This window comes from Daphnia magna, unplaced genomic scaffold, assembly GCF_020631705.1.
Source record: "Daphnia magna isolate NIES unplaced genomic scaffold, ASM2063170v1.1 Dm_contigs083, whole genome shotgun sequence".
NCBI classification, from domain to species: domain Eukaryota; kingdom Metazoa; phylum Arthropoda; class Branchiopoda; order Diplostraca; family Daphniidae; genus Daphnia; species Daphnia magna.
The window spans coordinates 299,315-370,815 of NW_025533121.1; the positions used below are offsets into that span (position 1 = coordinate 299,315).

Sequence of the window (71,501 nt, forward strand, 5' to 3'; positions counted from 1 at the left end):
TTATTCATTTTTTGTAATAAATTTAAAAATAAACTATCCGGCAAATAGATAATTACTCCTTTATTTTTTCAATTTTTCGTATTAAATGCTGGACTTAAAATAAAAATATGTTCAAGGGTAAAATTTGAACACGGTTAAGTTTTCCCCTTTTGGAAACAAAGAAATTTTGACAATTAATAATGAAACTTAGTGATCGGCCCCAATTAGTTCTAATCGAGTTAACCGCCCCGCACCGATAAAGTGCATTCGGGGTTGAATTGAGGTGCCACTTTTTCAACCGGGACGGTGCGGGGAAAAATTTGAGGTTAACCCGTTGTCCCGAAGCAATAAAAAAAAACGCCGTTCTTTCGGTTTCAGAGTAAAAATGGGGGCAAGCGGGTAGAACGAGCTATTATCGGGGTTGTTATCGGATAGATCGGGTGAAACAGTCAATTGATAATGTTTTTTGCATTGATGAATCGATTGATTGCAATCCAATTAATTGCAAACCCCAATTGAATTCGGGGAGAAGAATTTTCCACCCTGAGCCACGCCTCGATGGCCCGAAATGAGAAACACGATTTGCAAAAAAGCACCCCGATTGGATCGAGGCTGATCCTTAAATGAAACAATTGAAAATCTTCTTGGCTGTTGGAGGGAGGTCCGTAGAATATAATTTTCGCACATCAATTGCACTTCCAAAGTGACTAGCCGACGGACATCCCTGGAACTACCCATTGAGATCATAGATATCTAACGGGTGTTCGGCCATGATTCGGACATCCGACGGCAGAAATGTGCTATATGGGCCCTTTCCGATCGAGTACGCCCCTATTTAAGGAAACGGAAGTCTAGGGGACGCGGGAAGTATGGTACCGAGATGGTCACGTAGATAACTTCTAGGTGACCTTCGGGGGTAAAGGGGTAAAAGGGAAAACTAGACACGCTTATGCGTGGGTTTACAGATGATCAACTAGATAGTTCTACTTGACCTTAACAGAGTGAAAAGCGGAAGAGTAAGGCTCGGTGGGGCCGTTCCACGAAGATGTCGTTAACACGTGAATGCCCTTTCCATCCTCGTGACAGATCCTCCCCGTTTGAAGGGAATCGTCCTCGATTGTTACGTTCTAGCTTTCGTATAAGCGCACAACAAGGGAGATAATTAAGTACTGCATTATTGTTGATTTTGTTATTTTATTTAATTTTTTTTTAAAGTTCCACATCTTGGGAATGGATGAAGTTTTCTCCACCCGGGTCAGGTTTTCGGCCTCGTGTGTGATAATCGGCTGTTTCGTATATTCCCATGTTGTTCTTTAGGTGATTATTCAACCGTTGAGCGAGGCGTAGCGTGAATCCCGCTAGGCCACATATAGCCAGGATCGTGAAAACGAACGCTACTATCCATTCAAACGGATAAGTAGTGTTGCTGCAATTCGTTGAAAGAGGAGAGTCTAGGAGTTTTAGTATTTAATTGTGTGTCATAGCGGCTGTTGATTGCAGTTTTTCCTGTTGGAGCAAGTATTTGCTCACCTGATTGAAATGATAAGTATTTAATGAAGAGAATTGGACGACTGTTGCCGTTTTTTGACTTGTAATGTTTTGCCGGAATTGGTACGGCGGCTGCCGTGGTGCTACCCTCCAGACTTGCAGGATATATCCAGTCCTCCGTGCGTGCTGTACAGCCCGGTGGTACCTCAAAGTAGCCTATGGCTGGTAGTTGGAGGCGTTGTGGTGGTAAGTGTTTACTATCAGGTGGGCACGAAAAAACGACGTCATGTGGACCTGACGTCGAAAATGCCCAACGATTTTGTCCTAGGTTCGCTATCTCCTGGCCATTCCATTGTGTGAATTGTGTTTGGCAGCAGACGTTCACTTGTTTTTCGTCGTTTGTAAATAAAGCAATGGCACATAACTTCTTTTTGCTTCTTTTGGAGAATCCACTGTTAAATTTGCAAAGTTGGTTATCTAATTGGCGACAGGTAAGCATTTCGAGGTCTGATAGTTCGATAAATGTATTGTTACACTTGGGGGTGATGTGTAACACGAGTGTATTAGGACGTCCACACTTTAGGACGTCAAGTAAGAACATTACATTCAAGAGACACTACATGGCCTATTTATGGTAGGCGAACAGCAAGGTTGAATCATCGAGTGCTTTCGCCCTTGCTGTTTCTACGAACAATCGAGATAACCCGTATGACTTATTACTGAGCAAGACCGGTTGTACAAATACATCCGACCTTGCTTGTTTCTACGAAAGAAGAAGATACCCTTAACCATTTACTACAAAGCAAGGCCGAACGTTTGAGTACATTCTCCCTTGCTTGTTTCCCCGAAACGTTAGAGAAGGTGTAAGCGTTGCAATAATTAATCAGCCACGTCTGACGTGACTGATTTGATTGCACGCAAACAGAGTGATAAATGCATAAAATAGTATTAGTACAATAAAAAATAGGATTTCGGATTATGTGGGTGGTTTACGGTCATGTTTGTTAAGATCCGTCAGCCAGTCACGTCGGCTGCCCGGATATGAAAAGAACAACAGGTAGGAAAGCTAGCAAGGTTAGATTGAAGGTTACTTACGCTGGAGTTGATGACATGTTGACGCCTTGTTGGTGACGGTGAGTGCCGCGACGTCGGGTCTGGAAGCACGGGTCGGACTGGCAGTGCGGAGCGGCGATGTATAAGAGGACACAGTGAGTACGGTGAGTCTTGGCACGAATCTTTTATTTCTCCAACACTTGTTATTAGGGTTCTACATGATAGTAGGGAACACAAAGTGCAACAACTACACACGACTGCTAAAAGGGGAACTAACTCGAACGTCTAAGGAACGGTGGGTTTTATACCACACCCAAGATGCGGACGCTATAAGGTTAGGGTGGGCAATAAAGATGAAGGAATGTGCCACCAGTTCGCAGGCCATGCGAACTGGTGTGAAAGAAAGAACAAGGTCAATGATAAGACTGGGTGTCATCGACACCTCGGTCAAGCGGAAGAGATAGCGAGAAAAAGGAGGTCAATGGTGGTGAAAAGGAGTATAAGATTGTCGGTCTTTTCCCCCAAAATTGCGAGAAAAGACCACCCATTTAGCTTCGTTACCGCGTGCATAACACCCTTGTAAAATAGTGATGGTTAAGGACGAGAGCAGCGCGGTAAAGAAGATTCCGCTTCTTAAGCGTTGGGGGAGGTCCTTCCGTCAATCCTTCCCATCATTCAGGACGGGCCCAGGACCAAACCAAGCCGCAACAAGCCAAAAATACATCGACGAACAATTAGAGAAGTTTGTAGACAGCTGTAAGGGGAGCCAAGGGGCAGGAGAAGGATATTTCACGCCACAGGAAGTACGGGAACACGCAAACGAAGACGAGTGGGCACACCTGGGCGCCCGACCAAAAAACCTATACCCCGAACCAACAGCCCCCCTAGTAAATTTCGATATCTCCAACAACACAGACCGAAGGGGAACACAATTGGCCCAGCAAACGAACATACTCCGGAACCACGCACAGTCCTTATTTAAAGACAGTGACACAGAGGAGGAGAGAAGAGAGCTGTTACGCCAGGCAAGCACTCTCCTACACGAAGCAGACCCGTCCCTCACACCTAGTAACCAAAAAAGGACCTCCTTCCACGGCCAATACTGGCACTCCCGCATCCACGATATTCCGGAAGACGAACTCATTTTCGAGCTCCAGCATAATCTGGAAGCTAACGGCCGATTCCGCCTAAGTGACAAGCACACCAGGGTCTCGTTACTTTCCCTTCTAGCGCTTTATCCCTCCCTCGATACTCCAGCCATACTTTTCGAATTTTTAAATCTACGGACGGGGTACACGCCAGTTCTACCTCGTTCGTACGACAGCAGTGATTCCGCCCCATCTATCGACGCCCCAACCCCACCGCTGAGAACCGACACAAGACAGAGCACCGAGGAGCGGCTTATCGACCTACCCACCCCAGACCTTGCCAGACCCGACCCGAACTTACCCGATCCAACCGAGTTCAGCCCCGTGACGACCTCGGATCCCGATACAATCGAGGAAACACCCGGAAGCCCACCAAGAGACAGATAAATTTACACCTCCGACTTCGACGAGTTCACCAATCACCTCGCCAACGATGTCCCACCAACAAACCCTACATCCAAAACTAGTGTCCGGGCCCCCGTGCCCTACGTCGATAAAGTCACCGTCAAACAGAAAGGTGTCATTTACGCCAGTGCTCACCGTGTATGGGGTGGGTTCGAGCAAACCGTCTCAAGTACAGACGAGCACGTTCTTTGAGACGTACGAAAAAGAGTTGACCCGCCTCCTAGAAGCTGGCGTCGACACGAAGACAGCGGTTAGTACCGCGAGAACCCTTGCCCAAGCAGAGCAGAACCAACCAACGGCAACCGCAGACACCCTACAAGGAACCACTAACCCATACCCGGCTTCAACACTACAGGGGGTCACCCCATTACCCGTACCACAGTGGGGCTATAACACGCCCCCCACCAACCCGTTTGCCCCATCTGGACAACCCTCTCAGAGCATTGCCCACCCAGGTTTCGTAGCTTCGACACCAGTCAACCCGCCATCCAGTGGGCAGCAAAACCCCCACTGGCTAAACACACAACCGCCCCCCACCCCACACCCAGGGACCACAGGTACCAGCTGTCCCTCCTCCGTGACAAGTGTAGCCATAGACGACAAAATTAGGAGGACACAACAGGAACAGGCAATGCAAGCCTTTGGTTCAGTGACAATATTTTGTGATCGTCAGAGGTCTGGTCGTTTCGACGATTAGGCGGCTCACCTGGAATCAGCCCTCGATCTAGGCAACTTCGAGGAAGCTAGAAAATTACGCTTAATGCGCTTTAAACTCTACGGAGAGGCTGCTGAAGAATTCGACACATTCAAGTTAGACAACCCCATCCGATCCAAAGAGTACGCAGCAGTGTAAGCACGACTCTTCAAACTATTCCACTCGACCGAAACGCGGTCACAAAGGAGTGTCGAGTTTCACAACATGAAGAGGGAGCCAGAGGAAAACATGCGCCGCTACGCAAATCGTATTCGTAAGGCGTTCCATAAAGCTTACCCTATGGATGGGATATTAGATTCAGCTACCACTGCATCCCGGGAGCAAATGATGATGGACAGGTTTTTGGAAGGTCTACCCAGCGATGTGCAAGTCCCCTTAAAGTATAAAAAGTTTGCATCGTTCGAGACACTTATCGATCGAGCCGAACTTACCGCATTAGCTATTGAAGAATCACAGACGAGAGTTAGAATCCATGCATCATACTCATCAACGAACGCCCAAACCCATCAAAATGAACTGACCAGCGTGCTGGAAGCCCTAAATCGCTTAAGCACCAAGGTTGACCAAAATGCCACGACTCACAATGCGGAACTACAACAGAGTCTAGCAGAAATGAAAAGGCAATTAGCACAGAGACCCCCTCAGGTTGGTGGAGGACAGAGAGACCCGATCGTGACGCAGTCCGAAGCTTTTAAAAGGGCAGCCCTTTCTTGCGAATTCCACAACACCTGGGGGTTCCACACCGAAACAGACTGTTTTACCAAGCTACAAAAGAACGAGCATTGCCGCCTGTGCCGAAACATAGGGCACCGACATAATTTCTGCCCTACCATCCGGAACCCAAGATCCCCTCCAACATCAGGGCATTATGCCAACACTCCAGCGACACCAACCGGCATCCTGCGGTCGCAGGCGGAAAACTAGAAACCACCGAATCAACTGTTGGGCCACTCGGTGGGTGCCCCAAGCCCCAACATTTTGTCAAATCAGTGTCCACCCAAGTTACCACCCCCAGAATTGGACAAAGAGTAGGGAATTGTTCATTCAAAGCGTTAGTAGACAGTGGAGCAGGCAAAAGCCTCATTAGTAGTCGACTCTTCGAAAGACTACAGCAACAAATGGAAGAATTCAGACACACAAGAGAAGTAGCGGTAAAGCTTTTCGATATAAGCAACAGGTGCCTGGCCTGCCAGGGCACCGTAACAGTAGATGTTCTCATCGAGGACGAGAGGCCCCGTGAACCCTTTCAACAAGAGTTCATCGTCGCTCCGGAAATTATGGAAGAATGCGTACTAGGTTTAGACGCTCTTTATGAACATAAGTTTATGATCGACGGTCGTGAGAGGCGAGTCTATCGAGTGAGGGAGTCTGATCAACTCCAAAACGATGACAAAACTACAATGATGGTGGCTGTTACAAAACGAAAATACCTCCATCATCCGCATACGTGGTGGAGAGCGAGAATAGTGACGTCAAGCTATCTCTCGACACTGCCTGTTTTCTAGTAAAAATCCCACGGTTTACCGCCGTTCTTCGACTGGACCCTTTCGTCTCTACAAAACGTTACAATGGGATGTTCAGAATTGTGATAGTCAACGAAACAAACCACACTATCTCACTTCCTCGCTACACCATCTTAGGTCATGTGGTTTTCGAGCCACCTACACTCATAGCATCTTGTTCCACCAAGCCTACCACCATCAACCCCGCCATCTTCGAAGCCTCCCTCCCAGATGTTACGGAAACCATAAAGGGGGAATTGCGCAAATTGCTCCTAGAAAAACAAAGTATCTTCGCATTTCAAACACGCGATCTGGGGAACACGGCTGGGTCAAACACGTTATCGAAACTCAGGGGCAAGGGCCCATCCGCCAAAGACCATACAGAGCATCCCAACGTCAACGGGAAGTTGCAAAGAAAATAATCGATGAACTACTAGCAAATAATATTATACGACCCTCCCTCTCCCCTTGGGCGGCCCCAATAGTTTTAGTAAAGAAGAAAACAGGAGACGACCGCCTGTGCATTGACTACAGAAAACTAAATGCGATCACGAAAAAAACTCCTTTCCCTTGCCCTGCATTGACGACGTGCTTGACCTGTTACAAGGCCAAAAATTCTTTTCCACTCTAGATCTGGCATCAGGGTACTGGCAAATAGAAACGGGTGAAAAGTCAAAAGAGAAGACGGCGTTCATTCATCGCTGGAACAATTTGTATGAATGGAATCGGCTTGCCTTCGGTCTGACTAACGCCCCAGGAACCTTCCAATGATTGATGAATTTTGTCCTTAAGGAAGAGATAGGAAAGACCTGCTTGGTTTACCTAGATGACATTATCATCTTCTCTAATACCCCCTTAGAACACATATCGAACCTGCGGAAAATCTTTGATTTACTTGAAGAGGAAAACCTCAAGGTGAAACTATCAAAATGTAGATTTTTAGAGACATCTGTCCAGTACCTCGGCCACGTCATCTCAGCAGATGGCGTAGCACCAGACCCCGCCAAAATCGAATCCCTAGTAAATTACAGAAAACCACTTACCGTTAAAGAGATGCAGTCCTTTTTGGGGTTAGCGTCATACTACCGACGGCTCATCAAGGGGTTCTTCACAGTCGCCCACCCCCTCATACATCAAGTGAAGGGTAAACCGCAGGACAGGATAAAATTGGGGCCTGTTGAAGAAAATTCCTTCGAATTCCTTAGGAAATGCCTGATAACCGACCCTGTTCTGGCCTACCCGGATTTCACTAAAGAATTCCTAATTTACACTGATACCAGCGATTACGGGCTAGGAGCCGTTTTGTCCCAAATACACGACGGAAAAGACCAACCAATCGCCTACGCCAGTAGACACCTGAATAAAGCAGAAACCAAGTACTCTACCATCGAGAAGGAAGCCGTGGCCGTGATTTTTGGTATAAAGCGTTTCCGCCATTACCTTCAGGACGAGCCATACGTTATCACCAGTGACCATCGCCCGCTGCAGTGGCTACAGACGTTCAAAGACGAGACGGGTAGATAAGGAAGATGGTCAATATTGTTGGCTAACCTCAAGTACTCAATAAAGTACCGGCCGTGTCGAGTCAATGAGAATGCTTCGGTCTGTGTTGTTGGGGATATCGAAATTTACTAGGGGGGCTGTTGGTTGGGGGTATAGGTTTTTTGGTCGGGCGCCCAGGTGTGCCCACTCGTCTTCGTTTGCGTGTTCCCGTACTTCCTGTGGCGTGAAATATCCTCCTCCTGACCCTTGGCTACCCTTGCAGCTGTGAACAAACTTCTCTAATTGTTCGTCGATGTATTTTTGGTTCGCTGTGGCTTGGTTTGGTCCTGCGCCCGTCCTGAATGATGGGAAGGATTGACGGAAGGACCTCCCCCAACGCTTAACAAGCGGAATCTTCTTTCCTGCGCTATTCTCGTCCTTAACCATTACTATTTTACAAGGATTTTATGCACGCGGTAACGAAGCTAAATGGGTGAGGCGGTCTTTTCTTCCAATTTTGGCTCTGCGAGAGTCGGCGTGAGTCGGCGTGATTTAGCGTGAATGCGTTGTGGAACAGTAGTAATGGGCTTAAGGGTCTCCTGGCTTGAGAGCACGCAAAAAATCCCTCTTCTTGAATTTCTACTTTCGCGTGAGCGATCACGGTAACCAACTCTCTTTGGGTAGTCTATGCACGAGTATGAGTGACATAACAATGATCAGAAAAACGGTTTATTTTTTTTACGATTTCCGGGTTTCGGGAGTCAGCGTGATTCAGCGTGATTTAGCGTGAGGACATTGTGGAACAGTATTACAGGCTCAAAATATCTTCTGGCTTGAAAATACGCAATAATTCATCTTCGTGAGTTCCTACTCACACGTGAGCAATTACGGTTCCCAACCTTCCCTGGGTAGTCTATGCACAAGCATGAGTGAGGTAACAAAGATTAGAAAGAACGGTTGTTTCTGGCAATTTGAGGGTTTGGGGAGTCGGCGTGAGTCTGCGTGAGTTAGCGTGACTTAGCGTGAGGGCATCGTGGAACAGTATTATCAGCTGAAATATCTCCTGGCTTGAAAATACACAAAAATCCCTATTCGTGAATTCCTACTCCCGCGTGAGCAATCACGGTTCCCAACCTTCCCTGGGTAGTCTATGGACAAGCATGAGTGACGTAACAAAGAACAACAAAGAAATTTGACGGTTTTGGGAGTTGGCGTGAGTTAGCGTGACTTAGCGTGAGGGCATTGTGGAACAGTATTATCGGTTCCAATATCTTCTGGCTTGAAAATACCAAAAAATCCCTCTTCGTGAATTCCTACTCCCGCGTGAGCAATCGCGGTTCACTGCACAACAGCATAAGGGAGTGGTGTTTAAACAAAAAAACGGGGGTCTCTGAATCCTAAATCCGTCGCTGGACGAACTCGACAAAAAAGAAAGATGGCGTTCGTCAACCAAGTGGGACATAAATAAGCTAGGACGACCCACACGTTCAATCCCGCTACGCAGAAAACTACCCGACGCATGTCCGTTCATTGAATGTGCATGCGACGCATAGTGTCCACACCACGGAGCCTGAACGAGTAAATCATCTGTTTGTAGCGGCGCCAGGCGGTAAAAAAAAAGGAACGAGGTCACGGTTCGACTTCGCTGCCACTAGATGCAATAATTAATCAGCCACGTCTTTGTTAAGATCCGTCAGCCAGTCACGTCGGCTGCCCGGATATGAAAAGAACAAAAGGTAGGACAGCTAGCAAGGTTAGATTGAAGGTTACTTACGCTGGAGTTGATGACATGTTGACGCCTTGTTGGTGACGGTGAGTGCCGCGACGTCGGGTCTGGAAGCACGGGTCGGACTGGCAGTGGGTAGCGGCGATGTATAAGAGGACACAGTGCGTACGGTGAGTCTTGGCACGAATCGTTTATTTCTCCAACACTTGTTATTAGGGTTCTACACGATAGTAGGGAACACAAAGTGCAACAACTACACATGACTGCTAAAAGGGGAACTAACTCGAACGTCTAAGGAACGGTGGGTTTTATACCAGACCCAAGAGGCGGACGCTATAAGGTTAGCGTAGGCAATAAAGAGGAAGGAATGTGCCACCAGTTCGCAGGCCATGCGAACTGGTGTGAAAGAAAGAACAAGGTCAATGATAAGACTGGGTGTCATCGACACCTCGGTCAAGCGGAAGACAGTCATAAAAGAGATAGCGAGGGAAAGGAGGTCAATGGTGGGGAAAAGGGGTATAAGATTGTACAAACACTTAACTAAATGCAGTTAACTTAATTTTACTTAAAGTCTTAACTCTAGTGGGAGTCCTTACAACGTCCTGTGTTGCTAACGCAACATTCAGACAAAGCAAGGCCGAATGTACTCGTACGTTCGCCCTTGCTTGTTTCCAAGAAGGAGATTAGTGCGGGGTATGTCTCCCGCGTATGTCGCGTGATCTCCACGTGACAGATCCCCCCTCGTGAAGGCGGTCGCCCCCGACTACTTGATAACTAAAATAAAACCCCCAGAACGGTAACCCCAAAAGCCCCAAAACCCTAAATCAGAAAACCCAACACACCAAATTAAAAGAACAAAAAAAAATCCATCAAACAAAAATTCCAAAAGAACACCATAAAGAAACATTCAAAAAGAAATGTCGTGTCAAACCTCCGTCATCTGTTCGAGGTGCGGTAGGAAGTGATTGTCTTGAATATCTAATTGTTCGTGGGCCCTCTAACGGCCTCTCAGCCAAACAGTTTGGTAACTGAGATAGGTTGTTGCGAGCACCAGTAATAGTAACATGATCAAAAGTTAAATCGGATATCTTGACTCCGACAGCTGCAATTCTTCGGTCGTCTTTTTCATTAATTCTTGAATATGGAATCCTGTTATTTCAGACGACGCATTAGCGCCGTCGTTTCGGCGCAGTAGGACGCTGATGAAGTTAATTGATGTGGCATTCGCCTTCGGGAACTCAATGATGGCGACCGATTAGAACATTGCTACATTAAATCCCACTGCGGCCAGAGTGGGTGCCACCAGAGGATCTAACGAGGCCTCCAATCGTCCGTCTAAACTGGCGGGGAAGACCCAGTCTTCCGTTCGAGCCGTACATCCAGAAGGGACATAAAAAATCCCAAACGGAGGCAGCAACAGTGATTGTGGGGGCTCTTGGCTGCTACCGATCGGACATGAGAACACCACCTCATGAGCTGTAATGGCTGAGAACATCCAGCAGTTCCCTCCAAGATAAGCTACTTCGGATCCTTTCCATTCTTTAAATGGTTGTCTGCGTTGCGTTAGCTTACGGTTGGTGTCATTGGTGAATAAGGAAATCGCACAGGATTTCCGTGCTCCCCGTTTTCCTAAACCTGTATGAAAATTACAAATTAATCGTTCCAATTGTTTGCAACCCCGAACGTCGGCAGTCGAAAGATCAATAAAAGTCTCCAAGTCTGTGGAAACGGCCAGAAAATTGGGTAGGTCCCCGATCGCCACTCCATGGGTGCCATTGTTTGTTGCTCGTGGTAAACTGAAAATTTCAAAAAGGGTATACTGCTGTGCGTGATCATAGATCGGAATTTTGATAAAAAGACGAAAACGTCCCTCCACCGCCGCCACCGTCACCATGGCTTCACGATAGGTCACCCATAATTCTTCACTGGATACTGCCCAACCCAAGGGTAGTTGTCGATTAACTGCTTTCAACACCGAAGCCATTTGAGCAGGTGGAAAGGCCAACAGGGCCAACCCTTCGTCAAGAGCGTCTGCCAAGTCTCGAAGCCACTGCAGGCTAGCTTCCACCGACTCGAATGCTGTGTCTAGATTGATGAAAAAATCGAAATACTCGATCATGTAAGCTTGACGCTCTGCCATTCGTCCAAGCAAATTTTTGTAATTGTTTGTTAGTTCCACCGTTTGTCCTTCCAACTCCTGGATCAACTTGGTATTTGTCCGGATCTCCCAAAGGGATTCGTTCACCACGGTTGCCTGCTGGTACATCAAATGGTCTATTTCATTTTCCCGGTGTGTAAGGCCGGTGATCTTTTTATTCAATCCAGCGAGATCAGCCTGAGCGACTACTCCGAACAGCCACTTTAACACTGATCCCCCGCCATCGATCAACGCTCGACGTTGTTTGGAAGGAGAACCAATGGCGTCCCGAAAAGTTGCTAGTCGATGTTTGGATTGATTTAATTAATGTTCAAACCAACGACACTTGACATCAAGTTTTTTGGCAGCCGATGCACCTTGTTGATTTCCTGTTTTACGGCATTTAACGGCCATGTCCGAGTACTCCTTCAACCTCACTTTCAATGTCTGAACCACTGCCTCTGCCGGTCGTATATCGAGGTCTGTTATGACTGTTCAGAACGGTTCTCCGAACGTGACACCCGGCTTTTCATTGAAAATCACGGTGTCTCGGACAAGCAACGCATCTACCTTGACTGACCCGAGGAAGACCAATACACAAATTGTGTACGGCAGTAACAAAGCGAGGTAACGATCCGGTCGACCAGCTCGACGAGCCGGCTGTATCCTTGTGGGGAGGCGGGCCGGCCTGCTTGTTGTCTTCGGCTGACGAACTCCCCCAGGGGAAGGTACTGGACGGACGCTGTTGTAGGGTAAAACTGCAGCCTTCTCACTGTGGTTTCCATTATCCGTACCCGTCTGCCGATGAATCTCCACACGTGGTTGAGGGGCATTGGGTAGAGGGTTATCACGTACCACCTCTGTGGATTCCGTGTTCAAATTTGGACCTCGTTCGACCAAGTCGTGGAAAAGTTTCATCTTTATGACGTGCACAATCTCCGATTTTCTTGATCCGGAACTCAACTTCACTTCGTAGTTCACAGGAGTTGTCTGTCGGATCACTTTGAACGGTCCTTGCCAGCGACGAAGCAATTTTTCTGCTCGTTTTACTTTTCGAAAGGGTTTGTACACCAGGACTTGGTCTCCTACTTTAAATTGAAGCTCTCTGTGGCGACTGTCGTACTCTCGTCGATGGTTGTCCTGGGCGACTCCCAATCGCATGTGCACCAATGCTCGAGCCTTCAACAATTCGGTCACAATCTGGGTGGCATAATCTGGAGCCGTTCCCGACGTAACCAGCCGAGGGTTGGCATGAGCACCTAATTCCAAATCAATAGGTAACATTGGTTCACGCCCGTAAAGCAAAAAAAATGGTGAATACCCTATAGATTCCTGCCGAACCGTGTTGTAAGCAAAACACACGTAAGGTAACGTCTCGTCCCAATCTTTATGGTCCGCGCTGGCATACATTGACAGCATAGCCGCCAAGGTATTATTCATCCGCTCAACCAATCCGTTTGCCTGCGGATGGTAACTTGACGTTGTCTTGTGGTTGGATCCAAGATTCTTCATGACTTCTTGGGTAAGCGCAGCTATAAAACATTTCCCTTGATCCGAAATGATGGACTCCGGCGCTCCGTGACGCAGCACAATTTGTTCGACAAAAAATGATGCCACCATATCCGCCTTTCCGTTGGGCATGGCCCGTAGTTCCACCCACTTCGTTAAGTAGTCAACAGCAACGATGATCATCTTATTTCTGGTGTTGAACATGGGAAACGGACCTAAGAGGTCGATTCCCACCTTTTGAAATGGGCGTGTTACCTGAATACACTGCAGGAAACCGGCTGGCCGTTTGTTCACTCCTTTTCGACCCTGCCAATTAGGACATGATTTCACATAATTCGTAACATCAATCGCCAAACGCTCCCAAAAGAATCGATTATAAATTTTCGTTAGGGTGCGTCGAACTCCCATATGCCCTAACATCAAGTCATCATGGTATGCATTTACGACGCGTTTCCGAAAGGAACGCGGGACGCACAGGCGACGATACTGTTTACAGTTTTTAATGGTCTGTAAGCATAGTCGCCCGTTGAATAGACAAAAGTTTTTTAACGTTGCACGACCTGCTTCCAACTGGTTTCATCAGACGACGCTACCGCGGGACCCGACGCTGCTCCGCAACGAATTCTTCCTCCGGTCCAAAATCCACCGATCTGCCACTCCCCACCAGTTCAATGGCCCCACAGCGATCTTCTTCTTGGTCTTCGGTCACGGGTAAAGGGCATCGCCAGAGGCAATCTGCGTTGTCATGGAGTTTTCCGCTTCTATACCGGATTTCAATGTCATACTCCTGAATCGACAAGCTCCAACGGGCTAGTCGTCCAGCGAAATCTCGTTTGGTTAACAACCAACACAGCGCCTGGTGGTCTGTAACTACCACGATCTTGCATCCCCATAAATAACCTTTAAATTTTTTAAAGGCCCAAACCAAGGCCAGGCATTCTTTCTCGGTGATGCTGTAATTTATTTCGGAGCTGCTTAACAGGCGGCTGGCATAGGCCAACGGATGTTCTTGCCCTTCCACTCGTTGTGCCAATACCGCACCAATACCGTAGCCTCAGGCATCGGGAATGATTTCCATCGATAGGTCATAATTCAGATGAGCCACGACTGGGGCTGCAAGCAGCGCTTGCTTCAGTGTGTTGAAGCTGGACTCCTGGTCAGGACCCCAATCAAACACTGCATTCTTTTTGGTTAACAAAATCAAAGGGCGTGCAATTATTGAAAAATCTTTTATGTGTGGACGAAAATAAGAGCCCAGGCCAAGATAAATCTGTACTTTCTTCACTTTAAGGGCCACCGTCTTTCCTTCGTTTCACGGTGGGAACTCCCTTACCGCTTCTAATTTGTCCGGGTCTGGACGAATACCATCTGCATCCACTATGTGACCTAACACTTTCAAACTGTTTTCCGCAAAATGACATTTGGACACCTTCAACTTAAGGCCCGCTTTCTTTAAACACTCCAATACCAACCTTGGTCGTTCAACATGGAGGTCGATTGTTGACGAGTACACTATGACATCATCGAAGTAGACGAGGCACGCTGTCCATCGAAGTCCGGCCAGTATAATATCCATGTGCCCCGTTCCGTTACAACAGTAACATTTGAGTACTCCGTTATTGTTTCTGTAGATTCTCTCCGACTCTCCCCACATAACTGTCTTCTCGTTTCTTGGTCTCTTCGGAGGTGGAGTTGCTTGAATCTTCAAACTTTCTACCGCACCTTGCGGTAGAAAGTGCACAATTACTTTCCATAATTCCATATCAGCCGCAATTGGAGCTGGTTTTGGAAGGGTCCGAATGAAATCAATTGGAACATCCGCCGCTCTGGTCACCGCCACCCCGAGCCCCGCGTCCGGCCAGTTTCGTCTATTGGCTAAGAGCTTGGCATCAGTAAACCGTTTCGCCGCCTCTAAAAATTCTTCGCCTGTTTTGGGTTGTAACGGGTAAAATTTTTCTACCTACGAGGACCGTAATCCCCCAAAAAGGTAGAAGACTTTGGTGGTCTCCGCTATTGTTGGATCCACCAACCTACAAAGATCAATAACATCGTAATAGTAGTTAGTTGTCGCTTCTTCGATACCTTGAATCCGGTTCCGCAAGCGTGTTTCCTGGAACAGCTTGTAGTTTTGTTGCTGAAATGCTTTCAAAAACAGAGTTCTGACTCTGGTTACTGCCGGAAGATCAGCTGCGTTGAGGCCAACTCCCGGTCGTATGGGTAAATCACGCCACTCCGTTGGAAGTGTGAAGCACAGGTACCACTTCCTTGCCGCTCCATCCAGATACATGCTGAAATTCACCCGTAGCTCCGTATAGCCCCATTGATTGTACGCTCTTGTTGACTCGTAACGCTCAAGCCAGTCGAAGGCGTCATGTTCCGGCATTGCCTTAAAGACCTTGGGACTCAAAAACTTTATCTGAGGAGGAATAATGCCAGTACCTGAATCACTATCAGTATCTGCAAATAACTGCTCCTCGTCAGTGCTGTCAACGTTTTCCTCTTCTTCACTTTCGTCGCTACTTTCGTGGGCGTCGTCAATACTCCCTTCTACGTCAGATTCTTCAAGATCGTTCGTAGTAATTTCCAACTCGGCTCCTTTGCTTTTTTCGCTACTGTCTTGTGCTGCCTCAATACTCTTGTCTACGTTAGATTCTTAAAGATCTTTCGCAATACTCTTCAACTCGTCGTCTTCGCTTTTTTCACTACCTTCTTTAGCTGCCTCAATAGTCTTGTCTACGTAAGATTCTTCAAGATCTTTCGCAGTGCTTTCCAACCTTTTCTCAGCCTGGATTACCCGCTGCCTACTTCCCACTACGTCCTCTCTGCTGTCCGACTCAACAATTTTTTTTCCAGCTGCTGTTCCGGTATCGGGCGCGTAGATGGAGGCAAAGGGTGTAAACGTCTGCTCGGATCCCTTGGACAACTAGGCCAACGTGGATTTGATGAATTTCTCATTTACCTCCGGCAAAATAAAAATCATTAATGTCTTGCTGCATTAGAATACCTCAAAATCTTGTCACAGTAATAAACGATTTCCTTGAGAGAAAGCCAATAGAAACCAAATATTCCTACCCCCTGTCAGCCGAAAACGTGGCTCCGTATCCAACAATATAAGATTTGGCACAACCCGTTGGTTAAACCACTTGTGGTAGAGCCCATAAACGATTTTCTTCTCTGACAATGAATAATACTATAAGATAAACTTCCTTGCCTTGTCTCGTTAGTAATGCTGCATCTCCACCATTTGTTACACTTGAAGGTGATGTGTAACACGAGTGTATTAGGACGTCCACACTTTAGGACGCCAAGTAAGAACATTACATTAAAGAGACACTACATCGCCAATTTATGGTAGGCGAACAACTAGGTTGAATCATCGAGTGCTTTCACTGTCGGAAATTCCGACGGACGAAGCTCACAGCCCTCGTCCGGGTGACAGCCCTTTGACCGAAGCAGGCTAGACTCAGACGAGTCATCCTCGGTGGAGTGCCGTGCCACCGAGGATAAAGAAGTCCATTAGCGGAAGCAAGTAACTTGAGACGGCCTACGGCTCGCAAGAGCCGTAGATAAGAGGCTGGAGCGCGAGACTGTGTTATTGGAACTGCCTGAGTGCTTTTCCATATATCTGGAGACACCTGTTGAGGGTGAAAGGAACGATGTGAGGGTTGAACTCATTGAGGCGGAGCCTGCAGAGTTCATCCCGCCAGAATGTAGGTTTAGTTCCCGCAGGGTTATCGGGAAGTTTACTGATCGATAACCGGCAATCATCAGCAGCGGTGCCCTCTATTCCAGGATCGGACACTCGGATAAATCAGACAACGGTGTAGTTTTCTGTGTATATAAGGGGCCGTCGAGCCATGCTAATACAGTCACTTTTCTTCACCGACTTGTCGTGTCAGCGTCCACTTACAGTAGGTGCCAAAAGTATCCGAACACTTCGCGTTTTCGGACCATTTTAGCATGGGTTAAAATGACGGAGCGCGCTTAGCGCGATTGAGAAAAAGAGGGTTAAAAAATCCCCCTAAGTCAATGAAAATAATTTTGTGACCTAATAATAGATAAAGGTATATAAATTTTTTTTTTTTATTTTTATGACTTGTAGCCGCTGGTCGGCATATCAGTGCACAAGTATCCGAACGCCAGGTTTTCCGCCATGCTTTCTTATGGCACTACGTGTCTTCTTTATTATTTTTTAAAATATACCAAATATAAGACTATCAAAGGCTAACTAGGCTTTTTATGTGTACAAATACGTAATCTACTCCTTCCGGCCACTTGTTATGCTTAAACTTAAATCCCTTTTTAGTAATTAATTTTTCCGTGACAGGCTATGTGTCATTTTCTGTTTGTGTGTTAGTATCGTTTTGCCATTTTTCGATCTCTTTAAAAGGTTTCATGCTAGCTACATGAACGATGTCGGACTTGGTTTTTTTGTTAATCAACTTTACTTCGTAGTTTACCGGAGTTTTCTGGCGTACCACAATAAATGGGTCAACCCATCTATGGAGGAGTTTGTCTGACTTCCCTTTTTTCCTTGTGGGATTGTAGACAAATACTTTGTTTTCTTTTTGGAATGTGACGTCTCGATGGTTTACGTCGTAATCTCGTTTTTGTTTCTCCTGAACTTGACTCAGCCGTGTTCTCACAATGCTTCTGGCTGCCGTTAGGTTTTCCATCATTTTGTTGGCGAATGACATCTCTGTATCCCCTTGAGAATCTGATAGTGAGCCCAGAATTAGATCTATCGGAAAGATTAAATCCCGACCATATAGCAGAAAAAAGGGTGAAAACTCAGTTGATTCCAGACGCGAAGTATTATATGCGAAGCATATAATAGTGCTTTAGCATTTCAACCCAGTTTTTCTGGTCGCTAGAAATGTACATTGACATCATCGTGGCCAATGTGTGATTCATCCTTTCTACTAGTCCGTTTGCTTGTGGGTGATAACTCGCTGCGGTTCTGTGTTTTGTTTCTAGCTTGTCGAACACACTTTGGGTGATGTCGGCTAAGAAGCACTTGCCACGATGTGATATTATTGATTCTGGCACGCCATGGCGAAGTGCGATTTGTTCCACGATTAATGATGCTACTACGTCTGTTTTACCCGACGGTAGGGCTTTTAGCTCTACCCATTTTGTTAGATAGTCCACCGCTACAATCAGCATCCTGTTGCCCGTATTAGACAAGGTGATTGGTTCCAGTAGGTCTATTCCTATTTTTTGAAACGGTCGTGTCACTTTGATGCATTGTAATGTTCCAGCTGGAGCCATTTTCGGAGTTTTTCCTGTTTGACATTGTCTGCATGCTCGTACGTAGTTCGTGACGTCCTGAGCCATATCGTGCCAGAAGAAGCGTTTCGCGATCTTTTGAAGTGTTCGTTGAAGTGTCCTGAAGTTACGTCGTCATGGCATGATCGCAGAATCAATGTTTTGTACTCATCTGGGATGCACAGGCGTACATCCGACTTTGTGCCTACTGTCTTTAATTTGAACAGTCTTCCTTCTTTTAAGCAAAAGTGCCGTCCAGCCGAATTACCCGACTCCAGTTTTTCAACGATCTCTCTCCACTTCGTGACTTTGCGTTGTTTACTGGCAATGTCCCGTACTGTATCTGGTGCTAAGAAATCTGATTGATGGTACTGCAGAGCTCCGATTGATATGCAGCGATCGTCTTCTTCCGTTTCGTTGATGGGGATTGGATAACGTGAAAGACAATTTGAGTTTGTGTGCAATTTCCCGTTCCTGTTCCGGATTTCGACATCGTATTCTAGTAGGCATAAACTCCAACGGGCCAGTCTACCCGCTAGCTCTTTTTTTGTACGAAGCCAAAAGAGAGCCTCGTGATCAGTTATAATGATTATCTTGCAACCCCACACGAATCCACGAAATTTCTGTAGACCCCAAATGAGGGCTAAACATTCTTTTCTGTGATGGAGTAATTCATCTCTGATTTCGATAGTAGTCGACTGGGATAGGCTAGTGGGAATTCTTTCCCTTCTTTTGATTGTGATAGCACTTCTCCGATGCCATAACCGCATGCGTCCATCATGATAATCATAGGTGCTTGATAATCTGGATGGGCCAATATTGGTGCCGTCGTTAAAGCTTCCTTTAGTGTATTAAAGCTTTCCTGCTGGGATTCTCCCCATATAAACTGAACTCCGTTTTTTGTTAACATCGTTAATGGTTGTGCTATTTTGGCGAAATTCTTTATGTGTCTCCTTTAATATGAGCACAGTCCTACAAAACTTTGAAGCCGCCTGATGTTTTCTGTTGTTCTCCGACCTTTGTTGCATTCCTCAAAGACTGTAATTGCCGCGATTTTTTCCGAATCTGGTGCTATCCCTTTTTTGGATACCACGTGCACTAGCACTTTTAATGTAGTCATTGCAAACTGAGATTTCGTTGCCTTCAGTTTGAGGCCTGCTTTTGCCAAATAGGATAATACGAGTTGAAGTCGGTGTAGGTGGGTTTTGAAGGTTGGCGCATAAACTACTACATCGTCTAAGAATACTAAGCACGAAGTCCAACGTAGTCCTCCCAAAATCACGTCGATTGCTCGTTGGAAGGAACTGGTTCCATTGGTTAAACCGAACGGCAGTACTGTAAAATGGTATAATCCATCCGCTATGATGAACGCTGTTTTTTCTCTATCTTCTTTTCGTAGGGGCAACTGATGATAGCCACATTGTAGATCCATGATGGAAAAATATTCCGCTCCTTCCAGTTTTCCCAAGATGTCATTAATTTGCGGTAGGGGTAGACATCTTTAATTGTAAGATCGTTGAGACCGCGGTAATCCACGCAGAATCGCCATGACCCGTCTTTCTTTTTAATTAGAACTACTGGGGCTCCCCAAGGGCTATCTGACACTTCAATAATACCTGATTCCAATATGTCATCGGCTAGATTTTGGATGATCTTTCGAGCTTTCCAGGTACTGGCATATGGTCGTTGGAATACTGGCGTTGCTCCTTCTTTTAGGTTGATTCTTTGTTCTGCCGTCGTTCAGTATCCGATGTCTTTTTCGTTTAACGCAAAGCATTGGCTGTGTTCTCCTAAGAGCGTCAGTAGAGTCTCTCTGTCCTCTTCCTTTAACTCGTAGTTGATTTGTTTGCCCAGCATGAGAAAAATTTCTTGGTTTTCAGGTGAACATTTGATTTTTTCCGTAGCCGTGTTTTTCAGTGGCGTTTTGTTCCAATCGAACTGTACTATTTCGTTCCTGTAAGGCTGTATTGTTCCCAATGTTTTCCTTTCCTCCAACCACACCGGTGCTAGGGACAAATTGGCAACCGGTATGGTTTGCTATTTTCCCGGGAGAATGGCGTGTCCTACTGACAATGTTTTCTTTGTTAATAACCCAGCAGACGGGGTGAACAGGACAGCCGCTGGAAATGATATGCATGGTTTGGTTGCACTGGGATGACTGATAAGGCCGGAATCATGTGACCGGTATCCGCGACTACGTTACACTTGTGAAGAAGGGGGTCATCTTGGGGGTGTATTCCCTTGAAGGGTAATTCACCCAGAGCTACTAAGGTGGCATCTCCGGTGTACTCGAGTTGTAGTTTCCAAAATTGTTTTTAAAAGTCATTTCCCAACAGTAAATCGATACCTTCCATTGCCATGATAACTGCTGTTCCTGATGCCCATCTCCCTTTATGAGTAATGGTTATGAGTGCTGCCCCCAACGGAGATGCCCTGGTTCCGTTAGCTAATATTATAGCTGGCCCTGACCATTGCTCTAAGCAGAATGGGGTTTGTTTTAATAAGTCTGGTGATAGGACACTTATTGCTGCCCCTTTGTCAACGACCGCCATTGTTGGGACATTCCCACAGAACACTGGTTCCCTTATCAGTCGAGACACCTCCGACAACAAGATAGGTGTAACCTTGTCAGTCCCGCTCTTGATCGACATGGTTTCCCAGTCATTGTTTCGCAGTCCCAATTTCGTTTCTTGCTTTCCGGTTTGATTCTCTGTGAGATCTGGTAGGTTTACATTATTTACTTGTACTGAATGCGAATCTGTCGTGGTTGTCTCGCCCATGGCTGCTTCCGTTGAAATATGATTGACAGGCCATTGTTGGTCTTGCGTTCCTTGCCTGCCAAACTCCGGACGCCCGCCTGGATATTGCTGTGGGGGGCTCCGTTGTTCTTTTTGGGGTTGCGTAGCACCCCTAAACAGTGAGGATGCCGGATTCTGGAAGCATCTGTAGTCCAAGTGCCCTACTTTGGAACAATATCCGAAAATGTATCTTCCTTCGGTTGTTCTTCCATTCCTTCCTGAGCCGTTCCAGTTGCCCTGGCGCTGTCCCAACGGCGCTGAGTGGTTAGTCGGCCCTGAAGATAACTGTAGCTGCTTGATGGTGTGATTCAGTTGTGGGAGTATGCTCACAATTTCAGGTGTCATCGCCGTTGGTTGTGGGTTATTACCCGCGTTAACGAATGTCGGCTCTTTGGAGACTGCTAGTAGGGACTGTAACCAGACTTTCTGGTTGGCCAACATAGTGGCTTCCATGTGTAATTTTGCAAGATCCAGAAAATCCGCTTTGGAAACTGGTTTTTGGGGGTATATTTTTTGTAGCAAGGAAGGTTTCAATCCCCGGTATAGGTATTCTAGCTAATGTTCTTGAGACATGTTTGGATTTACAAGTCGGCACATATTTACGATGTCGTAAAAGTATGACACCACGTCTTCTTCATTTTCTTGCATTCGCTGTCGTAGCTTAGTTTCTTGTAACAGGGAAAATTTCGCTTGTCGAAAAGCTGCCGAAAATTGTGTTTTGATCCCTGATTCTGCTGGTAAATTCGGTAATGTGGGGTCAGTTGGGTCGGGTCGAATTGGTAAGTCTTCCCAATGATTGGAATGTGTATGCACTAAGAACCACTTCCTAGTGCCCCTTCCAGATACATGGCGAAATTTGTCGCCTTATCGGCATTCGACCATCTATTGTAAGTGGCCGCCAATTCTAAACGTTCCAGCCAATCCATGGCATCTTCGTTCGGGGTGGCCGAAAACATTGGTGGCACAATAACTAATTTTAATTAATTAATAAATTTTTGCACACTTACTGCCATGGCAACTGGTTGTGTGCCTCTGCAACATAAGACTACTGTCGATGCTGGTTTGTGTGTTGCGTTAGCGACTGCTGGTTCTGGGTTCACGTTTACTTGTGTGCTTGATGACTCCGTTACACTGTCCGTTAGTTGAAGGTATATGTTTTTACTTCCGGGCGATGGGTCCGCCTTTTGGGCCGTTGAAGTTTTCTCTGCTATTGCGGTTAACCGAAAGGGATTCGCAGTTTCGCCTTCTCTAGGTCCCGAAATACTAAATAGTTCTGGATGTAATCGACGACTTGGTGAACGACCACACGTAGGATATCTTGCTGAACGTTTTTGTTGTATGCTCATCAATGTCAATGTCAACCGCACACCCGAATCCGTTCACAACTATTTTATGGAAGCCTGAATCCGTTCACAACTATGTTATGGAAGTGTTCCAACAAAGGAGAAAAATGAATGGTGCAACGAAGAGACAAGGAGACGAAAGAGAACGAGAGAGAGAGAGTAAGAATGTTTTTCTGGGGTCTGAAGTACCACAGAAAAGAAAATAGAAAAGTGATAATCGGCCAGGAAGAAATGCTTATACTACTGCTAGACTGGATGAGCAACTATACTAAAAAATAACATATATATATGGCGTAAGGTAAAACGAATTATGGAGCGGGAAGAGAGGAAGAGAAAAAAAATACCGACTCCAAACGAACGAAAATAAATCGACGAAAACTATTAATCGAACGAACAACAAAAAAAAGCTGAAGAAAAAAAATGATAATATGAATCAAAATACGACAAAAACGTTGAAAGAATTCTCACTAGTTGCTTCCGAAATTAAATTTATAAGCGTGTAATGGTTTACACGCGCGTGGAACGTGCAAACTATCACAAGAATTTAATGTAAATAAGGAATCTTTGTTTGACTTTACCGCATGTTGTATTTTGTAGGCACAGTAGGGCTGGAACAGGCCGGGACAGACAGGAATAACTAGCGAGAATGCTAACAGAAGACTGGGGGGGCGAGCTAAATCTAGTTCTATTTATTAGGTCTTGAGGAAGCATTTTTTCCTTGGTTGGCGTGGGGGTCGTGGTAGCGTCCTTTCCAACGGTCAACTTGACCTTCTTCTTTGTTCGAGAACAAGGGGGTATTTTCCGCAACGGTCAACTCCCCGTATTGCTTGGGGCGCCAGAGGGGTGACTTTTTAGAAAGTCGAAAGACATCGTTTCTCTGTTGTCAGAGATCTCGATTCTTTACATCACCCCCCCTCCTCAATTGTTGCGCCCCGCAACAATCACTCTCAGCTTCTGAATACGAATAGCAAGGGAATGCGACGGATGAGCAAGATAGAACCGGAAGAGGCACTGTAAGATTGAAAAATGGAAAGTAACAGCGAAGTAACTGCGGCAATTTTATGGATACGGAAGTAGAGAGAGCGAACGCGCACATAGAAAAGAATTATGTGAAAAAATGAATAGCGCAACCAATGGTAACACGATAAAAAGGAAAGAGAAAAAAAAACGGAAAAGAACAGAGCGATGATTACTGCTGGAAGGGTGAGAGGGAAAAGCATTACGATAAGAATTAATAAGGCACACTGTGACAAAATTATACGTAGAATAAGTGGAGGGAAATGAAACAGCAATGGGGGAAAAAAAATGTAACGACACTATGGCGACTACTAAAGGAAATGATAGTGTAAGAGGACGACGTTAAGAACTGAAAAAAAAAGGGGAACACTGTGGCAAAATTATAAGGTAAAAAGGAAATGTGCTAGCGATGAAAACGACACTATGGCAATTTAATGGATACGGAAGTAGAGGGGGCGAACGCGAACATAGAAGAGACACTGTGGCAGAATTATGTGCAAAATTAATAGCGCAAACAATGGCAACACGATAAAAGAAAAAACGGAAAAGAACAGAGCGATGATTACTGCTGGAAGAGTGAGAGTGAAAAGCATTACGATAAGAATTAATAAGGCACACTGTGACCAAATTATACGTAGAATAAGTGGAGGGAAATGAAACAGCAATGGGGAAAAAAATGTAACGACACTATGGCGACTACTAAAGGAAATGATAGTATAAGGGGACGACGTTAAGAACTGAGAAAAAGGGAACACTGTGGCAAAATTATGAGGGAAAAGGAAATGTACTAGTGATGAAAAACGACACTATGGCAATTTTATTCGACTCTTCGTGGCTGTGATCGTGGTCTACGTGGTAAGAAGGCCTCGCCTTCCTGAGTCGTGTGTGGTGGTCGTGGTTGGCGCGGTCGCGTACGGCGTGGCGGAACTGCTGTCCATGCAGATGCGGTGGATTGGGATGGGTTGGTCACTGCTGTTGGTTGTACGTCGATGGACATGGGTAGATCTGCAGCGGTGATGGCCAATGGAGGCTTTTTGAAACAAGTCATTTGGAGGATTTTGGAAAGGAGGGGGAAAGCCTTGAGTAGTAGCGAACCGATTCCGCAAAATCTCACGGCCAATACTGACAACGCACCAAATCCCGAGACTGCTCCGAAATTCTTTACCCATCCACCGATCTTAGCGACGAAATCAATGTTCGGTGCGTCGCCGTGATGAATGAGTACGTTTGATGTCAGTAATTGACGTGAGTTGTCTTCTGCGTAGTGCTCATGAATAGAAGCCAAGATGTCGGCCATCACCGACGCGTGACTCAACGGCCCGTTTTGCATCGCAGGATTCATTTGCAAAAAATTTTGTAGAGAATTATCAGCTTCATACGTCGCCAATCCGACCAGGCGTCTGCCGTTTGTTGGAACTGTTGTGATTACCGGAACCCACCCACCATCCGCGTAGATGTGAGTTTTCCCATTAAAGTTGACGTAGTTAGGTTCGGGCCAATAACATGGGTGATATGGAACAAGTTGCCAACCGTTATGGGCTATTGTGAAGTTCATAAAACGGGGCTGATTTCCACATTTCGTCCGCTCGGCCCCGAAGGATACATTAAAAGGTGCGCAACGTGCAACCTCAACCTGCGCTCCATACACTGTTAATCTTGAACAACTAGGCAGTTGAAGTTGGGTAGCCGCGTACCACCCGTCGTTCTTAGCACTCAAGAGGATACTATTGCGTGTTGCTTTTCGGTTCTCGCATTGGAGGCGTCTAATTTCATTCGCCAGCCGATTTACTTGGTCTAGTGCCAGATCCCTGGTATATTGATGATGAGCCGCCTGCTTGATCTCTGCTGCTAATGACGCAGGAATCTTACGCTCTGTGGTATTCTGGGAATCGATGCTGTCGTAAGACCCGTTTGAGTGTACTTCGACTAACAATGGAGTGGCTAGTGGTTCTGTAGCGTTCGTAAAACCCGAGGCATATGAGGTATACAGTTCCGGCGTTGGTATGTTAATGACAATCAGGATTTTTTCCATTCCGTTTATGCTGAACAAGGCGGATTTGCCACACCGTTCTAATTCCTTCGTAACATTAACGAGGTAGTCTGTTTGGCTGATCCGATCCTGTAAGCGCCGCATTTTTGGATCGTGAGTCTTGTACAACAGGCCGTCGTTTACCGATTCACCTGCTAGTTTGAGATCACATGGTTTTTTTTCTTTGTACGCGTCTTCCCAAATAAGCGTTTGAAGGTTTCTGGTCACGGATCCGTTATAGGGGAATTCGATTGTACCGACGGGGGAGTTGATAGTGCAATTGTCGCACTCACTTTCCAATGCGACCTCCGCGATTTTACAATGGAATGTGACGGCCCAACGTTTTGTCATCCAAACCGGCTGTAACGAGGGTATCACGTCATAGGTGTACTTGTGACTGCCTTTCGCGTACATTGTCTCGTTTTTGCATTTCCTTAGATCCCGCATTTCTTCACAGTCGGAAGTGGATACTGGAACGGCCCATTTACTTTCAGTAGTGTAATGCCAACCGAAGAAGTCGGTAAAGATAGATCGAGTGACCGCCCACATGCGACAAACGTGTCCTGGGAATCGTTTAACTTCTGGTAAATGGGAGTACAGGGTGTACGTAACATTTTTTGGGGGGGCAGGATCTTCCGATCCCAGGAGGCAGTCTTCATCGTCGAAGGCGATGAACCCATCCTTTCGCTCGTTACTACAGTCACATACAGTGGTCATGATGGCCCCTGTCGTGTGTAGGCTGGCGAGGAGAACTAACACGAAATAACTAGAGAAGAAGACAAATTGAGTCTGATATACCGAACTAACATGTTGAATGGACAAACAGCAACAAGAAAAAATTTTACGGAACAAGACGAGTATACAACGGTAGAGGAAGATGGGAGTGGGGCTGGGTGTTTATCGCTAATCTAATAGGAAGTCTCGGAACCTGTCCGGAGGACGAGTAGCTCTTTTTGGGCGTACAATTGTGTTACTTGCTTCCAGGGGTGCTGGAGGTACTCTAAGGGGGGTTAGCGGAGGGGGGAGGTTTGACCAGTCAACTTGACTTGGCTCATGACCCAGATTTGGTTCGATCTGGTATCCGTTGGGTTTTTTTGTAGCCGTCTGGTTCAAGTGGATGAGAGGGTCGAAATCAATTAAGTGGGCGTCTCTGACGTCATTCGGCGCGACAGCGTCCAAATCAATCAGTTCCCTGTCACCTTCGTGATCCGGGGTATTGACTTCATCTCCTACTTCTACGTCGGCAAGATCCTCTTCGTTGTCGGAGTCCTCTTCTCTTAGCCTGGTGGCTCTTAGCTCAGACTCTCGTAAGTCGTCGAAATCGACGCATTCCTCATCTCTCCAAATCATGCACTCTGTCAACGCCTTCAGGCGGTTGACGTGCGTAAGCTGGATACCATTTCCATTGTACGTACGGATTTCCACCGTATGGTTAGGGAAGACTTTTGAAACTCGAAAGGGGCCTTGATATCGAGGGTTTAATTTTTTGCTCGTTCCTAATTGAGTGACCCTTACGTCCAGGAGGACGCGATCACCTACTTCAAAGTTCTCTTCCTTGGCTCTCTTATCATACTGGATCTTCTGCTGCCTTCTAGCTTCCAATAGGATTTCTCTGGCAAGCGCAAAACCTTCTCTTAGCCGTTGCATCGTTTGGCTTTTGTAATCACGAGGGGTGATTAACTCCGGTTCCGGTCTTAAAAACCTGTCAACAACCATGTTTGGGTCCCTCGCTGTAATTAAAAAATACGGACTCTCCATCGTGGAAGAGTGTACTGAGTTTCTATATGCCGAGGCCATTGGGCCGAGGACTTCTTCCCATTGCTCGAAGCCGTTAGCAATATATTTTCGCACCATGTCCACCACTGTTTTATTAAAGCGTTCTGTCATCCCATTCGATTGAGGATGATACGCCGTCGTTGTCTTATGTTTAGTCCTGAGCTCTTGACATAAACTGTTGAATAATTGAGATGTGAAATTCGTCCCCCTATCTGTTATGATAATTTTTGGGGGCCCATGATATAAAACGATTTTGTCCATCAGCGCCCGGCAGGTCGTTTCAGCCGTTTGGTCGGGCAAGGCTACGACCTCGGTCCATTTAGAGAAAGCATCAGTCATGACGAGTACATATTTATTTCCTTTAGAGGATTCGGGTTTAATCGGACCTAGGAAATCCATGCCGATAACTTCGAATGGAGCCGTCGCGATCTCTAACGGGTGTAAAAACGCTCTCGTTACTACCCGTCTTTGTAACGCACAAGCTTCGCATGACTTACAATAATCCTTGATATCACGCAACATGTGGGGCCAATAGTATTTATCCCGTATCCGGAGATACGTTCGTAAAAAGGCGAGGTGCCCTGCTAATAGCGAAGCGTGATATTCTTTAATAATACTTTTCCTCAATGAATACGGCATGACCGTTTGCTCTTGAATGAATTGCCTCCTCTTTTTCGATGGTGGGAGAAAATCCCTCCTCAAAACCCCTTGTTTAATGTGGAACAGTTCGATCTCCTTTATCCAGTCTGGGTTTTCCAATTCGTCTTGTTCGGACAATGTACCTTCGTTGAGATAACGAATGATTTTTGAACAAGTTTCATCTTTTCGTTGCTCCTCGATAATATTGTCAGTGAAATCCGTTCGTTCCTCGGCAGTTACAACACGAATACGAGAGAAGAAGTCTGCGTTTGCGTGCTCCTTTCCTGGTTTGTGAGTAATTTTATACTTGACTGCCGACAATTCAATCGCCCATCTACCTAGTCTGCTTTTCTCATCCTTATGGGTTTCCAACCACTGGAGTGGTCTATGATCGCTAATGATTTCAAATTTGTCGTCCTGTAAATAGTGACGGTATCTTTTTATTCCATAAACGATGGCTAAAGCTTCGCGCTCTATGGCTGAGTAGTTCCGTTCCGCCGAATTCAAGTGTCTACTCGAATACGCAATCACGACTTCCTTCCCATCCTGAATTTGACTGAGCACCGCGCCGATCCCATAGTTACTAGCGTCGGTGAAAATAAGGAACTCTTTATCGAAATCAGGGAAGGCGACGACAGGTGGCGTAATGAGACATTCGCGCAACGTTTCGAAAGCCTTTTGTTCGGCTTCTCCCCATGTGAAGGTGGCGTCCCCAGCATTTTGTTCTCTTACAATTGTCTTAACTTTCTTGTTGTGATTATCCCTGTCCTTTTTCTTTTTAGTCAATTCTATTAACGGATGCGCGATATCCGCAAATTTTTGATAAAACGCCGATAGTAGGATGCGAGCCCTAAGAACGATTGAATTTCTACAATGGTTGTCGGCCTTTTATAATTTTTCAACAGTGTAATTTTCTCTGGGTCCGGGGCGATTCCACTGGCTGAAATCACATGCCCTAGATATTGCACTGATTCACACATGAATTTGCATTTTGAGAGGCCGAGTTTTAAATCGGCTTCTTCTAAAAGGTTGAAGATGCGTCCTAAATTTACTAAATGTTCTTCTTTCGATTTTGAGAAGACTATAATGTCATCGAGATAAACTAAACATATTTTCCCGATGACGGAACGTAAAACATAATTCATTAACCGTTGAAATGTGCCAGGCGCATTTGTCAACCCGAACGACAACCTATTCCATTCGTACAGGTTGTTATCCACTATGAACGCTGTCTTTTCTTTGGAGCTGTCGTCCATTTCTATCTGCCAATAGCCTGAAGCTAAATCTAAGGTAGTGAAATACTTTTGCCCGTGGAGTAAGTCTAGAACATCGTCTATTCTAGGTAAGGGAAAGGAATCTTTTTTTGTTATACCATTGAGTTTCCTATAATCCATACAGAGTCGGATTCCTCCGTTTTTCTTTTTTACTAATACTACGGGGGCCGCCCATGGAGATACGGACGGCCTTATTATCTTGTTAACTAATAATTCCTGCAAAATACTGTCAAGCTCTGGTTTTACGTTTTGGTGTATCCGATAGGGGCGTAATCTAATGGGTCCTTGTCCTTCCGTATTAATGTGATGCTTTACTAGCCCCGTTTTCCCTAATTCTCCTGTAGTGGAGGCAAATATTGATTTTCTATCGATTAAAAAATTTGTAATGCTGGTTCTGTCTACTCCTGACATATCAGGTGGCAAATTGTTGGCAAAATCTACAGCACTGGACGACAGCTCGCGCTCAGCACAATAATTGATATTATCTTTTTCTATCCGGCAAAATCCTAACGTTCCAATTATTTCATACCTTGGCAGGGAGATGGGTTTATTCGTTTCATTAATTAACGCTATTGTAAAAACGGCCTCCTCACTACTCTTACTGATGAAAGGATCAACTCGTAATCCGCTGTTCAGTCCCGGTCCTCTGTGAAAAAAAACGCAAGATTGGGAGGTAGCTTAGCCCCATTCCCTTCCGATTCAACGACAGTGGCACTAAAGGGCTTGATCGTGATCTTCTCTCTTGCTACGATGGTGGGCGAGGAGTCCGGTTTCAAGGTTTGTTTGACTCGGTAAATTCTCCTTTCGCTACCATCAATAATGAACTTGTGCTCGTACAGTGCATCTAAACCTAAGATACACTCCTCGCTGATGCTATCAACGACGATAAAATCCTGCAGAAGATTATCGCCTAAAACTTGAACTTGTAGGGTCACTAGCCCTCTTGTAACTAGTCTGGTGTTCTCTACACCGTATAAATCGACCGGAACGTCAGCAGTAAACTTCATTACACCTTCCTTCAATCTGTTAAAAACTTCTGTCTTAATTAAACTTCTACCCGCCCCACTATCTAAAAGGCCCTTGAATTTCTCATTTCCAACTTGGATGGGAAGCCGTGGTATTTTATTTTTTCTGGTTTCTATTACTTGATTAATAATCTGCCGGGGTTTAGGACAAGGCCCACCGTTTTGCCCCACGTTACAATTGGTGGCTTCTAGTTTTCCTGATTCCAGGGGTTGAGCTGACCAGGATTCTGAGCTGGCGACGCATATCGGGCGTCGGAACGAAGTGGTGCGGATGGGCAATCACGCGCAATGTGCCCACCTTGATGGCATTTGAAGCAGGTTGGCCCGTTTGGTCCCCACCCACACTTGTCAGTGTTGTGAGTTGTTGGGTTCCTGCCGTTATTTGCGCAATAAGCACAATACCGCTCTCCTCTGTGGGGGGTCCATTAACCGGATTATTGTGATTATCCTTGTAAAATGGTGGTGGATTACGATGTACTGGTGGTTGATGCGGAGCCCGAGTACTATTGTCTGTAACCAGGCCACTGTGATTTTGTTGATACTGTCTCATTGGTTGAGCCTGGGGGATCGCTTGGCTCATACCGGCGACCTGGAGCTGCAGATTTCTCATCATTTTCTCTGAGTCTCTGGACTGTTTCATCATATCGCTATAACTCTTATTACTAGCCTTCAAAAGGTTTTTCAATTCCTCTATTTCCTGTTTGCTTTCTGCTAATTGTGCGTTATGGCCCGTGGCGACGGCATTGATTGACTCGTGACTCTTATCTGTAAGTTGGGTGGCTCTCATTTTCTGCGAAAGCTGCTCAATGACTGATTTTAGTTCTAAGATCTCGTTTTTTGTTTCCCTCAATTCCTGGGCATTAGCATTTGCCGAAACGGCGTTGACAAATTCGACGCTCCGTTTCTCTAGTTTGGCTTCATTTAAGATAGCTGCACATTTCTCTGTTGCTTTTACCAGGTCATTTAAGTTCCTATAGTCTTTAAAACTCATTCTTTCGCGTAGGTTGGATTTTAACCCTCCCAGAAAGCCATCCATTAACATAGTCTCTCTTAATTTGAGGACATCTGCATCAATTGTCTTTCCTACTTCCGTTGGGTAGGCAAACGAGTAAAGCTTCTGTAACCGGCAAGCGTAGTCCCTGATAGATTCCCCAGAATTACGGATGCAATTTTTAAACTCTGTAAAGTACATTTTTCTGTTATCCCCTCCGTGGAAGCGTTCATGGAGATTCTGTTTAACCTTAACGAATGATTTTGCTTCCCTTGGATAGTTTAGCTGGAAGGTTGTAATACAGTCCCCTGCAGACCCAAAAAGCTTTGAGCCTAAAAGTTTTATTTTTCTCCCTTCTTCAAAATCAGCAGTGTCGACTACCCTTTCAAAATGTTGTATCCAGTCCTCAAATTTGGTTGACCCCATTCCATTGAAAGCGGGTACCTGAGCTAATAACGCTATCGTTTGTTGTTGCTGGTTCTGCAATAACTTTTGACTATTGTAATAGCTCTGGTTCGTAGCAGTGGAGCAGTTGACCTCTTTTTCGACTATATCTACCGCGCGGAACTCGCTCGCGCCACAAGCTGTTTTTGTCAATGCCAAGGCGGCTTTCGCTCCTGCTGCGGCTTCTTCTCTTGACGCCCCTGTCTCCCGCAGACATTTGTACAAAGTCTCATATGGGTTTGGATGCGCCATCGTTAGTCTAGGTGGGTTCGTGTCGATCGTTTGCTGAGAAGGGGTTAAATTTAAATTTACGCTTTTGTACGGTGTGAACTTTGTTTCTATTTGTTTTGACGAGGCCAGCTGGGGTTTTTCGAAGGGGGGAAGGGTCGTTTGAGTTTTTACTTGTCGAGTGCACGGGTGAGGCGTCTGCGTTCCCACCAATCGGGTTGAAGGGGAGATCGTCTGTGTTCCTACTTGATTAGTAGGAGCTAGTTTCTCTGTCGTTTGTTGTGATTTGTCTGTATAAAAATTCTGATATCTGCTAATAGGCGTCGAAGAATATTTAAGGGGTGGGAGTGACTGGTCGTCGGCAGGCGTTTCTACTTTCTCTTTCCCTCTTAAATCTTCCTCGACACGTTCTCTGGTGCGTTCAAGGTCTTGCTCGACTTCTAAATCGTTATGAGACTTCACGCTGCTGAAATCGTCGTTCTCATCTGCTGACTCGGGATCGCTCTCGAGTTTGAGATAGATGTCGTCAATCAGAGTGGACTCGACAGGTTTAATCGTTTCTGGCACAAGGGGCTGGAAAGCTTTGTTTCGATTACGTTCACTGACTCGGGTCGGCGGCTGGCCCTTTACTCGGATGTTGCGATTTTTCCGCACCGTTAGACCCGGACCCGACTGCTCAGGTGCCTCTTCGGTGCGAAGTTCGACGTCTTCCACGTCAGCGTTTAATTCGGGATAAAGGCGAGTATGGGTGACCGGTGTCCTAGGTAGGGATTTGCTGACGGCGTGGGCCCTATCGTCTTGGCGCTGACTGGACGTTTCCCCGATCAAGTTTCGGATTGGATTGGACGGGCTATGTAAACCTTTTCCTTTACTTAAAAATGCTGCACGGGTTTCTTCGAACGAGAAATTTCCGGGCAGAGGTTTAGGCTCGACAAGGTAGTCGTTCTCGTCTTCGTAATAGTCGTCGTCTGAGTAACAGTCGTCGTCAACGGCGGGCTGGCGTCGTTCCGCTGATTTCGGAGAGAAAGTGGTCAAGATAGACTTCCCGAGTGTGTTGAAAAAGCTAGGCTTGCCTAATTTTGCTTTAGGGGCTACTGGCGTTGCGTGGGCCATTCGTTGGCGAGTGGTTTTCTGCGGTTGGGACGGTGCACGCATTCGATCCAGGTGGTGCAAATTGTATCACCCCAAAAAATATCGTAAAGGGGGAAAACAAAATTACCGTGATGCGAACAAGGCTGTAAAACTGTGGGGGTGACGATAGATAAGAAGGTAATGAAACTGTGCACTAACAATTGGCGGGGTCAGCTGATTTGGGGAGAAAATTCAATTGGGCTTTCCAAGTGGGTTTCAAAAAAGAAACCGGCTTGTCTGACTTCGGTTTAAAGTTACTGACGCTGCATTGGCATTTGTTGCCGAGGGGTTTTCTGGGGTCGTAAATCGCATCCCGTAAAAATAGAATGGTGGTGATGATGCTTGCAAAGAAGAAGAAAAAAATATGGGTGGAGGAAAAAATCAGTTAACGTAAGGCGGAATCAAACTCGACTTAACAATTGGCAGAGCCAGCTGTTTTGGAAGAACAATTAAAATTGACCTTCTCAGTGAGTTGAAAAAAGGAATTCCCGGCTTGTCTAATTTCACCTTGGAATTACTGGCTTTGCATTGGTCATTCGTTGGCGAGGGGTTTTCGGTGGTCGTAAAGCGCATCACCGAAAAAAAGAAAATGGCGGCGATGCTTTGCAGAGAGAGAAAAAATGGATGGGGAGAAAAAACAGTTAACGTAAGGAAGAAATCAAATTCGACCTAACAATTGGCAGAGCCAGCTGTTTTGGGAGAACAAATTAAAAAGTCCTTCTCGGTGAGTTGGAAAAAAAAAAAAAAAAAAAAAATTCCCGGCTTGTCTGATTTCGCCTTAGAATTACTGGCTTTGCATTGGTCATTCGTTGACGAGGGGTTTTCGGTGGTCGTAAAGCGCATCACCGAAAAAAAAAATGGCGGCGATGCTTTGCAGAGAGAGCAAAAAAATGGATGGGGAGAGAAAAAAAGACAGTTAACGTAAGGAGGAAATCAAATTCGACCTAACAATTGGCAGAGCCAGCTGTTTTGGGAGAACAATTAAAATAGACCTTCTCGGTGAGTTGAAAAAAAAATAATTCCCGGCTTGTCTGATTTCGCCTTAGAATTACTGGCTTTGCATTGGTCATTCGTTGACGAGGGGTTTTCGTTGGTCGTAAAGCGCATCACCGAAAAAAAATGGCGGCGATGCTTTGCAGAGGGAGGAAAAAAAATGGATGGAGAAAAAAAAATGGCAGAGTTGGCTGAAGACCAACAAAACTGCTATCTAAGTTATACAAAAAATGGCAGAGTTAGCTGAAGACCAACAGAACTGCTATACAGGTTATACAAAAAATGGCAGAGTTAGCTGAAGACCAACAGAACTGCTATACAGGTTATACAAAAAATGGCAGAGTTAGCTGAAGACCAACAGAACTGCTATACAACGTGTGTGTGTGGCGCATTATACCCCTTTTCAAGATTGGAGGGTGGTTAAAGTTGCTTTCTTGCCGGCATAGCCATTAAGAAAGTTTTTGATTTACTCTCGCGTAAATCACTGAAAGCCAGCAATATACTGAGAATCAATCCCTAACCCGACTGACAAGATCCACGCCGTGTACATACGATCGCTAAATCTTTCGACAGCCGCTTCGGAATGACGTTAAACGTATAATGTAAAACTCATCCGGAAATGACCACACGGGGGTCCTGGAGCCAAAATAAATCATGCAGCAATTTGAAGGATAAGACACACGAGTATGATAGTCGCTGCCACCAATGTAATGGTTTACACGCGCGTGGAACGTGCAAACTATCACAAGAATTTAATGTAAATAAGGAATCTTTGTTTGACTTTACCGCATGTTGTATTTTGTAGGCACAGTAGGGCTGGAACAGGCCGGGACAGACAGGAATAACTAGCGAGAATGCTAACAGAAGACTGGGGGGGCGAGCTAAATCTAGTTCTATTTATTAGGTCTTGAGGAAGCATTTTTTCCTTGGTTGGCGTGGGGGTCGTGGTAGCGTCCTTTCCAACGGTCAACTTGACCTTCTTCTTTGTTCGAGAACAAGGGGGTATTTTCCGCAACGGTCAACTCCCCGTATTGCTTGGGGCGCCAGAGGGGTGACTTTTTAGAAAGTCGAAAGACATCGTTTCTCTGTTGTCAGAGATCTCGATTCTTTACAAGCGCAAAAAAGAAAAGAATAAGAAAAAAGGGAAAAGAAACAACAAACAAAACAAAAAAAAATTAAAAAAATAAAATTTTTTTGTGTCGTGAAAAAAATTTAAAAACTGACGCTGGCACTGTTCCCCTATAGTAAAAGTAAGGAGGCAAAAGAACTGATGTGAAGCTAAGAGAGTTTCGTAAATAGATATGAGGCACGCGAAAAGAACAAATTGAAGAAAAAAAATTATTTAGCTATAACTTGAAGAAGAGGAAAGAGTGAGAAAACGAAAAGAGAAAAACTAATAATAATAATAATAATTTTTTAATAGAAAGGTAAATGAAAGTTTGGGGAACGACCTGCTTCTCCTCCCCGTGTGACGAAGGGAACCAACGTTGAATTGGAGAGAGAAACGGAGTTGTGTATTTAGAACTGTCAACGCGAACGAACTCAGGACAACTGCGAGGGGAACCCCCTTTCCGATCGAGTACGCGCCTATTTAAGGAAACGGAAGTCTAGGGGACGCGGGAAGTATGGTACCGAGATGGTCACGTAGATAACTTCTAAGTGACCTCCGGGGGTAAAGGGGTAAAAGGAGAAACTAGACACGTATATGCGTGTGTCTACAGATGGTCAAGTAGATAGTTCTACTTCACCTTAACAGAAGGAAAAGTGGAAGAGTAAGGCTCAGCGGGGCCGTTCCACGAGGATGTCGTTAACACGTGAATGCCCTTTCCATCCTCGTGACAATATTTTCAAGCGTCGATACCTTTACAGGGCCGTCGATTGATAATTACCTTTTGGTCCGTCTCGTTCATTCTCAATCGTCGATACCTTTACAGTGCCGTCGATTGATTTGCCTTTTCGTCCGTCTCGTACATCCGCAATCGTCGATACCTTTACAGAGCCGTCGATTGATAATACACTTCATCCGTTTTGTGTACTGTTTATCGTCGATACCTTGTCAGGGCCGTCGATTAGACAGTGGTGATTGGAAACTTTAAGGTACCAGAAACTTATTTACCTAGCGAAATGGCTCAACCAAGGACATGTGACGACAGCACAACTAGTATGCCAGATATTGGTATTCCGGGTCAGCGTAACAGAAATGATACTGGAGTTGGCAGTCAAAGTGGATCATCAGATTCCAGAAGTCAAAAGTCCCGTACACAAGAAGAAAGAATTCAAGCAATCGAAGCGGCACGTGTCAAAAGAGATATATTGGTCGCTATTCTTGAGGAACAGTGTCGCGAAATTGAACAACTGGTGAACAACCGTGGTCGTCGTTCCATATTAAAACACCTGAAGACACAAATCTATAGCCGCTTGGAGCAAGTGCAAGATGCCCATTTCTTGTACAATCAACGATTATGGGAAGCTAAAAAGCCGATGATAGATGCCTATATTTTTATTATAGGCATAGAAATTCATGTCCGAGGAGCATCACAACAGGTGAATCAGTACCTTTGTGATCGACGTGACTCGCCAGTTTCTACTGTCAGTCGTGCTACTCTCAGCCAAGCTGATGAAAACTCTTTCGTTACGGCTGATGAATATCGTTACAATCACCAACCGCAAACGCATGATCCGGTGGCAAGTCGTCCAATGGATAGGACTATCAATCGATATAGATTCGATACCTCTCGACCTGTATCAACGATTGGGAGCCCGTCCCCGTCTGAGTATGATCCTAGACCATTAGAGCAATCGGGGAGAGGTGGTCCACCATCTCCCTTAATGCCATCGTTCAGCAGCGATGATTGGATTAACAGGCGTACACCCCCACCAACGGAAGCTTCAGCGGGGTTCAGCCCAAATTGGCTAATGAATGCGTTACCACAGATAAAGATAGCGCCATTCAATGGCGATCCAAAGGAATGGCCAACCTTTATCTCTTCGTTTAGGGAAATGATCCATGATGTGGTACCACCGGACGCTCAACGCCATGCTTTCTTAAAGCAGTTGCTCACTACAGAAGTCCGTTCTTACATAGCCGAATACTTGGACAATCCGTCCACTTATTATGATGCCTTAGTATAACTGAAAAAGCGATATGGTCAATCACAAGTGGGTGCTCGGAGCCATTTGATGGCTCTGATGAATCTCCCATTGATCCGAGATGATGATTCAGAGGCACTAGCCAAGCTCAACCGAACTCTTCATGGAGCCATGCATGCCCTGAAGACCGGCAGATATGAGCAAAACTTGGAATCGGGAATGACTCTAGAACACGTCGTCTCTCGTTTAACTCCGCGAATGAGAAGTACCTGGGGCGTGATAGTGTATCGGATGACTCCAACACGAGCTACTCTCAAGGATGTAGCAAAATGGATAGACGATATGGTGATGGGTGAATTGATTACCAGGCCTTCTACTCATAGATCACCAGCTCCACCGAAGGAAAAGAAGGCGGGAGGTGCTAAGCCTTCCACCAAACCAACTCCTCTCTTTGGTAAAGGTCCTGTTGTCTTTCACACCTCCACATCTTTACCAGTCAAGAAACCGCAGCCAAGTAACCCCTCTGAAAATCATTCGTCATTTCCATCGCTAAAGAAAAGTGTTCTCAAGAAATGCCTTTATTGTGATAACGCGCATTAATAAAAACCTGTTCCACATTTAGGGATCTAGATGTGACAGGTAGAGTGGAGTGGGTGAAAGAGAAACGACTATGTTTAAGGTGTCTGATCGGAACACATCGGGAAACTGAGTGTCCCACCGAAATCGTCTGCAATATTGGGAACTGTAATCAGCGACACCATATCTTATTGCACGGAGCGCCTCGAGTTTATCCCATGAATATTTCAGCAACTAAAAACACAGTCCAGTCATCAGCAAAGTCATCTGATGGTCGCGCAATGACCATTAAAAACAGGAATACGGCCATCAACACTTCCCTAGCTATCGTTCCCGTGTTACTTCAAGCTAACGGAGTGGAAATAGAAACTTTTGCTTTTCTAGATCCAGGAGCAATCGTTAACTTAATTCGAGAGGATGTAGCTAAACAGCTTTAATGCAAAGGGAAGGCAAAAAGTGTATCCTTTGGGTCTTTTCATGGCCAAGACCGTCAATTTCAATCCACTACGGTTAGTCTGACCGTTAAGGCTCATGAAAGAACCTTCGAAGCTGACTTAAAGCAGGTTTCTACTGTACCAATTTAGTACTTCAAGTTACCATGCCCACCGAAGGAGATCTGGAGTCGTTACCCTCATCTCAAAGATGTGAAACGGGATGATGTTGGAGAACCAACCATCCTAATTGGAGCGAGAAACCAATGGCTGCACCTACGTCTCGATGAAAAACTACCTCCTGTCGGAACCGACGCCCCCTTTGGTTTATTAATGCCATTTGGTTGGACTTGCGTTGGTGATTTAACAGTAGGAACGCAGCAACATGCTTCATCGGTTTGTCGTTCAAACAAACCATTGCTAGCTCTACAAACTCTGCTACAATGTACAAGAATAGCCGACGGAAGCGCTACTTTTGCGTAAAATTGAGAAATTGTGGGAAACAAAAAGTTTTCCAATAGCAACTCCAGCTCAACCGTTAGAATCAGCCGAGGAAAACCTGGCAAGAAAGAAATTGGAAGCGACTATTAAATTTGACGGAACCAAGTATGAAGTGGGGCTACCATGGATTTCAGATGATATCGCACTACCCGATAATTACAACAGTGCACTGCTTCGACTTTTTTCTATTGAAACCAAATTTGCACACAATTCTAACTTTGCTGAGAGATACAAGGCCGTGATCGATGACTATGTGGCAAAGGGATTCGCTCGGCCTCTCAAAGAAAGTGAATTGAAGGGCACCTTTGGAAGAAATTGGTACCTTCCACATCATGGAGTCGTAAATCCTCAGAAACCAGAAAAGGTTAGAGTGGTCTTCGATGCTTCGCCCAAGTATCAAGGAAGTTGCACTCAACGAAGTACTGTTAAAGAGTCCTAACCTTATCAACGACATAGGTGCTACCCTTCTACTCTTAAGAGAAGGGCCGGTGTCCCTATCTGGGGATATTCAACAAATGTTTCTTGAAGTTGGCGTGAAGAAAGAAGATCGCTCCGCCCTACGACTTCTATTGTGTCCACCTGGCTCTCGAAAAAGACCCACCGTATATGAGATGCAGGAGACCTTTGGATCAGTCTCATCCCCTTTCATCTGCTCACAAGTGCTCCGACATATTGCTGACCTACATCGTGAAGAATTTCCTGAAGCTACTGAAAAGGTCTACAAGAACTTCTATGTGGATAACCTTCTGGATTCTTTTTACACCGAAGATAAGGCTAGTCGAGCAGTCAAAAATTCTACGGCATTGCTAAAAAAGGGAGGATTTTATCTAAATCAATGGCTCTCTTCATCTCGACGGGTATTGTCTCGCATTCCAGAAGGTGATCGTAATCAACCTCGCCTGAATTTAGATATAGAAGATTTACCTACGAAGAGAACCTTAGGCGTTTTATATGACAGCGAAAGTGACAGCTTCGTCTTGATGTTAAAACTGACGTTGAAGCAAGGACTAAGAATCGGATCTTGAGTGCAGTGTCTACCTGGTATGACCCACTGGGTTTTTTATCACCAGTGATCCTTAGCGCTAAAAGAATTCTACAAGAATTGTGGCTTGTCGGGGTTGACTGGGATGACCCAATTCCCGAAGTAATTTAACACCTGTGGAACAAGTGGACTACCAATCTTAACCATCTCGAAGCGTTCAAGATCCCACGAGCTCTAACTTCTTCCAGTGCCATCAAAGACATTCAGCTGCACGCTTTTTGCGATGCATCCACGTTGGGTTTGGCTATGTGGTGTATCTTCGAGTAACCTATCGCAAAAATATGGTCGCCGTAAATTTCGTAACGTCAAAGTCCCGCGTGGCACCACTTCGTCCGCTTACCGTTCCGAAATTAGACCTCCAAGGAGCAATTGTGGCACTACGCCTTGTGAAGATCGTTCAATCGACCCTTCGTATTGCAGTTAACCAAACCGTTTATTGGTCTGACTTTAAAAATGTCCTTCAGTGGATAGCATCAAAGACTTGTCGCTTTCAGACGTTCGTCACAAATTGAATATCGAAATCGAGAGCATTCTCAACCAACTGAATGGAGACATGTCCCAGGTATCGAAAATCCAGCTGATGAGTGCAGCAGAGGACTTTTTCCTGATGAGATGAGGGAAAATGTTCGTTGGGTGCACGGCCCAGCCTTCTTGCAACAAGAAGAAAACGCTTGGCCGATAACCATCAAACTTCCCGAACCTTCTGTCGAAGACCCAGAGGTATCAGCCACCAACTGGGTTGGGCTCGTTTACGGCCCCGCTCCAGAAAATAGACTCCACTCACTTTTGGAACGAAATTCCAACTATGATTTAGTGATGCGAGTTGTGTCCTGGATTCTTCGTTTTATTTCCAACCCAAAATTGAAATTACCGGATCGTGACAAATCACGCATTTTTGTTAAATATATTCAGTGCGCTGCTGATCATTGCATCAAATTTGCACAATTTGAGATATATTCCGAGGAAATCGAAACCTTAAAGGATAAAAGGCCATTAAAATTGAGTTCGACGCTGATTACTTTATCACCATTTCTGGATCGGGAAGGAATACTGCGAGTAGGAGGTCGCTTGAATTACGCCCCCATTTCGTTCGATGTCAAGAACCCAAAAATCCTTCCTCATGATCATCCAATCACGCGTTTAATCGTCATGAGAGAGCATGACCTACTGTTTCATCCATCTCCAGAAGACTACTCAGCTCAATAAGGTCACAATATTGGATCATTAAAGGACGAGTGGCTATTAAGAAGTATCTGCACAAGTGCTTCACTTGCAAACGTCATAGAGCTACTCCCTGCATTCCTTTAATGGCCCCGCTTCTGCGTCATCGACTTATTCCGTTCCAGCGTCCCTTTACTCATGTGGGATTGGACTATTTCGTCCCATGCAACATCACCATTTATCGCCGCAAAGTAAAACGATATGTTTTGCTGTTAACATGTCTCAATACTAGAGCGGTACACTTGGAAGTTGCAGCCTCACTTGACTTATCGTCTTTTTTGATCGCCTTTGCTTCGTTCACCGCCCGTAGAGGTCGCCCGTCAGTCGTGTATAGCGACAATGAAATTCAAATTGTTGCTGGGGACAAGGCAATCCAACAAGGCATCGAGCGTCTCAAGGAGCAGAATATAGTTGGTCAAACGGTGAAACAAGAAATCGAATGGCATATCTCACCACCATTAGCGCCGCACTTCGGCGGAGTTTGGGAAAGTCTTGTTAAATCGGCAAAGGTGGCTCTGGAAGCCATCGGGGAATCGCGTCCGCTTACTGAAGAATTACTGCGTGGTTTTGTGATTCAAGCCGAATCACTACTGAATGGGACTTACTTCAGCGTGGACCCTCGAGATCCAGAACCACTTACCCCTAATCATTTCTTGTTAGCGCAGAGCTCGCAAAATTCCGAAGACGACTTCATTGAGGACGAAAAATTATGTTCTCGGAAACACTGGGAAGCTATGCAAGTGATGACGACACACTTATGGCGCCGATGGCTTCAAGAGTATCTTCCCACACTCACTGACCGTCGAAAATGGCTTTTCGATAAGAAAAATTTGGCTGTGGAAGTACCGTGCTCGTGGTGGCCCCGAATTCTCACTAGAGGACATTGGCCTGTTGGTCGCGTAACTCGAATCATCTTCAGTTCAGATGGAATCGTCCGATCGGTGTTCGTCAAGACTTCTACTGGAGAATCCCACCGCTCGGTGTCCAAATTATGTTTATTAGAATCTGATGTTACTGATGAATGATTGTGTGCTCTCTTTATAATCAGTAACAGGCCCCGCTGTTAACGACAGAAGTCTTTAGGGTATATTGTTATTTTGATTTACGTTTTGTCTTTATGTGTCTGTGTGTGTGTGTGTGTGTGATCGTGCCATTGCCGAGGGGCAGACAAGTCTGAACTTGTCTGACATTGGCTGAACTAATATCTCTTGGTTTTGCTAATAGGTTATCCTCCCTTACATTTCCGCCACCTCATTCACCCCCTTTCACACCTAAAGATGATTTTCGCATAATCACCATTCTTTTTTTTTTTCCCCTCATGTATTTCCGCCTTTAGTCGAAATCGGAGGGAGAAGCAGCAACGAGGGCAGTCTCATTCGTTTTCGTTGTGGTGGACAGTCGCAACCTGTCGCTCCCTTTTTTCGTGTTTGTAACCTCGTGGTGTGTAATACATCGCAGCGTGGCCTTCTGCCACTGACTTAACCACATTTGAACTTCATTTATTTCGGTGGTTAACAGCGCCAGTACCTTCCGGTAGTAAGCTGGTACTCGGGGACGAGCTCTACACTGTGTGGGGCGTGTGTAGAGTTTTTTGTCGGGCTGCCGCCCTCATTGTTTTTTTTCTTATTTATTTGTACTATTTATGTTTACGTTTATTGTTTGTAATTTATTTATTTATGCTATTACACTATTTATACATTCAATAAATCGCTTTTCAATTTATAAAACAGGAATTAATTAAACATCGGTATGTTTTCATTAGAATTATTGTGAATGATCACTCAAGGGCAACTGGGTTGGTGCGGACCGGAGCAAAATGGTTTCAACGCCCGATTTTGGGAGAATCGGGAGACCTATAAATCTAAAAATTTTAAAAATTATAGGATTGGATATACCTTGATAAGATCTATCCATTTGTTTAAAAATATAACATTAAAAGTATTTATTGGAGAAGTGACCCGATTTGCTATTTTTCCGGTAGGTCGGTGCGGTTTAGCGAGTTTCCGGTAATCCCCACCTCCCAATAATACGTAATATTTAAAGAATTTTTTGCGGGAAAACTATAAGACCAAAATTAATACATTTTACAGAAATGCATAGCTCTTAATAAGGACTATCCATTTCTGTAAAATAATTAAGATAATTTTCATCAACAAACAAATTTTGGACAAGAAGTTTTTTGTAGTTTTTGCGCTCTAGAGATATACTCGATCCTATAGACTTAAGTAGCAATTTTCATTGTTTTTGAAACTTTTAATGTATTTATATTTTTTCATAAATTATAGAGAAATAGATAGCCCTTATCAAGAGCTATTCATTCATATAAAATTTATTTATTTTGGTGTTATAGTTTCCCCACAAAATATTATTTAAATTTCACGTATTACTGGGAGATGAGGTTTAACTAAGGCCTGGTAAACTGCACCGACCTACCTGAAAAATGGTGAAGCGGTTTACTTCTCCAATAAGTACTTTTAAAGCAATATTTTTACAGAAATGGATAAATTTTATCAAGTTATATCCATTCCTATAATTGTTAAAACTTTTGGACTAATAGTTTTCAAGATTCTACCAAAATCGGGTGTTGAAACCGTTTTTCTCCAGTCCGCACCAAGCCAGTAGACCTCTTGCAGAATGCGGATAGCAGGATTGCTGTAGTCCGGCAACGTTTGTATCCGCCATCTTAGGAAAACCACATCCTTTTTTAACACAGCCTCTTATAGGATTATTGTTTATAGTGGAACTATTTCTAAAGTGGTTAGTAATAGAAAATAACTAGGCACCAGATAATAAACTAGATTATTCGGGTTAAATTTAGAATTAAAATTTTTTACCGTAAGTGTGTTTGAAGTAATTGTAATTTAACGTTTTGTAGATGTCGTCTGCTGTTGTTTATAGTGTTAACAACAAAAACCATATTGGTAATCTTCTTATTTTTCCTATTATTTCACTAAAACCATCACTAATTGATGTTTGGCTTTTGCCAGAATGTGTAATGTCTAAAGTAATTAGTTGAAAATGGTACTATGATTATATTTAGATTTCAAGTGTTTGAAATTGGCCAACACAAATGGTATTTGTGTTGCAAAAGTTCGTCATTCTATGGCATTTTTTCTACCCTGACTAAGACCATGGTTGATTTACCCAAGCAGGCAGTATATGGTGGCAAGGCATTTATCCTCTTTGAGTTACCAGGAGATGGAATAATACCATATGTGGCATTGACTTTTAACCTACCCCAATCGTGTCCAATTGCAGCTCGCATTACTAAACTGTCCTGTTTTACGTAGGTCCTCAAGTGGGCAAGACATTCTTTTGATTGCAACTCGAGTAATTGTATTCAATTTTTTACAGTAAGAATATCTAAAATCTAGTTGTTTTGTTTAGCCGATAAATTGAAGCACTATAATCTATACAATAATTACATTCAAATATGAATACCTATCTATTTTGGAATACTTTATATGAAAAAGAAATCGCTGCACCACCGGATTGAGAGTCCATTTGTCGCTGAATCACGAGTCCCTTTGTCGTTGAAAATAAAAAAATATATATATAGTCCAAAGGTCGCTGCCACAGAAGTCCATTTTTCGCTTGCCCAGGAGTTCACTTGTCGTAAAGTATAGGACTTGCTGGGTTCAGCAACATTTCATTGTCGCGCCCAAACGTCGGGAACCAATAGTCCAAACGTCGCTAGACAGATGTCTTCATGGTGCGAACCGCTCGTCCAAGTGTCGAGGGACAAAAGTCCAAGTGTCCGAAAACCAAGAGTTCTTTTGGGAACTAGCCCAAATGTCACTATCCTCACCACAAGCAGAAGGGGTGGAGGGGGTTTAGGGTGAGGAGAGGGAGAGAGCCAATCAGAGAGCCGGAATAGTCCCTCAGGGATGTAGCGGTTACGGTCTCGACCCTTCGAGACCGTCTCGCGGAGACCAAGTTGGGACTAATGCTCGATCTCGAACAGTCAAAAGATTGGATGATCTAGCGGCAGAGATCAGATTTATGTCCGATCTAGGCTTGTACAGTTTTCTATCAGGTGGCAATTTTGAACGGATATAGGTCCGTCAACGGATATGTGTGTATAACTTACCGCCTTCCCTTTTGGAACGGACATAGGTCCCTCAACGGCTATTTGTGTATAAATTACCGCCCATCCCTTTTTGAAGGGACATAGGTCCGTCCGCGGAAATTTTTATATTATTTATTTACTATTTTATAATTGGCCAAAAAAATGATAAATGTGAAATTGTTAAAAATATATGCAGTTGTGTATTCCGTGATCGTAAATGTACGTAGTTTTAAATATAGAATTAGAAAAATAACCAATGTTTTTAAGTGATCCCATGTTTGTTTACCATTTTGAAAAATACAAACTTCACTCTGACACAAATCTTATTTGTTTCCTATCTAATGACCAAGTTCTATGAGAAAGAAATATAAAACTAAAATGACCAGTAATCGCCAGTAATACAGACGCAAAGCAAATATTTTCTGCAGCAGCACTATCAGCAGCAAATAAAAAAAAATCCTTCTGTAAGTAAGTTGGATATGGGAAAACGTTGGGATTCCCTGAATGCCATTGAGAAATTTCAAAAGAAGCTTTACTCAATGGAGGTGCATTCAGTTCTCATTACAATCTCTGAAAACTCCAAGAAGATACCCACTCGCAAAAGGTTTTCTCAAGGGGGTCTAACTGAAATATGCTACAATACCGCTGTTGGAAAAGCATTTGCTTTGGAATGCTTAAAGTATAACCCAAAGTGGGAGTATTACCCTTCACATTTAAATTTTAAAAATTTTCTTATTGATTTTCTTATTTTCTTTTAGGATTTAATCCAGTGTTTCGGATCTTTTTTTTTTTGGCCTGAAGATCAGATACCGATAGGTGGTCAACTATAAACCTAAAGATCAGATCAGATGGTCGAAATAAATGCTGAAAAAAAAGATAGGAGATACTATCTACAAAAATACCGATCAGATACTTTTTTTCAAATTTTTTTCTCCCTGAAGATCACATAAGATCAGATAAGATACTTTCACGTTCTCTGCCACCAACCATGTTAATATCCTAGAAAATATTGGATATTACTCACAAGTCGTAATACAATACAACCAAGGGCATCAACAAATATATACCGTCACCAGATGTGACTTAAACAGTCATAAATGCAGAAATAAAATGAAGTTCCTGGATGAAAAGAGGAATAGATATAGCAAATAAATAATAAGCATACTACAGAGCGAAAAATACCTGTTTGAACAGACAAATGCTTTTCTTAGACAGGACACTTGAACAATTAGGCTGCGAATGCCCAACAAATCCTGAAACCAACAGATTAGTAAAACATGAGCATTAAGCAACCACCTTCATAAACAGTTATGAAAGTTAGAGACGAAAATCAAATAGAAATTACCCAAGATCACAGATTAGAAATTACTAGTAGGGGAGAGTGTGGTCAATTGAGACACTTTTTTGTTTTTTCTTTCTCTTAAAAACAAAACTGAAAAATTTAACAAAAAAACTATATAGGATTGTAGCCTACTATCTCAGCTACTGAACAGTATTTTTTTGAAAAAATTAAGTTTAATTGTAGTAAATTGTAAAAAACTAAGGTAACTTTTTGTGTTTCAATTGCAATGGTAGCAGGGCAATTAAAACGGTGTGTCGACGCAATTGCAACGTGGGTTTCTCCATAAGGAAGCTTCTTTATAGAGCAAGTGACTGACGCGTACCCCCTACTGTTTGACGAACGCACCTTACTATTTTTAGAGAGAAGTTGCTGCTGGCGGCCAAGTTTATCTCGAAACAAACATGGCTTCAAGCCGCAAAAGCTAATCTTAAAACCCCAAGGTGCGTTCGTAAAACAATGGGGGTACGCGTTAATCACTTGCTCTATACCCCACATAAAATCAAAATCACGATATCTCAGCAGCCACAACTGCTAGTGTGATCAAATTTTACCATTAGGTACGTTGCAATTTAAAGATTTTTAAAATAGGCTTATGGTATATCGTACTTAAGTTTAAAATATTTAAATAATTAAATTTTAAAAAATTACACTAAGCTACATGCTTTTTCAAATAAATCCTAAACAGCTAATGCAAGAATTATAGTTGTGTTAATATGATGATTTACATTTGTTGAAAGGAATTACATGAAATACTTGCAAAAAAATGCATCCACTCACGGACAGAGAATATTAACAAAGTGTTTCAATTGCCCCACAATAGGGTCATCGTTACATTTAATTATTTAAAATTATTTAAGAATGCAGGAAAAAAATAAATGACATTAAGTTATCGAAAAATGAATTGCAAACCGTTTCAAACTAATTTTGTTATTAAAGCGTACTATAGACCTCTTGCAGAATGCGGATAGCAGGATTCCTGTAGACCGGCAATGTCTCTATCTGCCATCTTAGGAAAACCACACCCTTTTTTAACAGGGTCTTTTATGGGATTATTTTTTCTAGTTGAATTATTTCTAAAGCGGTTAGTGATAGAAAATAGTTAGACACAAGGTAATAAACTAGATTATTCAGGTTAAATTTAGAATACAAATTTTTTACCGTAAGTGTTTTTGAAGTTATTTTAATTTAACTTTTTGTAGATGTCGTCTGCTGTTGTTTATAGTGTTAACAACAAAAACAATATTGGTAATCTTCTTATTATTTTTCCTATTATTTAACTAAAACCATCACTAATTGAAAATAACTTCAAAAACAGTTACGGTAAAAAATTTGTATTCTAAATTTATCCATAGATCCATAGATCTAATCATCCAAATTATGTTCTTAAGAAAAGGAACATAAACACAAATGCCTCTGATCTCCAAATAATGGATATCCCGATTGCTTCTACACAAGACCAAAACATGGCTTCTGCAGGAGAAATCAACAACGATTCTGATGTGAATCGTGATGACGATAGTGAAAAGGAAGAACGGGAGGAATATGAAGAATTTGAAGAAGATGAACAATATATCAACGTTGATGTAAATGTAAAGAATCGAGATCTCTGACAACAGAGAAACGATGTCTTTCGACTTTCTAAAAAGTCACCCCTCTGGCGCCCCAAGCAATACGGGGAGTTGACCGTTGCGGAAAAAGCCCCCTTGTTCTCGAACAAAGAAGAAGGTCAAGTTGACCGTTGGAAAGGACGCTACCACGACCCCCACTCCAACCAAGGAATAAATACTTCCTCAAGACCTAATAAATAGAACTAGATTTAGCTCGCCCCTTCAGTCTTCTGTTAATTTTCTCGCTAGTTGTTCCGATCTGTCCCGGCCTATTCCAGCCTTACAAATACAATGCGGTAAAGTCAAAGATTCTTTATTACTTTAAATTCTTGTGATAGTTTGCCCGCTCCACGCGCGTGTAAACCATTACATTGGTGGCAGCGATCTATCATACTCGTGTGTCTTATCCTTCAATTGCTGCATGATTTATTTTGGCTCCAGGACCCCCGTGTGGTCATTTCCGGATGAGTTTTACATTATACGTTTAACGTCATTCCGAAGCGGCTGTCGAAAGATTTAGCGATCGTATGTACACGGCGTGGATCTTGTCAGTCGGGTTAGGGATTTATTTATTCTTAGTATATTGCTGGCTTTCAGTGACATATGCGAGAGTAAATCAAAAACTTTCCTAATGGCTATGCCGGCAAGAAAGCAACTTTAACCACCCTCCAATCGTGAAAAGGGGTATAATGCGCCACGCACACACGTTGTATAGCAGTTCTGTTGGTCTTCAGCTAACTCTGCCATTTTTTGTATAATCTGTGTAGCAGTTCTGTTGGTCTTCAGCTAACTAAGCCATTTTTTGTATAACTTGTATAGCAGTTCTGTTGGTCTTCAGCCAACTCTGCCATTTTTTGTATAACTTAGATAGCAGTTTTGTTGGTCTTCAGCCAACTCTGCCATTTTTTTTCTCCATCCATTTTTTTCTCTCTCTGCAAAGCATCGCCGCCATTTTTTTTCGGTGATGCGCTTTACGACCAACGAAAACCCCTCGTCAACGAATGACCAATGCAAAGCCAGTAATTCTAAGGCGAAATCAGACAAGCCGGGGATTATTTTTTTTCAAATCACCGAGAAGGTCTATTTTAATTGTTCTCCCAAAACAGCTGGCTCTGCCAATTGTTAGGTTGAATTGGATTTCCTCCTTACCTTAACTGTTTTTTTTCCCCATCCATTTTTTTTCTCTCTCTGCAAAGCATCGCCACCCTTTTCTTTTTTTTCGGTGATGCGCTTTACGACCACCGAAAACCCCTCGTCAACGAATGACCAATGCAAAGCCAGTAATTCTAAGGTGAAATTAGACAAGCCGGGAATTCTTTTTTTTTCAACTCACTGAGAAGGTCAATTTTAATTGTTCTCCCAAAACAGCTGGCTCTGCCAATTGTTAGGTCGAGTTTGATTCCGCCTTACGTTAACTAATTTTTTCCTCCATCCATATTTTTTTTCTTCTTCTCTGCAAGCATCATCACCACCGTTCTATTTTTACGGGATGCGATTTACGACCTCAGAAAACCCCTCGGCAACAAATGCCAATGCAGCGTCAGTAACTTTAAACCGAAGTCAGACAAGCCGGCTTCTTTTTTGAAACCCACTTGGAAAGCCCAATTGAATTTTCTCCCCAAATCAGCTGGCCCCACCAATTTTTAGTGCACAGTTTCATTACCTTCTTATCTTATCGTCGACCCCACAGTTTTACAGCCTTGTTCAGTATCACGGTAATTTTTTTTCCCCTCTACGATATTTTTTGGGGTGATACAATTTACACCATCTGGATCGAATGCGTGCACCGTCCCGACCGCAGAAAACCACTCGCCAACGAATGGCCCATGCAACGCCAGTAGCCCCTAAAGCAAAATTAGGCAAGCCTAGCTTTTTCAACACACTCGGGAAGTCTATCTTGACCACTTTTTCTCCGAAATCAGCGGAACGACGCCAGCCCGCCGTTGACGACGACTGTTACTCAGTCGACGACTATTACGAAGACGAGAACGACTACCTTGTCGAGCCTAAACCTCTGCCCGGAAATTCCTCGTTCGAAGAAGACCGTGCAGCATTTTTAAGTAGGGGAGACCGGGGTTATGTTGGACGTTTCCAAGGTTGGACAAATCAATTTGTCGTTAAACTAGTAGGAGTTAATGATTAAAAAAAATATTAGTATGTGTAGAATTGAAATCCATATTTAGGGATGTAATTTAGGAATTCTACGTTATTTAGTTTTGAAGCTATGAGAAAAAAAAATATATGGATTTCTTTTGTAAATTTTTTTTACACACTTTTTGGGTTGTACGTTAAACAAATGGTTAAAAGATTATAAGCAATACACGATGAAATGAAAAGTGCATTTTTCTATCCACAGCCACAAATTTTTTATCATTTCCGTTTAAAATAAAAACATAATTTATCGTTTTTCTTGAGATCCATGGTCTTTTGTAAAATTGGACATGCGAAGTGGGGGAAAATCGGACACTATCGGGGAGGAGCGTTGCTGTCAAGCGATTTTCTTTTGTCTGCTTTCTTCAAAAAATTTTCCACAGTTTAGTTCCACGGTCACTGTTGTAGTCTGCTCTTCCTTTTGACATTTCTTATTCTATTGTTTTATATTTCATTTGTTATTCTATTTCTCATTCCATTTTTTAAATTGTATTATTATTTTATATAAATAAAAAAAATGTTCATTTGAATGATTCTGTATTGACAATTCTTTATTGACATAAGGAAATGAATCAGAGTCGGGCAACGCACGAGCGCGCTCGAGCGTGCTCGTTTTTTTTTACACAAAGTTTAGAAAGGATAGTAAAACAGCTTACAGCTTCTTCTTCTACCCCCTGGACTTTACCTTTGTCTGTAAGCTGTTTTACTATCCTTTCAAAACTTTGTGTAAAAAAAAAAAAAACGAGCACGCTCGAGCGCGCTCGCGTGATGCCCGACTCTGAAATGAATGGATATATTACTCGTTGTGTTTCAAAATTCTTCACATGTTGTGTTTCAGGGTAGGATTGATAACACGACCGAATCTTGAACGAGTTGATGAAGGTCCTTCCTCGGTAACGGAATGGTCTTGGATGTTTTCTTTGTCTGCCTTATCCTCGTTGATCTTGTTTTCACGTTGGATCCTGCGTTTAACTGTAGGGCGTGTAGCAGGAATGTTACTTTGGTGTTGGTTGTTTTCCTTCAATGGAAGTAAACGTCATTTATTTGCATCTTTCTTGTTCTCCTTCTCTTTTTTCCTCATGTAATCTTCTTCAATCTTGTTGGTTTCGGGTGAATCTGTCAAGATCCGTGTACTTCCTAATCTACTAGACGGCCTGCGTGAACCCGTGGATGGTATCACCTTTGGAAAAGGTCGAATGCTCTGCAGTGTCACATCATCACCTTAAAAAAACAAAATGTTTAATGATGAAACGGAATTGAAATTGGTGAAGTTTATGATTAGCCTACTGTTTTCTTTATCATACCGATTGTGGAATTTACGTTGTTGCTCTCAATTGATGAACCAGCGAAAGCCTCATCTGCGACGTCTTCAGTGGTGTTTGTATGCTGAGTTGCATCTAAGAAACAAAAAAAATATTTACGGATGCTAAGAAACACTAAGCGTCAAATACAACATGCATGATTTAACTACCTGGTCTATCCGTTACTCGACTAGGAGTGAATTGAGACGAAGGAATCGCATTTCTATTAAACGGCCAAATTCCTGATTTCTTAAATCCTGCAATGATGTTTTCGGCGACAATTTTGGTGACAAACGGAACTTGTGTAAGACCAGCAATATCTTTTATTCCAATGCGTTTACCAGGATTAGATTGTAACCACTCATTGTGGCTGTGTCTCAATGCCCGCTTGAATGGGAAATAAACTGCAACGTCAAGAGGTTGGAGTTTGTGCGAACAATGCGGGGGAAATGTTAGCAAAATAATCGAGTTTTCTTTTGCAAATTTCACACATGGAAATTCAAGGTGACTGGAATGATTATCCATTAGAAGTGATACTGGATTCTTCTTTGTGGCCTTCACGTGGTATTGAAAATGAATTAAGCTTTCGAGAAAATTTCCCCAGTCATCCAACCAGATTCGTGATATAATCCTAACGATCCAACGGGAGAGCCAAGTAACAGATTGGGATTTGGTTTCTTGCGAGGAAAAACGAATATTGGTGGAATCGTAGAACCACTAGCACTAACAAAGGCTAGCATAGTTAAATTTTCCCCTCTCTCCGCAGAAACTGTTTGCTGGACCTAATAAAGAATTAACGTTAAAGTAACTTTTCTACAATCAATTATCTTCTTATTCATTACCTGTTTCATTCCTTTTGGTGCTATGACTTCTATCGGTGGAAGAACTGTCGGGTTTCCGGTTTCAACTCCATTCCAAACCCTGTGTGCTGGAAATTTGTGCTTGACGTATACTTCGTCTAATTTATCGTAAAATAGTTGCACAACAGGCTCATTAAATCCAGCAGCACGGGCTTGACTGGTGGCTTCTGGTTTCCTTATTGACAACGACTGATTACGTTTTAAAAAACCTCCCAGCCACTCTGATGACGCCTCTTCTTTTTCTTTCCAACTTTCAGGAATATTAAGATTATTTGCAATTGCAAATGACAACGCTAGCTTCTTCGTCTCTTTTGTAGAGAGGCCATGATTGAAAAGGCAGCATTCTTTTAAATACGAAACAAGCTGGCCTTCTTGTTTGGAAGTGAATATTTTAAGGTGATGATCTTGTCTCTTGATAGATGTGGCTGCCATGACACTCGCATAAGTATGCTGTGATTTGTAAAAAGCCACAGTTGATTTCCTGACATTGTAAAGTTCAAAAGCTTTTCTAATTGTACAACGTCCACTAAGAACATCAGTGACAGCACATCGGAGTGATTCTTCAGATGGTTTTGGATTAATAGATTTTCTCAAATAATTTCTTGGCATTTTGCTAAAAAACAGAGAAAGAACTTTAGTAAGTTATCGTTAAATAAATATTGTTAATCAGACATAGCCAGTTTTGGTTTGTATAGCAATATGATTAACACAACTTATCGCATAAGATTGGTAGGCTACATTCTAGACATCAACATATGTTATACAAATCAAAACCTGGGGAAAAATAAAAACATACTTATGATCGTTATTCTAAACGTTGCTGACCATAAATAATGGACTTATCGGAATAGGTGTTAGTCTCACACACGAAAAACTCAGCTGTGGCAGAATTGAAATACTTTCCAGAACAATCGTCAAATAACCAATATGTTAATTCTCCTTATTTAGAGAAAGATATAATTTAGAAACTATCAATAACTTTATTGGAATTAACATTATTACCTGTGACAAAATCAATTATGTAAAAAGGAATTTCACCAAGGAACAAATTTTGATCAATGACATCTGAAGCCATTTGCCCGTTTGACTAAACTGCAAAAACTTTAGGAAGGAAGGAACAATCGATTATATATCGATACACAATACACCAATAATTCCCTCATCTAAGTATGGCTCCTCCCAAATTTGTCCAATTTTCCCCATTCATTTAAATCGATAAAATGTCATAACTATTAAATTGAAATTAAAAATTATTTGTACAAAGTCGACTAGTGTATTGGATGAAGTAATTCATTTACTTGTCAAAATTATTATAAATTAATCGTATCGATATCTATTTAGCTTTGTCCAGCTTTCAACCCTACTTGTACAGTTTTACCCCCGCTTTTCTACTTTTTTTTTTATTGGTGTGTTTTTTTTTTAATTCAGCTGTTCATAAAGTTACAGTCGTAGAGCTTTGAAAAAAATTGAAAATGACTACAGTATAATGAACTTCAAGAAAATATATATTTTTTTATTTCGTGTTCATAACTTTTACCGTTAATGGGAAAAAATTAAAAAATGTCCAACATAACCCCGGTCTCCCCTAAAGGAAAAGGTTTACATAGCCCGTCCGTCAGCAAATCCCTACCTAGGACACCTGTAAGCCATACTCGCCTTTATCCCGAATTAAACGCTGACGTGGAAGACGTCGAACTTCGCACCGAAGAGGCACCTGAGCAGTCGGGTCCGGGTCTAACGGTGCGGAAAAAATCGCAACATCCGAGTAAAGGGCCAGCCGCCGACCCGAGTCAGTGAACGTAATCGAAACAAAGCTTTCCAGCCCCTTGTGCCAGAAACGATTAAACCTGTCGAGTCCACTCTGATTAACGACATCTATCTCAAACTCGAAAGCGATCCCGAGTCAGCAGATGAGAACGACGATTTCAGCAGCGTGAAGTCTCATAACGATTTAGAAGTCGAGCAAGATCTTGAACGCACCAGAGAACGTGTCGAGGAAGATTTAAGAGGGAAAGAGAAAGTAGAAACGCCGGCCGACGACCAGTCACTTCCACCCCTCAAATTTTCTTCGACGCCTATTAGCAGATATCAGAATTTTTATACAGACCAATCACAACAAACGACAGAGAAACTAGCTCCTACTAATCAAGTAGGAACACAGACGATCTCCCCTTCAACCCGATTGGTGGAAACGCAGACGCCTCACCCGTGCACTCGACAAGTAAAAACTCAAACGACCCTTCCCCCCTTCGAAAAACCCCAGCCGTCCTCGTCAAAACTAATAGAAACAAAGTTCACACCGTACAAAAGCGTAAATTTCAAATTGACCCCTTCTCAGAAAACGATCGACACGAACCCAGCTAGACCAACGATGGCGCATCCAAACCCATATGAGACTTTGTACAAATGTCTACGGGAGACAGGGGCGTCAAGAGAAGATGCCGCCGCAGGAGCGAAAGCCGCCTTGGCGTTGACAAAAACAGCTTGTGGCGCGAGCGAGTTCCGCGCGGTAGATATAGTCGAAAAAGAGGTCAACTGCTCCACTGCTACGAACCAGGGCTATTACAATAGTCAAAAGTTATTGCAGAACCAGCAACAACAAACGATAGCGTTATTAGCTTAGGTACCCGCTTTCAATGGAATGGGCTCAACCAAATTTGAGGACTGGATACAACATTTTGAAAGGGTAGTCGACACCGCTGATTTTGAAGAAGGGAGAAAAATAAAACTTTTAGGCTCAAAGCTTTTTGGGTCTGCAGGGGACTGTATTACAACCTTCCAGCTAAATTATCCAAGGGAAGCAAAATCATTCGTTAAGGTTAAACAGAATCTCCATGAACGCTTCCACGGAGGGGATAACAGAAAAATGTACTTAACAGAGTTTAAAAATTGCATCCGTAATTCTGGGGAATCTATCAGGGACTATGCTTGCCGGTTACAGAAGCTTTACTCGTTCGCCTACCCAACGGAAGTAGGAAAGACAATTGATGCAGATGTCCTCAAATTAAGAGAGACTATGTTAATGGATGGCTTTCTGGGAGGGTTAAAATCCAACCTACGCGAAAGAAGGAGTTTTAAAGACTATAGGAACTTAAATGACCTGGTAAAAGCAACAGAGAAATGTGCAGCTATCTTAAATGAAGGCAAACTAGAGAAACGGAGCTTCGAATTTGTCAACGCCGTTTCGGCAAATGCTAATGCCCAGGAATTGAGGGAAACAAAAAACGAGATCTTAGAACTAAAATCAGTCATTGAGCAGCTTTAGCAGAAAATGAGAGCCACCCAACTTACAGATAAGAGTCACGAGTCAATCAATGCCGTCGCCACGGGCCATAACGCACAATTAGCGGAAAGCAAACAGGAAATAGAGGAATTGAAAAACCTTTTGAAAGCTAGTAATAAGAGTTAGAGCGATATGATGAAACAGTCCAGAGACTCAGAGAAAATGATGAGAAATCTGCAGCTCCAGGTCGCCGGTATGAGCCAAGCGATCCCCCAGGCTCAACCAATGAGACAGTATCAACAAAATCACAAAGGCCTGATTACAGACAATAGTACTCGGTTTCCGCATCAACCGCCAGTACATCGTAATCCACCACCATTTTACAAGGATAATCACAATAATCCGGTTAATGGACCCCCTCACAGAGGAGAGCGGTATTGTGCTTATTGCGCAAATAACGGCAGGAACCCAACAACTCACAACACTGACAAGTGTGGGTGGGGACCAAACGGGCCAACCTGCTTCAAATGCCATCAAGGTGGGCACATTGCGCGTGATTGCCCATCCGCACCACTTCGTTCCGACGCCCGATATGCGTCGCCAGCTCAGAATCCTGGTGCAGGATCTCCAACCGCTGGAATCAGGAAAACTAGAAACCACCAATTGTAACGTGGGGCAAAACGGTGGGCCTTGTCCTAAACCCCGGCAGATTATTAATCAAGTAATAGAAACCAGAAAAAATAAAATACCACGGCTTCCCATCCAAGTTGGAAATGAGAAATTCAAGGGCCTTTTAGATAGTGGGGCGGGTAGAAGTTTAATTAAGAAGTTTTTAACAGATTGAAGGAAGGTGTAATGAAGTTTACTGCTGACGTTCCGGTCGATTTATACGGTGTAGAGAACACCAGACTAGTTACAAGAGGGCTAGTGACCCTACAAGTTCAAGTTTTAGGCGATAATCTTCTGCAGGATTTTATCGTCGTTGATAACATCAGCGAGGAGTGTATCTTAGGTTTAGATGCATTGCACGAGCACAAGTTCATCATTGATGGTAGCGAAAGGAGAATTTACCGAGTCAAACAAACCTTGAAACCAGACTCCTCGCCCACCATCGTAGCAAGAGAGAAGATCACGATCAAGCCCTTTAGTGCCACTGTCGTTGAATCGGAAGGGAATGGGGCTAAGCTACCTCCCAATCTTGCGTTTTTTTTTCACAGAGGACCGGGACTGAACAGCGGAGTACGAGTTGATCCTTTTATCAATAAGAGTAGTGAGGAAGCCGTTTTTACAATAACGTTAGTTAATGAAACGAATAAACCAATCTCCCTGCCAAGGTATGAAATAATCGGAACGTTAGGATTTTGCCGGATAGAAAAAGATAATATCAATTCTTGTGCTGAGCGCGAGCTGTCGTCCAGTGCTGTAGATTTTGCCAACAATTTGCCACCTGATATGTCAGGAGTAGATAGAACCAACATTACAAATTTTTTAATCGATAGAAAATCAATATTTGCATCCACTACAGGAGAATTAGGGAAAACGGGGCTAGTAAAGCATCACATTAATACGGAAGGACAAGGACCCATTAGATTACGCCCCTATCGGATACATCAAAACGTTAAACCAGAGCTTGACAGTATTTTGCAGGAATTATTAGTTAACAAGATAATAATGCCGTCCGTATCTCCATGGGCGGCCCCCGTAGTATTAGTAAAAAAGAAAAACGGAGGAATCCGACTCTGTATTGATTATAGAAAACTCAATGGTATAACAAAAAAAGATTCCTTTCCCTTGTCTAGAATAGACGATGTTCTAGACTTACTCCACGGGCAAAAGTATTTCACTACCTTAGATTTAGCTTCAGGCTATTGGCAGATAGAAATGGGCGACAGCTCCAAAGAAAAGACAGCGTTCATAGTGGATAACAATCTGTACGAATGGAATAGGTTGTCGTTCGGGTTCACTAATGCGACTGGCACATTTCAACGGTTAATGAATTATGTTTTACGTTCCGTCATCGGGAAAATATGTTTAGTTTATCTCGATGACATTATAGTCTTCTCAAAATCGAAAGAAGAACATTTAGTAAATTTAGGACGCATCTTCAACCTTTTAGAAGAAGCCGATTTAAAACTCGGCCTCTCAAAATTCAAATTCATGTGTGAATCAGTGCAATATCTAGGGCATGTGATTTCAGCCAGTGGAATCGCCCCGGACCCAGAGAAAATTACACTGTTGAAAAATTATAAAAGGCCGACAACCATTGTAGAAATTCAATCGTTCTTAGGGCTCGCATCCTACTATCGGCGTTTTATCAAAAATTTCGCGGATATCGCGCATCCGTTAATAGAATTGACTAAAAAGAAAAAGGACAGGGATAATCACAACAAGAAAGTTAAGAAAATTGTAAGAGAACAAAATGCTGGGGACGCCACCTTCACATGGGAATAGGCCGAACAAAAGGCTTTCGAAACGTTGCGCGAATGTCTCATTACACCACCTGTCGTCGCCTTCCCTGATTTCGATAAAGAGTTCCTTATTTTCACCGACGCTAGTAACTATGGAATCGGCGCGGTGCTCAGTAAAATTCAGGATGGGAAGGAAGTCGTGATTGCGTATTCGAGTAGACACTTGAATGCGGCGGAACGGAACTACTCAGCTATAGAGCGCGAAGCTTAAGCCATCGTTTATGGAATAAAAAGATACCGTCACTATTTACAGGACGACAAATTTGAAATCATTAGCGATCATAGACCACTCCAGTGGTTGGAAACCCACAAGGATGAGAAAAGCAGACTAGGTAGATGGGCGATTGAATTGTCGGCAGTCAAGTATAAAATTACTCACAAACCAGGAAAGGAGCACGCAAATGCAAACTTCTTCTCTCGTATTCGTGTTGTAACTGCCGAGGAACGAACGGATTTTACTGACAATATAATCGAGGAGCAACGAAAAGATGAAACTTGTTCAAAAATCATTCGTTATCTCAACGAAGGTACATTGTCAGAACAAGACGAATTGGAAAACCCAGACTGGATAAAGGAGATCGAACTGTTCCACATTAAACAAGGGGTTTTGAGGAGGGATTTTCTCCCACCATCGAAAAAAAGGAGGCAATTCATTCAAGAGCAAACGTTCATGCCGTATTCATTGAGGAAAAGTATTATTAAAGAATATCACGCTTCGCTATTAGCAGGGCACCTCGCCTTTTTACGAACGTATCTCCTCTGATAAATACTATTGACCCCACATGTTGCGTGATATTAAGGATTATTGTAAGTCATGCGAAGCTTTTGCGTTACAAAGACGGGTAGTAACGAGAGCGTTCTTACACCCGTTAGAGATCGCGACGGCTCCATTCGAAGTTATCGGCATGGATTTTCTAGGGTCGATTAAACCCGAATCCTCTAAAGGAAATAAATATGTACTCGTCATGACTGATGCTTTCTCTAAATGGACCGAGGTCGTAGCCTTGCCCGATCAAACGACAGAAACGACCTGCCGGGCGCTGATGGACAAAATCGTTTTATATCATAGGCCCCCAAAAATTATCATAACAGATAGGGGGACGAATTTCACATCTCAATTATTCAACAGTTTATGTCAAGAGCTCAGGACTAAACATAAGACAACGACGGCGTATCATCCTCAATCGAATGGGATGATAGAACGCTTTAATAAAACAGTGGTGGACATGGTGCGAAAATATATTGCTAACGGCTTCGAGCAATGGGAAGAAGTCCTCGGCCCAATGGCCTCGGCATATAGAAACTCAGTACACTCTTCCACGATAGAGATTCAATATTTTTTAATTACAGCAAGGGACCCAAACATGGTTGTCGACAGGTTTTTAAGACCGGAACCGGAGTTAATCACCCCTCGTGATTACAAAAGCCAAACGATGCAACGGCTAAGAGAAGGTTTTGCGCTAGCCAGAGAAAACCTATTGGAGGCTAGAAGGCACCAGAAGATCCAGTATGATAAGAGAGCCAAGGAAGAGAACTTTGAAGTAGGTGATCGCGTCCTCCTGGACGTAAGGGTCACTCAATTAGGAACGAGCAAAAAATTAAACCCTCGATATCAAGGCCCCTTTCGAGTTTCAAAAGTCTTCCCTAACCATACGGTGGAAATCCGTACGTACAATGGAAATGGTATCCAGCTGAGATGACGATGACGATGAGGATCTTGCCGACGTAGAAGCAGGAGGTGAAGTCAATACCCCGGATCACGAAGGTGACAGGGAACTGATTGTTTTGGACGCTGTCGCGCCGAATGACGTCAGAGACGCCCACTTAATTGATTTCGACCCTCTCATCCACTTGAACCAGACGGCTACAAAAAAACCCAACGGATACCAGATCGAACCAAATCTGGGTCATGAGCCAAGTCGAGTTGACTGGTCAAACCTCCCCCCTCCGCTAACCCCCCTTAGAGTACCTCCAGCACCCCTGGAAGGAAGTAACACAATTGTACGCCCAAAAAGAGCTACTCGTCCTCCGGACAGGTTCCGAGACTTCCTATTAGATTAGCGATAAACACCCAGCCCCACTCCCATCTTCCTCTGCCGCTGTATACTCGTCTTGTTCCGTAAAAAATTTTTTGTTGTTGTTTGCCCATTCAACATGTTAGTTCGGTATATCAGACTCAATTTGTCTTCTTCTCTAGTTATTTCGTGTTAGTTCTCCTCGCCAGCCTACACACGACAGGGGCCATCATGACCACTGTATGTGACTGTAGTAACGAGCGAAAGAATGGGTTCATCGCCTTCGACGATGAAGACTGCCTCCTTGGATTGGAAGATCCTGCCCCCCCAAAAAATGTTACGTACACCCTGTACTCCCATTTACCAGAAGTTAAACGATTCCCAGGACACGTTTGTCGCATGTGGGCGGTCACTCGATCTATCTTTACCGACTTCTTAGGTTGGCATTACACTACTGAAAGTAAATGGGCCGTTCCAGTATCCACTTCCGACTGTGAAGAAATGCGGGATCTAAGGAAATGGAAAAACGAGACAATGTACGTGAAAGGCAGTCACAAGTACACCTATGACGTGATGCCCTCGTTACAGCCGGTTTGGATGACAAAACGTTGGGCCGTCACATTCCATTGTAAAATCGTGGAGGTCGTGCTGGAAAGTGAGTGCGACAATTGCACTATCAACTCCCCCCGTCGGTACAATCGAATTCGATAACGGATCCGTGACCAGAAACCTTCAAACGTTTATTTGGGAAGACGCGTACAAAGAAAAAAAACCCTGTGATCTCAAACTAGCAGGCGATTCGGTAAACGACGGCCTGTTGTACAAGACTCACGATCCAAAAATGCGGCGCTTACAGGACCGGATCAGCCAAACAGACTACCTCGTTAATGTTACGAAGGAATTAGAACGGTGTGGCAAATCCGCCTTGTTCAGCATTAATGGAATGGAAAAAATCCTGATTGTCATTAACATACCAACGCCAGAACTGTATACCTCATATGCCACGGGTTTTACGAACGCTACAGAACCACTAGCCACTCCGTTGTTAGTCGAAGTACACTCAAACGGGTCTTACGACAGCATCGATTCCTAGAATACCACAGAGCGTAAGATTCCTGCGTCATTAGCAGCAGAGATCAAGCAGGCGGCTCATCATCAATATACCAGGGATCTGGCACTAGACCAAGTAAATCGGCTGGCGAATGAAATTAGACGCCTTCAATGCGAGAACCGAAAAGCAACACGCAATAGTATCCTCTTGAGTGCTAAGAACGACGGATGGTACGCAGCTACCCAACTTCAACTGCCTAGTTGTTCAAGATAAACTGTGTATGGAGCGCAGGTTGAGGTAGCACGTTGCGCACCTTTTAATGTATCCTTCGGGGCCAAGCGGACGAAATGTGAAAATCAGCCCCGTTTTATGAACTTCACAATAGCCCATAACGGATGGCAACTTGTTCCATATCACCCATGTTATTGGCCTGAACCTAACTACGTCAACTTTAATGGGAAAACTCACATCTACGCGGATGGTGGGTGGGTTCCGGTAATCCCAACAGTTCCAACAAACGGCAGACGCCTGGTCGGATTGGCAACGTATGAAGCTGATAATTCTCTACAAAACTTTTTGCAAATGAATCCCGCGATGCAAAATGGGCCGTTGAGTCACGCGTCGGTGATGGCCGACATCTTGGCTTCTATTCATGAGCATTACGCAGAAGATAACTCACGTCAATTACTGACATCAAACGTACTCATTTATCACGGCGATGCACCGAACATTGATTTCGTCGCTAAGATCGGTGGATGGTGCTATGACTCGGCAACGTCGCCCCCCTCCCCTCCCTCTGATCACGGCGTCAGTTGGTCTCGTCTCGTTGGTAGAGAGAATACACGTCCGTATCGCTCTCGAATTCAGCCTCTTTCAGACTTCATTCTATGGCGCAGTTGATTGTTTTTTCGATCCTATTCATTCTCCCTGCTCTCAACACTCGATCCCTCAGTGTTTTTGTTCAGTTTTATTTTTATTCGTGTTGATTTCCCCGGCCCTTGGGTGCGCCCATTGCTGCTAACCCCCCTCCTCCCATTAACCAGCGTGGTTTGTGGGGGCCGCCATCTTGTTTTCCTTTGTCTCGTGTGGTGCATATGCTGTTCTTTTGTGGCCCTGAGTTATCCTATCCGCCGATCATATTTGGGACGTTTGCTCACATTCACCCACTGTTTTTCATATTTCATGTCTTTTTTATTTGTTTCTTTTTGGTGATTCATTGTCGTGGCTATAGTGAGGGGCCCGCATGTTGCGTGCCCACCATTTTTTTTTTTTTCGGTTTTTTGTTTTTCTTTGTTGGCCGTAGCTACTCCACGTCCACCCGTTCCACGCGGATTTCATCCCGCGGTTTAGTTCTCCCACTATTCATCCCCCCATCGTCATTTATTTCCACATTGCCGTTTATTCTGTTTTCTAGCGTGCTGTTTTCTTGATTCACACCCTCGTTTCGACCACTCATATTGCCAATTCAACCTCACACGCTCTCCCCATTCAATTCATTTTTTTTGTGCTTCCTGCTCCTCGGTGCTTCAACGTTCATCTGCGAGTTTTTCAATTCTCCCACCCAACGTGGTTTCATTCCTCCATTCATTTTCATTCCGCTGACGTGTTCGTCCTTCGCCGGTGCCTCCCTTCGTGCAGTGTCCAGTGGTCCTCTTGTGTCACCCAGGTCTTGAGTTAATCCGTGCCCCGCCATGCCTCCCAAGCCATTCAAGCCGTACGGCGTGCCACCTCCACTAGACATCGAGGAATTCAAAGACTCCTTCGAGGTCTGGCACCAGCAGTGGAATATATTCCTTGCTCTGTCGACCATCAACACTGCACTTCCGCAACACGACCGACCAGAATATATTGCCAACATCTTGCTGTCCTGCCTCTCCAACGCGACGCTGAAGGCTGTACTCACCATGGGTTTGGCGCCGCCTGAGCTTAAAGATGCAGACATCATTATTGGGAAGCTGCAGGAGAGGTGTAATGCTGGCCGCAATTGTCATGTGTGGCGCCAGAAGTTTTCATCCCGCGTCCAGCGTGACACCGAATCGGCCGATTCTTGGCTCAGCGACTTGCGCGATCTCGCGCGCAAATGCGAATTAGAAAAAGATTGCTGTGCGGCCTGCCAGAACACGCGCATTTTGGGCCAAGTTGTCTTTGGCGTTTTCGACGACGAGGTCCGCCGCAAGCTACTGGAACAGGGCACCACTTTAACCCTGGATATGGCGCTTACAATGCTCCGTACAGCGGAGGCCACCCGGCTCCAGGCGTCCACCATCAAACAGGGTGGTGCAGCCTCCGTCCACCAGTTAAAGACTCCGGCGGCCAAACCACCTATGGGCAAGCCGGCTACTCAACACCGGGATCAGCAGCGCGGACGTCCAGCAGCTCGTTGGCATCCGCCTGGAACTAAGCCGTATGGGTGTTGGAATTGCGGGTCAGCCTCCCGCCACGCTAAAGAAGATTGCCCCGCCTTCGGCAAGGAATGTCTTGGTTGCCACAAAACGGGCCACTTCCAGGCCGTATGTACCCAAGGCGGCAGTTCAACCCCGAAACCTGAGATGGCTGGCAGCATCACGATCCAGTCCATCATCCCTGAGGACATGGTCGAGCTTGGTGTCGTCCCAGCTTCCAGCAACTCTTCTATTGTCATCCGTGTACTCCCTGACTCTGTGGCGTCGATTGATGCGATCCCGGCCACTATGTTCTGGAGCCACTTCAAACACGTTCAACTAATGGATGGCGGACCAAACGCAGTCACGGCCACCGGGGCGGCTATTTCTTCACTTGGCCACTTCCCAGCCACGTTGACATGGTCCAGCGGATCACTTCGTCCCGTGACCACAATCATCCATGTCCTACGTGACCTTCAACAGCCGGTGCTCTCCAAGGCGTCTCAAAAACAATTCGGCATGCTACCGGCTCAGTATCCGCATTCGTGCATGTTAGCTGCGGTTATGCCTCCGCCTTTGCCAGCCTCAACCCCAGTTGATGACGTCATGGCTACATTGCGCGTTCTTATGGCGGAGTGCCCTTTGATTTTCGATGGAGTTTGCCGGCCCATGCGTGGTCCTCCATGCCACTTTCAACTAAAGGAGGGCGCAATCCCTTCTGCCATCCGTGGATCCCGTCCCATTGCAGTGCCTCTCATACCAAGGGTCAAACAGGAGCTGGACTCGCTGGAAGACCAAGGCATCATCAGCCAGGTGCCTGAGCCGACGTTGTGGGTCCACCCAATCGTTATTGTCCCAAAGGACGATGGCGGAATCCGCATATGCGGCGACTTTACGTCGCTCAACCGCTGCATCATCCAGCCCCCCTTTGATTCCCCGACTCCATTCCAGGCGGTCCGGACCATCCCGACGGGGATGAAGTTCTTCACAGTTATTGACGCCCTCAAGGGCTATCACCAGGTGGAGCTGGATGAAGAGTCAAGTGCCATGACGACGTTCTCCACTCCGTTTGGCCGCTACAGATACAACCGTCTCCCGTTTGGCGTCTCGTTAGCTGGCGATGACTACGGCAGACGTCTCGCAAACATTTTCGACGATTTCCCGAACTGTCGCCGTGTAGTTGAGGATATCCTGGTTTTCTCTGCCACTTGGGAAGAACATGTGGACCTCGTCCGTCGCCTTTTCCGCCTCGCCGCTGATCACCAGATCGCCATTAACGTTCGCAAGGTTGTCTTTGCTCAACCGTCAGTGTTGTTTGGTGGCTACGTAGTAGGCGAGAGTGGCTTCCGACCTAGCCCGGATTTACTGAGGGCCATCCGTGAATTCCCGGCTCCCACTTGTGTCTCAGAGATGCGTGCCTTCCACGGGCTCTGCCAGCAGGTTGGGAACTTTTCGGACGACTTGGCTCCCGTTCTTCGCCCTCTGGCGCCTCTACTTCGAAAGGATTTTGTATGGGAGTGGACGATGCAACACGAGAAGGACTTCAAAGCAGCCCGTGAGTCACTATCTTCATCTTCCGAATTATCGTTTTACGACCCGGCTTCCCCAACCTCACTTCACGTCGATGCATCCCGCCTCCGGGGCCTCGGTTTCATCCTCCGACAACAAAAAAATGATGGCAGCTGGAATGTCGGGCAGGCAGGATCACGTTTCCTATCGGATGCAGAGTCCCGATACGCGATGATCGAGCTGGAATGCCTGGCCGCGGCTTGGGCTATGCGAAAATGCCGCCAGTTTCTCGAGGGCCTGCCCTCCTTCCAGCTCGTTACAGATCATCGCCCTTTGATTCCGATCCTCAACGATTACCACCTGGACAAGCTGGATAATCCCAGAATTTTGCGCCTTCGCCTTTCCATGCAGTGCTACTCTTTCGTCGCTGTTTGGGTGCCTGGGAAGAACAACGTGATGGCGGATGCCCTGTCGCTCTCCCCGGTTGATCGTCCTTCCGAATCCGACGAAATCGCGGATGGCCCGCAGTCATTTTCAGCCCGCATCAGCTTGGTAGATACAATGGAGGGATCAAACGACGCCAATCCCGACGTGTTGCTGTCCTCCGTTGCAGCGGCTACCTCGGCCGATCCGGTTATGCTGTCCCTCCGCCAAACAGTCCTTGAGGGATTCCCGAACGAGAAGTGCAATCTTCCCCTTGAGCTTCGGCCATACTGGCAGGTTCGGAGCCAGCTGTCCGTCGACGACGCGGAGGGTCTCATCCTTGTCGGCCCCCGAGTAGTCATCCCGACTTCCTTACGTCAGGAGATTATCAGGCGCTTACTTCAAATGCACCAAGGAGCCACTAAACTCCGTCAGCGCGCCCGTCTCTCAATCTACTGGCCCTCCATGGACAACGATATCGTCGTGGCCGCAAAGTCCTGCCCATCCTGCACAGAGCGTCTTCCATCACATCCGGCGGAGCCTCTCCTTCCCCATGCTCCGGCTTCCAGACCGTTCGAGTTTGTGTTCGTCGATCTAGGCGCATACCGCGGTCGTGATTTTTTAATTGTGGCCGATCAGTTCAGCGGTTGGCCTCAAGTCTTCCCGTTCCTGGACACCAACACGTCAACGCGACGGGTCATCGACGCCCTCCGTTCATTTTTCACGTGTGGAGCCGGAGCCCCGGTGAAACTGTGGTCGGATGGAGGCCCGCAGTTCAAGTCCGACGAATTTCTCGCCTTCCTTCACGACTGGGATATTAGTAACGGCCGTTCTTCGCCCCACCATCCTCAGTCCAATGGCTACGCGGAATCAGCCGTCAAATCGATGAAGAAGCTCATCGCAGGCTCTTGGTCATCAGGTTTGTTCGACCCGGACAAGTTTGGCAAGGCTTTGCTTCTCTTCCGCAACGCGCCTATGTCGGGCGGAGCTTCACCATCGCAGATTGTTTTCAGCCGCCCAACGCGCGATCTCCTTCCCGCACACAGGCGTTCATTCGCTCCGGAATGGCAGCAAGCCGCTGAGGTATTGGAGAAGCAGGCTCAACATGCAAAGGAACTACAAATTCAGCATTTCAACCGTTCCGCGCACCCCCTCCCACCCCTGGTGATTGGCGACAGCGTGCTCATCCAAGACCATAAGTCAAAACGTTGGTCCACTCCTGGAGTCATCGTTGAGGTGGGGCCATTCCGGGATTACCTCGTCAAAACGCCAGCTGGTCGGCTGTTCCGCCGCATTCGGCGTTTTCTTCGTGTCATCTCCCCCCAAATTCCGCAGCCACAACCGCCAGCGAGCACTTCAACTACGACTTCCCCCGTCCAGCTGCCTGGTCCGGCCCCTCCGACAGCGCCTTCATCCACTCTCCGTCGTTCGCGTCGCCTTGCCGCCAAGATCGCTTCTTAGTTTATTATTATGTCTATTTGTTTGTATTCTCTCTCGTCCGTTCTCCTTTGAGTCCATCCCCTCTTACGTCAGCTTGGACACCCGCTCTTGTTTCCTAATTCAGCAATTACCCCTTATCTTTTTGCTCCCCGTGTTTTGGCCCTGGGAGTGTTTTCTTGCCGTGGGTGTTCCACGTTACAATTCAGAAATTTTTTTTCCATTCATGTACGGGGAAAAAGACATGCTATGACTCGGCAACGTCGCCCCCCTCCCCTCCCTCTGATCACGGCGTCAGTTGGTCTCGTCTCGTTGGTAGAGAGAATACACGTCCGTATCGCTCTCGAATTCAGCCTCTTTCAGACTTCATTCTAGATGGGTAAAGAATTTCGGAGCAGTCTCGGGATTTGGTGCGTTGTCAGTATTGGCCGTGAGATTTTGCGGAATCGGTTCGCTACTACTCAAGGCTTTCCCCCTCCTTTCCAAAATCCTCCAAATGACTTGTTTCAAAAAGCCTCCATTGGCCATCACCGCTGCAGATCTACCCATGTCCATCGGCGTACAACCAACAGCAGTGACCAACCCATCCCAATCCACCGCATCCGCATCGGCAGCAGTTCCGCCACGCCGTACGCCACCGCGCCAACCAAGACCGCCACACACGACTCAGGAAGGCGAGGCCTTCTTACCACGTAGACTACGATCACAGCCACGAAAAGTCGAATAAAATTGCCATAGTGTCGTTTTTCATCACTAGTACATTTCCTTTTCCCTTATAATTTTGCCACAGTGTTTCCTTTTTCTCAGTTCTTAACGTCGTCCTCTTATACTATCATTTCCTTTAGTAGTCGCCATAGTGTCGTTTCCTTTTTTTCCCCATTGCTGTTTCATTTCCCTCCACTTATTCTACGTATAATTTTGTCACAGTGTCCCTTATTAATTCTTATCGTAATGCTTTTCCCTCTCACCCTTCCAGCAGTAATCATCGCTCGGTTCTTTTCCGTTTTTTTCTTTCCTTTTTTATCGCGTTACCATTGGTTGTGCTATTCATTTTTTCACATAATTCTTTTCTATGTGCGCGTTCGCTCTCTCTACTTCCGTATCCATAAAATTGCCGCAGTTACTTCGCTGTTACTTCCATTTTGCATTCTTATAGTGCCTCCTCCTGTTCTATCTTGCTCATCCGTCGCATTCCCTTGCTATTCGCATTCAGAATCTGAGAGTGATTGTTGCGGGGCGCAACAATTGAGGAGGGGGGGTGATGTAAAGAATCGAGATCTTTGACAACAGAGAAACGATGTCTTTCGACTTTCTAAAAAGTCACCCCTCTTGCGCCCCAAGCAATACGGGGAGTTGACCGTTGCGGAAAAAGCCCCCTTGTTCTCGAACAAAGAAGAAGGTCAAGTTGATCGTTGGAAAGGACGCTACCACGACCCCCACGTCAACCAAGGAAAAAATGCTTCCTCAAGAACTAATAAATAGAACTAGATTTAGCTCGCCCCTTCAGTCTTCTGTTAACTTTCTCGCTAGTTATTCCGATGTGTCCCGGCCTGTTCCAGCCTTACAAATACAATGCGGTAAAGTCAAAGATTCTTTATTACTTTAAATTCTTGTGATAGTTTGCACGCTCCACGCGCGTGTAAACCATTACATAAACGAAGATTATGTACAGTGTGGAAATGAATAAATTCTGTACACTAAATGTTTTTCTTTGCTCAACAGGTTTCATGCAAAGTCTCTACAATCAAATGCAGCTTTAACGCTGATATTTCGCTAGTAATAATCGATATCGTAAGGTCTTCAAGTTAAGTTAAAAAATCCCACCTAATTTCTCATATGGCCCATTCTCAACACTGATTGGGTGCCGCATTTTCAGTATATTCGGCCACAAAAATGCAATAATAAATAAAAACAAAGACTCCTTCATATGCAGAATGACATAAGCTTTATGAATAACCCAAAATTTTGAGCAATTTGTGAATATAAAGGCCGAACAAACGTCGTAAAGTTTTTCGCTTTTTGGTGCCTCCCCCTCCCTCAGAATTTGGATAAAGCTTTCAAGACAAATTCCGGGTTAAATAAACCTCTAAAATTAAAAATAATTACAGAAATGGACAAAGCTCATCGAGCTCTATCGATTTCTGGGAAATTTGACATGAAAATTATCAAGTGAAATGTATCAAATAGAGACATTTAGAATTCTCATCTGTTTAGTTGACTACGGCTGGTGTAGGACTAGGTCAAAAAACCTGAAAAACAAAAAGTGTAAATTTGTTTTATTGGTAGATATTTTTTTTTCAAATTTTTTATTTAAAACTGTGCATATTGTCACACAAGTTGTATTTAAACGAGCACAACGAATACAACAAGTGATGACTTAATTCTAAACAATGGTTTAACTCGAACAAAAAGGGATACCCATTACCAAAAGTTGGAGAAGCGTCTGAAGAACTCTTGGGAAACCAGGGAACTCCTCTTACGGAGCCCAGCTCCGGGAGCTTACCCTATGGAGACTCCTCTAACGCAGATTCGGGGCAGCGTTTTATACCGTCGCGCGAATTACTCCCCTTCCGGACTGCGTATCTACGTATCTTTCTTAGAGCGGACTTCTCCGATAATTTCTTCACCACGATCGCAGCGTTGTCCAAGGAGCGGATGACTCATCTCTGCGAAGAGATAACCAATCTCCCTTTTCACCCGCGACAGGTCCCCCTTCGTCAAGACAGGCGACCCGACTGTACTAATCTTCTGCGATCCACGAAGGTTGATGAGACTAAAGAAAATCAGCTTGCGTCCTCTTGGCAAATAAGGGACTTTTACTCCGTCGTTTTTATTCCTTCCGGTTGAGCTTACTTGTTCAAATGTTTCTTGTATTTCCCGGATAGTCTTAAGGATTTTTTTTTTTTTTACTGCTTCCTTCGGCCACGGAAGAGCCGCTGCAATCGCATATCTTATGGCCGTTTGAGATTTACCATCCACTCGTTCGGGAGCCTTGCACAATTGAACCAGCTCCTGGGGGCGTCATCAAAATACTTTTCAAAATTATTTTTTTTCCAATATCACCCCATCTGTTGTGGGTAGAATTTTCTTCAAAGCGCTCCATCCATTGGTGCGCATATTATTCCGAACTTTTTTGGAAGATTGGCGAGCTAATAAATTTTCTGACAACTTCCATAGCTTGTCTTTGCGGCTGCTCAATATGCCTTGATGGCAATACAAATTTTTGTCCACCGACTGGAACAACTGGACTCGTCGCCGCTCTCAAATCGACCTCGGTTTTTGGATCCGAGTCTAAGCCTCTTGCAGTCTCGACTGATTCACCCTGACTGTCAGCTTTTTCGGTCAAATGGTCCTTTGGAATAGGACCTTCAAAATTTAGGGCTTCACCAACAAAGGAATTTCCACTCTCCAACGATGAGGCTGGGGTAGGTGAAGTTTCTACCGGAACGCTTGACAGTTCTCGAAGCGGATGTAATCGTCGGCTGGGGTCTCTTGGGCAACTAGGTAGCCGTGGGTTTGTCCTCTTCGGCATCGGCTAACAATGACTGCAGCACGACTTCGTTTACTCTCAGGCAACGAGCTTCGTCTTCAAAAATTCCCCCCCGCCGCCCCAAATTCGTTACTTACTGGTAACGAGCTGCGTCTCAAAAATAAAAACTCTGTAGCACTAATTCGTCACTTACGGGTAACGAGCTGCGTCTCCACCAATTGTCACACCGGTTGTATTTAAACAAGCACAAACGAATACAACAAGTGATGACTTAAATTCTAAACAATGGTTTAACTCGAACAAAAAGGGATAACCATTACCAAAAATTGGAGAAGCATCTGAAGACCTCTAGGGAAACCAGGGAACTCCTCTTACGGAGCCCAGCTCCGAGAGCTCACCCGATGAAGACTCCTCTAACGCAGATTCGGGGCAGCGTTTTATACCGTCGCGCGAATTACTCCCCTTCCGGACTGCGTATCTGCGTATCTTTCTTAGAGCGGACTTCTTCCGATAATTTCTTCTCCACGATCGCAGCGTTGTCCAAGGAGCGGATGACTTATCTCTGCGAAGAGATAACCAATCTCAATTTTCACCCGTGACAATATTTACGATCACGGAATACAATACTGTACATATTTTTAACAATTTTACATTTGTCATTCTTTTTTTTAATTTTCGCCAATTATAAAAAAAGTTAATGAATAATACACAAATTTCCGTCGACGGACCTATGTCCGTTCAAAATTGCCGCCTGATAGAAAACTGCACAAGGCTAGGTCGGACATTGATCCTTTCTCTGCCGCTAGATCATCCGATCTTTTGACTGGTGGAGATCGGACCATAGTCCGTTCTCGGATGGAGTTTGTGTTGACAGTATCCTCCAGAAAAAAGAACCCCCTCAGTCACAAAACCAATAGTTTTAAATCTCTACTGCTCGATGGCATCTTTTGTTTAGAGGTTGAAAGCACAACCACGTGATTTTTTTGTATGATTTGTTGCAACATGGTCTCCACGAGTCAACTCGACCGTTCGGGTCAGTGCATTAGATTTTGTTCTTTTAGTCGGATTTCACAAATCTAAAACATTTTAATAAATTTGAAATCCAAATCAAATCATCTCGTAAAAATAATCTAAAATTTCAAATCAAATCCAAATCAAATCCAAATCCATCCCAAATGATTTTTGTCAAATCCATATCATTCAAATCCAAATT

The 71,501-nt window shown here is 44.5% G+C and overlaps 5 protein-coding genes and 3 pseudogenes across 5 annotated transcripts; 5 read left to right on the forward strand and 3 right to left on the reverse strand.

The window, feature by feature from the left end:
• The first annotated feature begins 4,677 nt into the window (after positions 1-4,677).
• On the forward strand, positions 4,678-6,712 carry LOC116932483 (annotated as a pseudogene).
• A 16,344-nt stretch (positions 6,713-23,056) lies between these two features.
• LOC116935919 lies at positions 23,057-26,404 on the reverse strand. The gene has a single exon (XM_032943123.2). It carries the CDS (start codon positions 26,314-26,316, stop codon positions 24,388-24,390), a length of 1,929 nt encoding a protein of 642 aa, XP_032799014.2. The 5' UTR covers positions 26,317-26,404; the 3' UTR covers positions 23,057-24,387.
• Positions 26,405-30,367: 3,963 nt separating this feature from the next.
• LOC123477541 lies at positions 30,368-32,060 on the reverse strand. The gene is given in 2 exon segments (XM_045180918.1): positions 30,368-30,728; positions 30,731-32,060. Coding segments are annotated over 2 exon segments (1,497 nt in total). The 5' UTR covers positions 32,001-32,060; the 3' UTR covers positions 30,368-30,501.
• Positions 32,057-33,163, reverse strand: LOC123477560. Its single transcript, XM_045180941.1, has 2 exons — positions 32,151-33,163; positions 32,057-32,086 (listed from the first exon to the last, which is right to left on the reverse strand). The coding sequence occupies exons 1-2, from the start codon at positions 33,129-33,131 to the stop codon at positions 32,057-32,059; spliced, it is 1,011 nt and encodes a 336-aa protein (XP_045036876.1). The 5' UTR covers positions 33,132-33,163.
• A 5,915-nt stretch (positions 33,164-39,078) lies between these two features.
• Positions 39,079-39,723, forward strand: LOC116932482. The gene has a single exon (XM_032940253.2). It carries the CDS (start codon positions 39,079-39,081, stop codon positions 39,721-39,723), a length of 645 nt encoding a protein of 214 aa, XP_032796144.2.
• Positions 39,724-41,099: 1,376 nt separating this feature from the next.
• Positions 41,100-47,982, forward strand: LOC116932481. The gene is made up of 3 exons (XM_032940252.2): positions 41,100-41,152; positions 41,194-41,860; positions 47,725-47,982. The coding sequence occupies exons 1-3, from the start codon at positions 41,100-41,102 to the stop codon at positions 47,980-47,982; spliced, it is 978 nt and encodes a 325-aa protein (XP_032796143.2).
• Positions 47,983-54,662: 6,680 nt separating this feature from the next.
• Positions 54,663-55,700, forward strand: LOC123477547 (annotated as a pseudogene).
• A 4,528-nt stretch (positions 55,701-60,228) lies between these two features.
• Positions 60,229-67,525, forward strand: LOC116928630 (annotated as a pseudogene).
• The last annotated feature ends 3,976 nt before the right edge of the window (positions 67,526-71,501 follow it).

What these genes read in the sequence shown, in the direction of transcription:
- LOC116935919 (XM_032943123.2), bottom strand. Translation starts at nt 26,316, where the DNA reads ATGACCACTGTATGTGACTGTAGTAACGAGCGAAAGGATGGGTTCATC.
- LOC123477560 (XM_045180941.1), bottom strand. Translation starts at nt 33,131, where the DNA reads ATGCGTGCACCGTCCCAACCGCAGAAAACCACTCGCCAACGAATGGCC. An exon ending in CTCACCCGTGCACTCGACAA is followed by an intron (nt 32,087 to 32,150) that starts GTAAAAACTCAA and finishes CAAAACAAATAG; the next exon opens with AAACAAAGTTCACACCGTAC.
- LOC116932482 (XM_032940253.2), top strand. Translation starts at nt 39,079, where the DNA reads ATGCTTCGCCCAAGTATCAAGGAAGTTGCACTCAACGAAGTACTGTTA.
- LOC116932481 (XM_032940252.2), top strand. Translation starts at nt 41,100, where the DNA reads ATGTGGGATTGGACTATTTCGTCCCATGCAACATCACCATTTATCGCC. An exon ending in TCACCATTTATCGCCGCAAA is followed by an intron (nt 41,153 to 41,193) that starts GTAAAACGATAT and finishes TCTCAATACTAG; the next exon opens with AGCGGTACACTTGGAAGTTG. An exon ending in GACATTGGCCTGTTGGTCGC is followed by an intron (nt 41,861 to 47,724) that starts GTAACTCGAATC and finishes ATTTATCCATAG; the next exon opens with ATCCATAGATCTAATCATCC.